Source organism: Atractosteus spatula, chromosome 12, assembly GCF_055471065.1.
Source record: "Atractosteus spatula isolate fAtrSpa1 chromosome 12, fAtrSpa1.hap1, whole genome shotgun sequence".
Taxonomy (NCBI): Eukaryota; Metazoa; Chordata; class Actinopteri; order Semionotiformes; family Lepisosteidae; genus Atractosteus; species Atractosteus spatula.
In genome coordinates this window covers 37,667,491-37,739,579 of record NC_142717.1, presented here as the reverse complement: position 1 = coordinate 37,739,579, position 72,089 = coordinate 37,667,491, and the positions used below count along the sequence as shown (strand labels likewise).

Below are 72,089 nucleotides of genomic sequence, written 5' to 3'. Positions count from 1 at the left end.
TGTCCTCCTTCTGAATGAAGATCTGCTGTAGTGGTTTCTTGCCTCAGTTCCAGATCCAGTTGACATGGACACGGCTGACCACAGGTGTTTTACTGCAGGTGCAGCACTCACGACCCTTGCAAGCTCACTCTAGTTTCACAGTCTGTATGGGGACACAGTGCTCTTATACAGTCAAGTGAATTGCTGTATAGGCCATGTTACGTCGGTACTAAGCAACAGTTTTAGATGCATGTGTATTCAGTACACTGTGGTGGGGGGAGAGCATTTGAAGCTACATTTAAAATCAAAAGCCTGATTCTGGGTAAAGGCTGGAGCTGTTTGTCCTTGTATTAACTGGCTTTGCACCAAATGCAGCTTCTGAAGCCAAGGGAGGGGGCAGCATGAATGAAACCAGAACAGTTGAGCGAGGAGCAGGCCTGGTGGGTCAGGGAACATCCCACCCTCTATTTTCTCATCTCCTTTCTTGGCGTCCTCTTTCCTCCTCTGTTCCTCGCCATTTCCTTTGTTCTTCCTCCAGCTTGGCAGTCGGCGCGGCCCCTGCACACCAGTGCTCCTCAAAGGCAGCCGCTTGTGTGCGCTCTGCCCTGCTGCCACCCCGCCACTCCTCTGGCCCGACCTCTTTCCCTTCGCTGGCTGTGGAACAGGTGGAGCCTCCGGGCCTTTGAAGTCCGAGTCCCTGGGATCCGCGGTCCGCGGCGCAGGCCTTTCGCGGCTTGCTTCATGAAGCTCGTCTCCGAGCCCTTGGCTGGAACGCCGGGTTTTAGAATGGAGTATTTCTGCAATTATAAGTCCTCACATTGTGCTTTCTTGCTTCTGAAAAATAGTAGGTTTTCATATGGGTGTGAACTGAGAATTATTTATCTTTCAGTAGCATTTATGGGTGATTTTTGTCTTCTATTAATCCTTAATTATTACAGCCTTGTATTTAATCCTTGCATGGCAGAGTGCATTTTCCATCTGGTTTTGTTCTCTTCCTATGTTGCTGCTTCTCGCTCTGTTCCTTGAAAAACTCTGCTAATGGCTGTTTTGCTGTAATTTTTTGTCATGTTTCATATCCCATTCAATGAGTTTGCCAGGCATATACATTTTGGAATGGATAGTGAAGTTAGTGCTATTAGGCCAACATTAATGCTGAATGTACACCTATGTTAACTTGGACAGCTGAATACAATCTGCGATCATCTGCCTTAAAGAAATCATAGCATTAATTGCACATCTTTAGTTCCTACAAAAAGTAGTTTTTGAGAAATAACAGCAGGTGTGCATCCTGGACTACAACTAATACCACCTGTCGGGGCTGTTTGATCAGTGCTTCTAAAACATAAATCTTCCTTTTAAATATCATCTTGCATGAATATTGGTATATGATCATCTGAAACCACAACTTAGTGTGTCCCAGGAAGAGTAAAAGGATTGTACAAGAATTTTCAAAGCAAGTTGGAGAGGCAGAAGACAAGGACCAGCTCTCATCAAGAGCTGACCAGATTGCGGGCATTCACACTTTCAGTCTTCCAAGCTTTTTTTGCTATAGTTGCTGTGTCATTGCAAAATATGGTTACTACATATTAGATACAGCATCCACTGGAATTATTTTGGTGCACCATTAAAGTTATTTTCAATTCCCAAAGCCCAAGACTTTATTTCTAAATATAAAGAACCGGGTCTAGGTTGAAGGTGTAGGAGGGAGTCTGGGATGGTACGGGAATGTGGTTTTTATTTTATTAATAGAAAGTGATCTGAGGTGAATAGTTTTTTTTTCTAGTGAAAATAGAAAAACCTATTGTGCCCTTGTGGGAAGAAGAGCTGTTCAGTGGCTGTAACCGTGTCTGCAGAGAGATTATCCGTGTGGCGCAAGTGAATAATTTACGGTACACCTTGGGGTGACTGTTTTACTGGTGTAACTGCCACACCTGCAGTGTTCTGTGTCAGGTGTGTTTTCAGATGTAGTGCGTGGTGTGTCTGGTAGCATCTGCTGGGTTACACAGGAGCAGATCAGTACTGGGAGAACATGTGATCTGACTGACAATGGTTTAGAATTATACCCACCCCTTTCTAACCTGTTTTTGTATGCAAAAGTGTGTGCATTGGTTTTATTTTCCATGAGCAGTGACAACGCTTTCAATAGACTAATACAGCCTGTGGCCCGTAGATAAAGCCAGGCAGGGTAACGGCATTTTTAATCACAAACCTGTCATCTTGGTCTCTGGGGGGGGGGGGGCTGAAGAAAATTCCCACAATTAAAGTGGATACACAGGCATGTTCCACTTGCTGTATTGGTGTGATTGGATGCTGTGAGAGTCCTTGTCTGTGTGAATTTCTAGAACAAAATATAAAAGATAATTGGAGAAGCTTGAGATATAATGCACTGACAAGAAGTGTTATGTATGAATAAATATTCACCTTTTTACTGTTGGGAGGGAAAAATGACCGTCTCTGAAAAGTGCTTCAGTGCATCTATCAAGTGTAATGATGGCAATAAATCCCTTCTTGAGCCCTCCTGCTTCTTGTGGCGGTGGTTGGCGCAAGTCGTCTTCTCTGCGGGGTGGGAATGTGCTTGCAGCAGGGGGGGCAGCTGCTCTCCTCCCTGTGGCTTGTTCAATCATCCCTGAGCTGGCTGAGACGCCCGGCCTCTGTCGGCCCTCTGATCGACTCCAGGCCACACTTAGCCTAGGTGAAGCCTGTCGGAGGTGCAGAAGAGAATCATTTAGCTTGCTGTAACGCTCGCAGTGGTTTCAGAAATATTCTACGTGATGACTAAATGTTCTGTCATGACGAGGGTGCTGAGCACCGTTTCTTCCCAACAAGGAGAACAATTCGGATTGTTTCTACCCAGGGAGTTACTTTCGCAGACTGGCTATTAAATCGCAATAAATTCGTTGACAGTATTACATAATTTTACAAATTTAAATGTAAAACTGTGGACGTGGCAGCCATACAGTTCCCAAGTTCATCGTGTCGTCGCAGACAGGCGACAAAGCACTGGTCTTGCCACGGGCGGGAGCAGGAGTTCGCACAAATTTATCTGTACAATATTTCCTTTTTAATCCATTTGCTCACTCGTGGGTGAACAGTTTTATTTTAGTCAGACTCTGGCATTGTAGAAAAGAAGTTGTTAGTTCATTAATCAATGTCAGAATTACAGTATACCCACCAGGTATACTCATTTGGAACATTTTGTTGTATCTCATTAAATTCATTGCTGTTGATAACGCTCACAGGCATATTTGGAACCATCTTACATATTTTTGTTGTCATAAATTAAAAATCTAGCAATGGCCTTTTGTGTTGCTCATTAGGAATTCATAGAAAATCCAGAATGAGTAGATTCACCAAGATATTTTAACATGCTTAGCATCTGTCTTTGTCTCCCATACATCCAAATTTAGAATCATCGGTGGGGAGACTTCAAAGGCAAGAATAAAGGGAATTTGTGGGTAACCCTGATGAAGTTAGTGATTGAATAGTGGGGAAAGAAACCTTCCATCCAAAAAACGCCCGCCATTCTTCCATCATCAAAAAGCCATTTTATCCTTAAGTTTGTCTTGTGGCACATTCAAAGAATTTGGATACTACTGTTCGTTCTCTATTGTTCACCGTTTGTTTTTAAACTGATAACAGGACAGCACTTAATACACAGGATTGTAGGAATACGGAAGGAGCTGGCCAACCATGTTGCTGAAGTAGATAAGAAGGCTTCTTTCAAAAAAGACTCCTGTGTTAATTAGCTACTGAAAATAAAAACAGTTGAGCTAGATGCTTTAAAGTCTTCTCGTTTGTCGCCTTTTTTTGTATTTCTGTTCACTTTTAAACTAAATCTGTAGTTGAATGTGCATATGGTTTTGATGGCTTTTTTTTATATAGTTACAGGCTTACTAAATTGATCAAACAATAGTCCTCAGTATGAGGAATTCATCTGTAAGGCAAAATTTTAGCCCCACTCTAATTTGTGTCCCAGGTGGCAAGCTGCTATTCTACCCTGGAGTGAGGTGCTTTGCTCAGATCGTTCCAGTGATCACCTGGTTGTATATCGCGTTTGTAAAGCACAATTCCTTGCTATGTGACTTGGTAAAAGGGCTCCACTATAATTTAGGCATGCTGTACAATTAAGTCTTAGTTTTGTTGTACTTGAAGAGCAAAGGTTAGCAAGGCATATGGAGCAAAATACTTTTGTAATGTACTTGAGTAGCATTAAAAATCTTCAACACTGATATACACATGGGATTACAAGGATGAATTCCACCTGAAATTAAGTAAATTTTGCCACTGGACTTAAGCATGGTACCAAATAACTAAAAATAAGCTTCCTCTAAGTGTGCTGTGATCAACAAGGGAATCGCAAGTCCTTTTCCCTGAACTTATGGCAAAAGTCTGTTACATCGGTCAGCATCAATCTGTAGCTTCGGCCACTTCGTTGCCTAATTGTACGTTTAGATAACTGCTGGAGAAATGGCTCCATTTAAAATGCATGAAATGCAATTGACAGGGTTGGTAATTATTTTTCCTGAAACCTCTTGATAAAGGAATTAACAATCTTTAGCATTTACATTTGAACTTTTTTCTTTGCCTGGAACTTTGCGATTTTTCTAAATGTGTTTATTCCCACATCAGTAGTTGTAGTTTTTTGTCAAGCAGAAGGTTTCTGGTTCCTGAGCTAGCCAGTGATGGTTTGTGAAGAACACAGCCCGTTTACTTTTGAATGTTTGCTTTTTAGTGACATCTTTACTAAAATTCCAGTTTAAGATGCATTCAATTTTCTTGTCAATTGAAAGAAAGTGGAACACCTAGTATTAGTCTCTGTACTAATCATTTCTTTATGTACCAATGACATTTGCTGGATCAGTGTTTTTGGATAGATGTGTGATAAATTAAATGTTAGATTTGATGAGAAATGCAGAATTATCATGTTAGCTTCTAGGTTTGATTGTTTCACTTATCTGTTCATTTTGTAGACCTCAATTTATGAAATGGCTTTGCGTGGAATGCAAATTTTTGTACAATGTTGTATAAGATATGGTGTCTTAGGGAGAAAAGATGGGGAGGGGAAGGTTTCAGCACATCCAGTCCCACTGAATTATGATTAGCTTGTTACAGGATATCATAGCAGTGCCTTGGAAAAAAGCTTTTGCACTCTGTCATTTTTTGATACTTCAGCAGTGCAGGTGCAGCAGTAGTCATTCCTGTTGTGTTTTTGTTCTAGTCTTGCTGGTTGATTACCAGCACAATGTTAGGGGCTTAGGCAGGGTTGCCTCAGAAGAGAAAATGGTCGAGAAGGTTAGTTGCCCATCTCTGTGGACTCTTGAGGGCAGAGGGGCAGCAGAAAAAGGGGATGTTGTCAGCTAAAGCGTCCTTCAAAAAAAGGCAGCACTACTTGTGTGCTTTTTTTTTTAACCGGCGGTCTTCCAGCTTAATTAATATCATACTCTGTCCTGGCCACTGTAGGGCTGTTTGTGAAGGCCTGCGGTTTCCGCTTCTTAATGGGCACCCCTGATGGGTAAAAAAAAAGACATGTTGTGCCCCCTTAGGCACCCTTGTGGGTACTTTATACATCTCAGGGCTACAAACGATGAGCTGTCAAACTGGCCGGAAGCGCATGGGAAGAGTATTGCATCTTAAAGGTCACATCTGCGGGGGTTTTCTGAATGAAGTTCAAATCGGCATCCGTGCCATGAGCTGCGAGTTCCAAGCCGTGTTTCCTGGGCATGAAAAACTGTTGCTCTTTTCCCACTTTCCATTTACTGACTCCAGCTTGTCTGCTTAAATCCTTAAAAATGGAGTTCTGTCTGCGTTTTGTTTGTGGAAAAGGAGCATACTATCACAGCTAATTCCAAAAAGCATTTAAAATGAAAGCAGGTACATGTATGGATGTCGTATAGTGGTAAATGTTTTATGAATGCTGTTGATTTGATTAACTATGAATCTGTTTATTGCATTCTCTTGGCTTTGATCAGCGTTATACAAAGACTGGGTTTTAACTGGTGGCAACTTGCATGAACACATTTACTCAGCACCGGGCCTGTCTCCACTGATCGTTCATCAGCCTTCAGATCGTGAGGGGGTTTCGTCCTCCAGGGGTCGCGGTCTCGTGGTCTGATTTAGCTCTCCTCAGCAGCTGAGGTCCGTAAGCGCTGGCTTCTCCTGTCGCGTATGGTGTACCCCAACGAGTGTTTCAGTTGCGGGGGAGTTCGCTTTGTCACACCCTCCCCTCTCTCTGCAGCTCTTACACTTGCTGATCGGCCCCCAAGCAGCTCCTTCCAGTCTAGACTGAAGATATCCATCTGGTTTCTCCCTGCACACCTGTCGGCTTTATGACTGTTACGGGCTTCCATCCTTTCCCACGACTTGACTCGAATTCGAGAGCGCTGATTTATTTCACCCGCATAGTGGTCCCATGTCTAGCTTCCTAAAAGCACATGGAAAGAGTATTGCATCTTAAAGGTCATATCGGCAGGAGCTTCTGAATGAAGTTGTGCCACATAAGCTGTCTTATTTTTTTAGAAAAGAAAGGGGCTTAAGAAAAATCATCTTGTGTATGTGTAAGCTTCGTGTCCAGTAAGTCTTTGAATTTAAACAAGCTTTGCACAACAGTATGTATTAACTTGTTACAGTATCATTTTACCATTAACTAGTGGTATACAGTTCTTCTGCTGTACTTACTCAGTACAGTAAGTTCCACACTACAAGTGTTGGATTTTTGGATACGAAAATAGGTTCTGTGACAGAATGCTTGTTGCCTTTTCAGCTTGACTTTTGTCTTAGTTCAGCTTACCTTATGTGTGCTTCTCACCTTCCTCCTGGCTCTGTCAGTTTTCTGACTGTCCTGGCTGTCCGCAGTTATAACGCCACCACATGCACGAGACTGTTATTTTCGCTAACAGGTAACCTCTGTGTGATGCTCTTTCTTCACAGGCCAATGGTATTTTCTGAGGACAACTCACTTGTTCTTTGTGTTCTGTTTACCTTCCAAGAACACGTGCAGCCATTTACCCCAGCTAGTTATTCTGAGTGTATCCAAACCACTCTAATCAATTTCCTTTTTACAAGATACATTTATAATGACCATTACTGGGTTTTGTCATTTTCCAGAAATGTTTTTTCTTGTTTTCATAGAACTTTGTTTTGTGTTTTTACACGGTAGCAGGAAGAAATGTTTACACTTGAAAAAGGACCGCACTGACAACCTTGTACTGGATGTATTTGATTAATCGGAAATGTGAAGCTGGAAAGTATTAGAAAATCTGCTGGTTTCAGCTATTCCTTAACCCGGATTTGACATTTTAACAATAACCGTGATGTACGGCCAGATTACACTTGTCAGCTTTTTCACACCTCGCTGCAAAGCAGTGTGACACAGAGTAGATCAGGAATATTACAAATCATACCTCTGCTGCTTTCCTCTTCTGTGCTTTGTCAATTATTTTGTGCTTCCTTAATCCCTATGTGACAAATTGGCCTGCTCTTTTGTATAGGCATTGGTCATTAAAAACTTTTAAAATCTAAAGAACGATTTCCTTTAAGATGGATTACCGTTTCTACCCCCAGAATCAACACTTAAATATTCTTTTTAGAAAAGTTTGGGAGCTATAATCAATGATGAAAGATTTCTTAGAAATTAAGAGCTTTCAGGTCTAAATCTGGACATCTCTTCGTCCCTAAGCAGCCCATAAATTCAGAGAATCTGTATAGCAGTACGTTTAGGGCAACAATTGAGCAATGAAGGAGTAAGGACTTGTACAGATGCATTCTGTTCTGCTTGTCCTTCTTCCTTTGTGCAAGTGGAATATAACTGAAAGGACTGAAACAAAGGACATACATGAGTTTTTGCTAAATGTCTTTTACTGTAAAGATGGTATAGACATTAAAAGTATAGATGTTCAATAAATGTCTAACTGAAAAGAGAACATAATAAATCTGTAATTTATGGTTGTCTCTTGTATCTTGGCTAACTTTATTGCAGAGTTATTTGCATTAAACTCTAAAAGCAATGTAAATGCAGTAAAAAAATGCATACAATATGTATTAAATTGGAAGCTCTTTATTTTGACAGGAATATTAGATTTATTGCATTAAAACATTCTGCCGCACAAATGTTCTGAATCACTGTGCAAAGTGGTGTAAAAATCGCTTTGAAGAAGTTTAGGGTGACACTTTGTTTGAATTTGGAATAATGACACTTAATATATTTTGCAGATAGCTCTTGAAACTAGAATATGAGAAGTCTCAAGTACTGAGTAACACAAATATGCTGAACTGTAATTCTGATGTGTTAGAGCCAGTATACTTGCTCAGCTTTCTTGGCTAGTAACTGTTTAGGTTGGATACTGTCCTGCCCGTTCTTGGAAAAGTGATTTGCAACATTTTAGACTTGTACCAATGACTGATAGCATTCTCAATAATGTTTTTATACCGGGCCAGATTGGGTAATGAACACGGATTCCTAAAAATTTTAAACCGTGTTCTGGAAATAGATAGCTTTGCAAGCAAAGTGCTATTAAGATGCAGTCTTGCAGCTGCTGACTGCCTGCAGAGACATTAGAGAGATAAAAGCAAATGACATGAATCAAGTAAATACAGCAGTGCATCACACAAAATGTCAAATACTTGTGCATTAAGAACGTCTCTTATTTAAAAAGATAGAAATGTAAAAAGCTTTGTCTGTGCTATGGAAAATCATAGTTTACAAAAAGTAAAACTATAACCACTATAATTTTGCCGCTATAACCTTTTCTCTGTGTGATTTACTTTGAAGATCCGTCTTAGCTTAGTTGCATAAGGATTCTTCCAAGAGAAAATGGGTATTGCTGTGGGGGGAAAAAAAAGAGCGCAAGATTAAATTTATAATGCTGCACCTCTCGGACATTGGCGATCTGCATTTTGGCTCCTAAGTAGTGTAATTAAAATATAGGGGTTCAGTAGAAAGGTGAGATCAGAAAATAAGTGTTCATTCTCCTGTTTCCCATAATAATCCCTTTACCGGTGATGTTTTGAATGAAGCTGATCATTATAAACCCTTAACAGCCATTACTAATTGGAATTAGGCACTTGCGTTACATGCGCCATTTCTTGGGACATGATCTGAGATCATCCAAATTCTGCCTTCAAAAATCAGATCCAAATTTAAAATTTCTAACTATACGTTTGACCCATAGTAGGTAGTACCGTATGAAGTAAGTCTTGAATCCCCCTTGTACTGTGTTTGGGAGTGTGATGGAGTTTGGGTTTGTTTTATGCATTTTTGGAGTGTCCAGCTGTATAAAGTTTTGAAACTTTTACAATTTTTCTTAATCTGGCATATGCTTTGATTGGTTTGCGGAGCAAATAATTCAGTAAAAAGCGAGGTGAGCTGTTTCAGAGGAGTGTGCAGGTGCTGTTATAATGTTGGACGCATATTCCCTTGACGTACACAAGTCCTGAAACAAATCGCTTACAGATACAGTAAGTCTTCCTATGGCCAGTTGGAAAACTGTTGCACTGTAAATGTGATGTAGGAACTCTCTCACGGTGTGTGGAAGAATCCTGGAGTCCATATTCTATTAGTGGGAAACCAGGCCTGAAATAAATCATAATTGCTTACACTTATAGCTCTTTTCTGGACACACTCCATTCAAAGGGTTTTACAGGTAATGGGGATCCCTTCCATGACCACCAGTGTGCAGCCCCACCTGGGTGATGTGACGGCAGCCATAGTGCGCCAGAACGCTCACCACACAGGAGGACAAAATGATGAAGCCAATTCAGAGATGGGGATTTTTTGGAGGCCATGATTGGTAAGGACCAATGGGAAATTTAGCCAGGAAGCTGGGGTGACACTCCTGCTGTTTTCGAGAAATGCCCTGGGATTTTTAATGACCACAGAGAGTCAGGACCTCGGTTTACGTCTCATCGGAAGGACAGCGCCTGTTTACAGTATAGTGTCCCCGTCACTATACTGGGCCGTTAGACCCACATAGACCACAGGGTGAGCACCCCCTGCTGGCCCCATTTACACCTCTTCCAGCAGCAACCTTAGTTTTTCCCAGGAGGTCTCCCATCCAGGTACTGACCAGGCTCACCTGCTGAGCTTCAGTGGGTTGCCAGCTGTGAGTTGCAGGGTGATATGGCTGCCGGCTGAAGTAAGTTTATTGCACTGTGGTTTGATCTCTTTATAACCAGCTGATTAAGGACATTTATAAAGCACAACATAACTTTGATATTTACACTGCTGTTTAACAAACTCTAAAAACCTTTAGTTTGCTTTAACCCTCAGATTATCTTTTATGTTGTACAACCTCTTTTGTGGGTCAGCCCAGGTAAAGTGCTTTTGCTTTGGGGCCTGTGGGTGTGCCTAACATGATGGTTCAAAACTGCATCTCCTGGTATGTTTATTTTTTGTCTGGTAATCATGGTCACGGCAGAGTTGCAGTGCCATTTCCTTCAGCTAGTCAGTATAATTCTGTTCATGTTTCTTAGATTGCATGTATATTTATTTAGAGTTTAAACATCTGGGGAGCTTGGCTGTTTTATTGTTACTAAGTATTTTGTTTAATTGCAAGTTGCCTTCATGAATAAAGACAAAAATGAGCTCAAATTTGCCTCATCTTGAGAAAGACCTCAAGACCCATTAGAATGCTTTAGTTGTAAGTGCTCTTTGCTTCTAAATGTCTTTTTGCCGGATGCTATATGGAACTAGAGATCTGTGCGTTGCCAAACGTGTCATGATCAAAATGGCTCCCTTATGTAAGGGCCGATGTTTCTTTTAATAGAGTGGTACCACTTTCACGTTCTGGATATTCTTCTGCTGTTTTTTTTTGGATTTAATGAATGGAATTACTTGAGTGCTGTTCTACTACAGTTTGATTTTGGTAAATCTGGCAGCTGCTTAACCTCACAGTGATAAAAGGCTTTACCCTTTCCTAAATCACAGTCCACATGTTAATCCATGTATTATTGTCTCATTTGTTTGCCCTCTTCTCCTCCTGGTGCAACACAGTGCACATGGCAGCTGCAGGACTCCAAAGGCCGTCACTTCCTGGTTTTTAAGTTGTCACCTGACCAGGTATCTTCCTGCAGTTGGATAGGTGACAAAGGATGGCACGTCATTCCATATAGATTTTTGGAAAGTGTGGTTAAGATTCTCCATCTTGTCTGACTTTACTGCTGTCTCATGCCTTTCATCATGAGTTGTACCAAGTGCAGTAGTTTTACTGCTGATGTTCAGCTCATGTTGGTGATGGCTTGTGCCAGTAATTCTTATGAAAACTGGGTGGATGTCAGACAATGGATGTCGGCAGCACTCTGTAGGTGTGCAGTGTGCAGGGCTCACTCATATTTCACCGATTCAATTTCTTCCTGGTATTTCTAGTTCATCTTAACGCATCTTTATCTCCATCTACGTTATCTTACTCGGCCAAGGATCCAGCGGATACGCATACAGTTCTCTAAAGTTCTTGGTGTCCGTACCGTGTTAATTTTGAATACGACTAATTTTTAGGTGAGGGTGTTGAAGTCATGGTTGGATTCTGGCGTGTCTGTTTCATTGCATCAAACTGAGAGAGCTTTAATTAAGCTCCTTAAGTTAATTTAGACCTGGGACATTTCATGTTCATTTCACCTTTGTCACGTGTACCTGCATGTTTCAGGAGATCCTAATTTCCCAAGTTTGTAAATTTACCCCTCTAGGTGAATTAAAGCACTCTAGCAGGAAGTTCCTGCACTAAAGTACAGCAGCGATAGTGCGTTTCCTGTGGTCTGGCATCCTCGTTTGTTTTTCAGATTTTTCTTTGGAATGTTGTGTACATGAAGGGTAAGGGACTAAGAAAAATGTCAGTTGCGGGTAGTTTTGTGCTCTTTTACTTTAAATAAAATGGCAAGTCATAAAATTATCTTGTCTGGGTTGTTACAGAAATCTGTGATCTGTCAGACCCCTATGCACCTAACAAAGGAAAGGGGTTAATTTTTCAGATGTTTCTCATTTCATATCAGTTGCTGCTTACCCAAGTCCAAAACATCCATCAACGTGGTTAGAGATTTTTCTGCATGACATTAGTATATACAAAATAAGCAGGGAAGTAAACCTAAGAGAACAAGGGGTTAAATGGAACTGTAATCTGTTTCTTAATGTATTTTTAGTATATGTGCGTAACAGGATCTCCTGACTTGCTGTGCAGAAACGTATAGACCAGCGCAGTCTGTCCTTCAGGCTGCTTGCTCGGCGTGATGTACGGTGCTCAGTAGTGACGCACACTGGCTAAGAGCAGTGATGCTTTCATTAAATTCAAAACCTGCTGTTCCCAATTTAGGAAACAAAGTAAAGGTGAACATTGTAGAAAATAGCTTTTAAGTTCTCATTTAAAAAGAAAAGTTCTTTAATCTCAGCAGTTTTTATGGGACATCTGTCAGAAGTTAATTTTTGCTCCATAATGCTGTACTGACATCTGACTGCATAATATTGTACTGACATAGCTCCAGGGAGGAGACATCTTCAATAGAAAATCTATTGGAAATATAATTCTACTGTAAATTTTCTATAAGAGAATAAATCTGAAAGTATCAGCCAAATACAGTACCTTAATGTCAGCATTAAAGTATATACAGTATCTAGATTAAAATGTTGCCCATTATACCTTTGCGACCATCTGTGTTTTGATCCTGATGCTTAATGTGAAGTAATTAGGTTCTTAATACATCCAGTTTTTTTGAGACATTTTAAAAAGTTCAAATTGTATTTCCACTGCTACTGCTGGTAAGGCTGCTCTTTTCTACACACCTGCTTCTTTTGCACATAATGCAGGTGATTGTTTCCCCTTCCATCATGTTCTTCGGACGGCTTCCTTGTTTCTGTGTGTGTTTATGTAAGAGCAGCTCTCCACATCACTGGTAGGAAAGCCCACTGAGAGTGTGTGTATGGGCGGGGGGGAGTTAGAGCAGATTGCTTGCCATGTTAAAGCAGGATGACAGTCGAAGAGGTTCATCTGTCCAGCTAGCTCATGCATTTTCAATATTTTATGTGGATTATTTGCAAAATTAGTGATTGTTCATCCTGTAACATCCTTAATAACTGCAACATGGTTTGGGGTAGACTGCAACTCTTCAACACTTCCTTATTCTATTTTAGTGACAGTGCCTCTGAAAGTGTTAAGATCAGTGATGTTTTTAACATTTGACATGTAAAACTGTATACACACATGGCCTTCCAGCAGGGGGAATTACCAGAGATTAATGATAAGTCTCAGCGTATCAAAAACCCATAATCTGTGGTAATTCTCTTTCTGACCGTGTTGCCGTTTATGTAATTAGAATTTAAAATCTAAGGAAGTTGCAGCATTTTTTTTGTGACTGAAGGCAATGAAAGAATAGCAAATAAAATCTGTCATGTCATTAGAATCTCCGCCAGGGACCAGGCGTGTTTGCTTTGTCTGCATTCTTGGCAAAGAAACCCTTCTGTTTTATTTTTTGTCGGATTTTTAACTAGCGCGGTGTAATGTATTCCTTTGCTGAATGTGCCTTTTATTCCAGACAAATGCTGCTTTTGAAATGTAAATGGTTTCGTGTTCAGAGATACATGCCACCTCCAGCCCTGTTTATCTTCAGACTTCAAAGTGCTATCCTGTCACGTTTTGCATCTTGTGTGTGAAAAAAGTCAGTGTTTGCCTTTTCAAAGTTCCCGTCAATGTCAGCTGTCTGGCTTCCGAACCTGCGTCCCTCCCACCCCTCCCGACTCGCATTTGCCAGTTTTCCTCATGAGTGTAACGGCTTTGGGGTTGTCTGTTCATTTATGTGCCTTTTTTTCCCCTTTCAGCTCCTGTGCCCAAGATTGAGAGGTGAGACGAGCAGCACGATGCCAAGTGGGACCGAGCCCTGGGAATGAGACCGCATGTTGGCCAGAACTGCGTTCTGAACAGCAGGCACAGAAGGGAGCCCCTGCCCGGAGGAAGGTCTTCAGCTGCAGCGGATTTCCAGCCGGCCATGGCGCGCTTCATGTGGCTGGGCGGATAATCCGGACCGCAGGAGCAAAGCCACTCGGGAGAGGAGCCTCTGTCCCGCACGCGGTGCCCAAGGAGCTCAGGAGGCTGCTCAGGGAACTGGGGGGGGGGGGGGGGGGGCTGAAATGGACTCGTGAGCTAAAATGGAAGTGAGACGGCCACTTCCTGCTGAGCAGCTGACATCCGCGCGGACAGGTTAAAGTTGGGACTGCTGGCGTTGCTGGGGAAAGCAGTATGCAGGAAGCTGACTTTCAGGCCACGAATGCTTTCACAGGTACCACGTTAATGTCATTGGCGTTTTTGGGGATGATGTTGCTTTAAATATGTGCTCTGGTGTTGTGCTTTATATAACTGAGTTCTAAATTTCCAGACTAGTACATAACAAGCCTCTAGGAGCAATAAAATACATCTGTATTACAGCAAGGACCTTTAAGAAACTTGGCTGTGTGTGTTCAGCTTGCAGTGTAGCTGGCAAGCTCTGACATTTCACTGCCAAAAAATGACCAGTGCAGAGAAAGGTAAAGAATACAGGCCAAGTTACTACCTGCATCGTACTAGTGTTGTCCTGTGTGATGTACTGTTAATCTGTAAGGGAAGATGAATTTTATTTTCCTTAATTGAGATTTTTTTTTAATTTAATGATGCTGGCTTTCAGAGATTGAGCTAAAAGTTGAAGATGCTCAGTTGTTTAACATGGGAAGTAATTTTTAAAATTAAAATCTTCAGTAGATCAACATCAGAAACATTTAACTTTTAGACCTGAAGAATATACATGAAATTTAAACTAAGGTTTTGAGAAAAGATGCATGTTATACAGTGTTTTAAGTATAACTTACATTTTTAACTTCATATACAATTACACTGACCATAGTTCACACAATTCCCCTGACGTGTTTGTGAGCAAACACTGTTGTCATAATATTCTTTGTTGTATGTTAAATGGCAGCATTTGAATTAGTTAAATAGCCTGTGCGCATCAAATATTTGAAAGTAAATGTGATAGTTCTGTGCATTTTATAATAACGTTCTAGAGTAATCGCTCTAACTCTTCTCCAAGAGTTCAAATCTCAAACCATGGAAGTTGTCAGCCGCCCAGAGGAAAAAGGAACGCTCCATTTCCACATTCACAGATCTGCCTGCCCCACTCAAAAATGAAAAAGCTGGTTCACATTGTGACATGGAAGATGTGCACAAGGGGTGTCTTCACTGTGGAAAAAGAAAAACAAATCATTGCAAAACTTGCTCTGTCAGATACCACCCAATATAAAAAAATCTGAGATTTGAATAGGCCTGTCTTTTAGGCACAAGGGCTTGGCTTGTCCCTGGCCTGTACACTGAACATTTCAGGTGGTCAGATTGAACTTCATTATGACATTGCTTTCCATGTTTCAGGGGAATTAAGGTAACTGTTGTTTACTGTATGAGCGCTGGCTAATAGATAATCTTTATTTCCAGGAATATCCGGTGTGATTCTCTGTAGTTACGTGATTTTTTAGAGATACACTTGAGATGTAGTAGCCCACCATGTTGTCATTTTAAATGTTGCCCATAGAAGGTGTGAATACCACGTTATAACCTTTCTTCCTAAAACTGCTTCTAATAAAACTTTTTAACCCGGTGACTTAAGTGACTTAATAAATATTAATGGGATTTAGTTTTATAAAGATAGCCCTCATTTTAACAAAGTGTTTAATTGCAGAAGGGTGTCTTCCTAGACAATTAAAAGCACACGGTGCAGTGAAATGTGCAGGTTCAGTACCTGTCCAGGGGTTTATCATGGAAGCTTGATTGCTGCGAAGGAATATATGCAAACAAGGAGCTGAATCAATAATGCCAAGGTTAAATACTGCAGTGGCTAATAGGTAATCTTTATTTCCAGGAATGTCCCTTGTGATTATCCCTGTAGTTGCTTGACTTTTTTTTTTTAGTTGCACTTCAGTCTATGGGTTTCAGGTGTAGTAGCCATGATGTGGTCAAAGCTAAGGTTCCAGGAAAAGTTCCAGGCTGCCTTCTTGTTTTATAGCCCTGTTGCAGAGAACAGTGCAGCCATTCTAGAACAGGTTTAAGCAAAGACTTGTGCTTTCTATAAGTTACCAAAAAAACTTAAATTGGTAATCTAGCATTTTGTGTTTTGTGATCTTGGGCTCCTGTTTTCAAATCAGGGAGGTGGGGCTGAAAATGTAGGGCAAATAACTCATTTCTCATATTAGAGGAGATGACACTGATGCAGTAAACCAAAAAAAGTTTAAGCACTGATTAAACTGAGAGGCTAATTTTCTGATGTTTTAGAGAAGACATGTATGTAGTCTTTGTATCCCAAAGTGAGAGAGAACCTTATCAGCGTGCCTGTTTACACGTTCTGAATTTCTTCAGTTGTTTTACCTCACTTTACTGTTCCACATTCCAAGCTAAGGAACTGTACAGGCTGCCTCCTACTGGACTGTGCTGAGTTGAACAGCGGAGACTGCACACCAATGTGTTTCTCAGACTCCCTTGACAAGATGGTACATGTTGTAGTGTGCCAAATGAGCCCAGTAGTCGTGCTGTCCACATCCAGCATGCTTTCTTGGGGAATGGCCTGTGTGTCCCCGAGAGAAACTGGAAAAATTTGTAAACCTGTCTTTAAATTGGAGAATCTCAAGTAGCCTGATTGTTCTTAAAGATCTTAATGGTCAGTGCCATCAAAGACTTAAAACAACTGACAGTACAGAGAGTTAAAGCTGTCACTTGATTTATCAGCATAGGTCTTAATTTACATCTGTCAGAAAAAACTAAAATGTTTATAGTTCACCTTGCAGGTTCCTTTCGTGATGATGTCCTATGTTGGAAGCAAAGATATTTAACACAACAATTACATTTTTGATGACTGCACAGACAGCACTGTGTTGACTTGCATATCAGCCCTGGTTACTCCACTTTCCTTCTTTGCATTCCAGTGTCAGCACTGCGAATAAGAGGACAGTTCCAATTAGGACCTTAAGGTGTTGGAGCTAATAGTGCATTTTCATCAGTGTTGAATGATTGAGTTTCATAATGAAGATGAAGACTGCTTATGAAGACATTTTAATTTGTGCCTTCTCGGTCAGATCAATGAAATCACTTAACTTGTTTACAGATAAAGCAGAAGGGATGTTTGTCCCTATGATGGTAATGTCTTGTAATAATGGATGCAGTATTAACAGCTGTACCCTGGTTAGACCCTTTTACAACAGGGGCAGGTGATGTAAAAGGGAAAAATACATTTTAAAGTAGAAATGAACCCATTTTTCTGCTGTTTTAGTGATAGGAGAAATGTGACTACGGGTTCCTAGGGTTAGATTTTTTTGAGGACTTAACCCCATGATTTTAAGACTTTGATGTTGATGGCAGGGGCCAATTTAGCCAGTACATTATAGTAAAAAGTGGTAGGATTTATATAGTATTGCAAGTATTAAGTCAATGCTTATTTTCCTTTTAATTTACTCTCCAGCTTTTCAATCAAGTGGCTTTCCTTAACTCAAACAAGACTGAAAGAATAATTACAAATAGCACTAGAAATAGAAGCCTTTCTAATAGAGTGAGTGTGCTTATGGGATGAGCTAAGTTGTTATGTATGTCACATGACAGTATTGCACAGACCAGTATCTTTTATTTTCTTAATGTAGGACATTAAATCAGCTATTTGCTGTCAAAGCACCCTTTTAATTAGGGTTGGTCTTTGAGGGCACCATTCATTTTATTTTGGTGCTTTGACTTTCCTAAAAAGAAAACACCCAGTGACTGGGCTATGGTGACCACACCTGCCAGTGCTGTAGCTGCAGCGTGTAGGTTGGCATTGTAGGTGCAGACTGAAAATGCACTCTTTGGAAGAATGTTAAAGTTCTGCCTGGACAGAAAAAGCATCCTCTCACTTTCGTTCTCCAACTCCCCTGTCCATCTCCCCTACATCCCCTCCCTGCCTCTCCCTCTGCTTGGCTCCCTTGCCAGGAATGGAATGTGCTGCAGCCAAACGAGAGAGGTTGAGAGGACAGCATATCAAGTAGGATCACTGCATGTGTTTACTTCATGAAGACACTGGGGCGGCCTCTTCTGTGTTCAGTGTTTGCATGGAACCCCATTGAAACAGTGCATCTCCCATCCTCAAGGGCTACCCATCATGGTTTTTCTGCCACCTGAGCTCTCCCCTGCCTAATGGAGCTAATTACTTTCTTAAGTTGAGCAGTCTAACACTTTTACTAGCTCTTTAGCAACTTTCTATTTAGGTTTCAGCATAAACAGTTCCGTTATATAACAATTAACACAGTGGTTTGTGTGAAGGAAATGATGAAATGGTAGAAAGGACAGTGTGCTAGTCAAAATATGCTGTATAATATTTTTGAAGATCCTCTTAAGTTGTACATTTGTCCTAGGTTTGGAAAATCCACTGCCTCTTTCAACTGCGTGTTTTTAAAGAGACCTCAAATTGCCCTGCGGCCCCTCGCGATCGAGTTCTTTATTCCTGCGAGATGTAAAACTGAAATAAAAGGTTGCATGGCTGCATTCTCTGACACAGCTGTAACAGGAATACCCCCCTCCCCCAAATGATGCATTCTGGTGCTGAAAGGTGGGAGTTTCGTGAGCCAGGCTGGTTAACGAATTGTTCTTCATGTCTTCCTGGGCACTACCTGGCAGTGCTGAGGGATAAGTCAGTAGGTCTCCTGGGCAGCAGTTTCGATGAGTGTTGGGGTCCAAGTTTGTTAGAGTGCATGGGAAAAATATATCATCCTTTCCTTAAGCCCCTGAGAAAGGCATCATCCTGCGGTTATCCTGGGGAAACTCCTTGTGGAAAAAGATGATCCTTTGATAGATTCTTTATATATAGAAGCCATTTGATCATTGGTATTTTTGCACTGAATACTGTGATCTTCTGAGACTCACTTGTCTTAAATAATTATATCTATTCACTTTGGAAGCACTATCCTGCTGGGTTTTTTTACCCCATTTGTTCCAGGAAAGGTATAATTCTAACAGTAACATCTATACATACGCTAATCTCTTTCAAACCATCCTCACCCAAAGGATGTACTGAATGTAAAAAACAATCTGCTTTTTTTTTCATTCAATAGATGTTATATTGGTATTTTGATACCATTATAAAGTAATCTTTTGCTTTATAGTGGCTTATAGTTTCCAGCACTCTAAAAACACACTTAGGTTATAATAATCCAAAATTAATAGAACTGCTGCCCCCCCCCCCCCCCCCATGAATATGAAGTAATGCTGAGATGTGAGGGAGATGCTGAGGCAAGATGCTTGCTGTTTAGTCTAGTCAATTCTGTCCTCTGTAAAAGGTCTTTATCCTCAAATGTATTGTTCATCTGCAGTTGTATTGATGCCTGGAGAAGGCTCTCCAGCTGAAAGTTTTATCTGCTTCTCTTCTCAGCTTGTTCTTTTTTGAGGAACTGCATTGAGTTTAAAGTCTTAACAGGGGCTGTCATTTTCTAACAGTTCGCTCCTGAGACTTGAGTTACAGGCACTGTCCTTTTCTTGCAGTTGTGTGGGAAGAAAACAGCTTGGGTGACCAGTTCGAGGATGAACACTGCTAATTTGAGGTGTTTTCTTGTTGAAAATGGGCAGTAATGAAAGTCCAGTCATGATTTGATACTTACCTTGCACTTGTATCAGAGAGGTGCAAAATGTGATATGCCCCTGGTTTGTGTGAATGCAAGGCCTGTGTGCAGTCTGTTTTCAGATTTTTTTCTGAAAAGGCATGAAAAGCAACAACAAAAGAGTAATCTCTTGTACTCCTGTGAGGCAAGAGTGGGTTTTTTCTCACCTTAATTTTCTACAAAGTTGTTTTTCCCTTGTGTGGCTTATACAAAAACGTATGGCAAATATTTGTTTCTGCTGCCCAGTTAACCAGCAAAAGTGTTGACATACAACTAGTGTTATTTCCTTATTAGAATAATCATTTTCACAGCTGGTTCCCAGTGGTTTGTGCCTTTCTACGGTCACATTTCCTTTTCAGATATTGTTTGTGTCAGCATTTTGGCATATAAATAGCAGGAGGCGATCCTGCAGTCTGACAATTGTATCGGAATATGTTAAGATGAGTCACATTTCCTGCTTTTCTGGCAGCCTGCTCGCATTTGATTTGTTTACGTACGTCCTGTAAATTTACAAGAGGCTTCCAACCCCACTTTGGTCATTCTTTAATCTAAACACTGGTGGCTATATTGTTGGTAATATAAATATGCTCATAAGAGCCCTGCTGTCAAGTTACAGTCCCATGCTCTTTTGTCCTGTTGAGCTGATTGGCTACAGCTGTTTGTCTTGTTCATGTAATTCAGACTTTGCAAATGGACATTGAGAATTCCTACCTATTTGTGACATGATTCTTCTAAAATTATGCTAGTTGCGCAGGTCCTTCTGCTTTTGTGATTCTTTTGCCTCAAAGGGTGTCGGATTATAGCCTGCCTTAATATCGATCATTTGCTGATGTAAACATCTAACCCATTTATAGCCGAATATCACATGAAGGGAGGGATACTTGTTCAGCTGCCTCTGTCAGGCAGTCATCGCAGTTTGCCATTGATGATCCCCTCACGTACAATTACAGGTGCTTAATGGTGTCTTAAAATGACCAGGGAATATATATATATATGTGACGGTAACATTTCATTCAGGAGTACATGTTAAAATCTGTTACTAACTGTGTGTAACATTAAACATGTACTGGAATAATGTCTGTTCTTGCGATGGAAGAGAGGCTTATCTTGATATTTGTATGCACAATTTAAGGGAAGGTGTGGTGGGGTAGAATGAATTATTCAGTTTACTGTAGTTTAATGCTTCCAAACAGTCACTGATGAATTCCGAACGCTGGTGCCCAGGGAAACATCCGGATCATGGGAATTAACCTGCCACCTTCATAGTCTGTTGTATTCTTACATAGAATTGCTGCTAGACCTAAATGCACAAATTAACCTTTTTCAGAATAAAAACAATTTAAATGACAAGCAATACACAGGTTGATCACAAATGTTCTTTTTTTAATTTAGAATTGGCATTTTTAACAGTCCATTCAGAATCAAGAAAAAATTAATTTCTCATGCCCTTCACCATTGCACTCTTGAAACAATCTGTGGTGGGATTATAATTTATGTATGCATGTTCACATTCTCTTGGGGAAACGTCTTGTCTTCATGCTATAGTTTCAGACTAAGGACCTGAACCCCCACAAGACGGAGTCTGTCCTACAGTGTCCTGTAGGCACTCTCTGCTCTGTGGGCGACCCAAACATTTCCTTATTTTGCTGCATGTCTCCTGGTTCAGGATACACTCAGCAGATGAACCGGTGCCACAGACTCCTAGGCATAGTAGGGCAGCATTGTAGTTGGAAATAAAACTGGCTAAAGAACGTGCATTGTTAGTATTTTCTCCTCTTTGGGCCACTTTCCTATTGCTTGTCTTGTTTTCCTGTGATCTGGTTCTGTGGAACAGGACCATCAGGTTGTCCAGTGAAACCAGCTTTCAGGAAGCTTTCACTTGACCATTGTTACCAATTTCGAAACTAATATTGAATGATGTATTATTTTCCGAAAGATTGGGAAAACTTGCAAGTCCAAAGAAAAATCTAATCAAAATCTAGCAATACCCCATAACGGGTAGTTGTTCCTCCCTATAACCACCTCCTTTCCAGGTTTTGGTACTGTCCATGTTACTGTATGCTAAATTTCTTTTGTAATTAACAAAATCATACTATGTGCTGTATGTACAGTGACAAGATAGTTTTTCTTTATGGCCTTGAAATGGCAGGAAGTGAATACTGAAGTCTACAGTAAAGATGTCCTTTGGCTACTGGAATGCTACAATCATTCCATGTGGTTGCTTACCAAACTCACGATAGTTGTCATCCTGCCAGGTTTTGACATTGTAGTAAAAGCACAAACCTGAATCCTGAACAAGAAGAGGTTGAAATGTCTACTCATAAAACCCAGACTGGTGTAAGACTATGTGTATAGTGCTCAACTAAACGTTTCTCATAGCTTTAGAAGAATCAGTCTTTTTTTGTGAGTTCTGGAGATGTGACTTTAGAGCCTTTTTGCAGGAATTTTTTAATCTTCTTGAATTTGAGTCCATTTTAACTATAGTGCAAGATCAGCCAGCATTTCTTTTAAAAAACATGTGCATCATCTGGAGGGAATCTGATATCGCTGACGATCTCTTGTTTTTTTTCCTTATTTTGATCCCTGTTAAAGTTTTGTTGTGGCGGAGAATGGGTATTTACTGAAAACAGGTTCCAGTTCTTGCTGCGACACGACTGGGGAAGGACGTGTGTTGGCCGAGTTGTTGGGAAGAGACGGCTCCAGTGTTTTTTTATCGGAGCCTGAAGGTGGTGGTTCTCACTGGGGGAGAACGTTCTCCTTTCCGTGTTGAATCTGCCACCTCAGCAAGTCTCAGACATGCTTAATTATCCTGGTTAAGCCTCGAGAGTTCGAGAGCCGGGAAAGATGCTTGAATCCTTCATGCTCCACAAATGCATCTGCAGCAAATTTATTACAGAGCTCTGCAAAGCTGCACCCTTTTTATCAGCAACCGGGGCCTGGGGCTCAGACAGAAAGGAGGGGTGTGGGGTGATAATCACCCACAGCCGAGAAGGTTGTCATTGCGGGTTTGCTAATGTATAAGTCAGACCCCTGCACTTTACCGCGGTGCAGGCTCCCCCCAGTGTTCCCTTGTGCTTTCATTCTGTGCCATTTTTGAACTTGAAAATATCAGACTTACTCTAAACTTGTCAATTTGGTTTTGACTCATTACTAAATTGATATAATTTATCTCCCGAGTACTTCAGCTAAGTCTGATTGGAAGGCCTTTCTGCCACTTAAGTTTCTTGAGATGTCTGGGTGACATCATCGATGGGCGTTATCTGTGTGGATTTGCCGCAGTGCACTTGCACTTTCTGTGCTTTCAAAGGTGTTGGTAACCCATTGTTCTTCATTAGAAGTGATAATGCCAATTGAATTGATTTCTGGTTTCTTCCAAGCATATCTGTTGTGTGGCTTTGTAATCTGTTGTATTAGGGTTTCTAGATACACAAATGATTTCCAGTGTCAGACACCTAGTATTTGACTGCAGTATTGGTAAAAACTTTGGTTGTATGTCCAAGTTTGTGTTCCTCTTTTCAATCATTTATAATCGCTAGGCCTGATGCAATTCAATTTTCTTAGTCTGTGATAGGTTCACTATTCATTATTTAAAGCATTCTAGAAAATCTATAGTTTATGAAGAATCCCTTAAAAACTCTCAATCGTCCCAGTCCTTTATAGACTCCCAATTACGGAGTGAACTGGGGCCAACTGTTTCTCCCTTTGGCCAGTCACTGCTCTCGCGCTTATTTGCCTTGCTTTCTTCTAAATGCAAAACCAACTTAACTCATTAACGTGTGCTTGGCAGGTTAATTCAAATTGCTCTCTTGCCGCGTCTCCCCGAGCACCTTCCCTGTCTGCGCCTGCATCTGTTTGTTACAGGGTCTGCGGTGCCTTTCACCAGCAGAAGCTGCACACGGACGGCAGCATTGTCCGTTTGCAAGTGGAGCAGATGGCATCCTCTGCTCTGTTTAGCCTGCCCCTCCTCAGCCATTACTGCTTCCCTTTCCTCTGCCTCGGATTAACAAGCGGCGCAGAGATGCTGGTCTCCATTAAAGGAGATGGGCTTTTGTTACTCGGCACTTTGCAGCTCCAGGGTGAGCAAGAGCCTGCTAGTCTGTCCGAGCAACTGAGGCTGCACTAATTGCCACTCAGAAGTGGGAGAGCTAGGCGGTTTTGAAAGAAATGGTCATGCTGGTTTGTTCTTTGAATTGGATCTGTCTTTTTTTTTCTCCCCCACTCTGTCTAGACAAGTGAAGTACAAGCTGTTCTTGTTAGAAAAAAGTCTCTCGTGTTATTAGGTCCATTTGACTGGTAGGAATTGGTCTGGTAATGGGGGGAAAAAGACCCTCAGGACTGCAGTGACATGCTGAGTGTAAAATGGATGTTTGGAGATTTTAGGTAAAGATATGGATTTTTTACATTTCGATTCTGTATTTTTGGCATTATTTTAATTGCTCGTTAATGACTAACCATGATATACTTGAGTGACCCTGTTGTGAAAGCACTAAATCACCTCATTAGTGAGAGTTGACTGGTGGGAGAAGTGTGGTGAAAATCAAGAAAGGATAGCAAAAGGATGAAGATGTCCTGCTTTCCAGGAGATCAATGCTTTTATGCCATCAGTATGTTGCAGGCGGAACTGTTGCCTCATGTCATCGTCCGCAGTGGAGCAAATTCCTCTTTAGCAATGCATCAGATTGTTTGGTGTGGATCATCTCCAAGGGCATTAGTGATTGTGGGGCAGATGTGTAGAATTAGGCACAGATTATTGTGTACAACAGATGAATCAATGGAGAGGTCAAAGTGTCACGGTCTGGGCAAGAGTGTCTAGTCACTGCAGGACTCCACTTGTAGTGATTGATGGCAGTCTGACTGAATCACGCTACATTGATCACGTGCCGAGATCCCACTTGCTGCACACCCTGGCATGACAGCGTGCCAAGCAGGACACCACATGTCCAGTGCCATTTGTGTAACCGCTTTCTTGCAAGATGAGTATATGTCAGTGATGATGTGGATGCCCTGCTTGCTGGTGAAATGCTATATGGTGTTGAGGGCTCAGAGCGTTGAACAGGTACTTTCTTGTCTAGGCTTGATGAGAGGAATGTGACAAATCCCCAAATCTGGTTCCTTCCATGCACTGTAGATGTGCAGTTTGAATTTCTTCCAGCTTTGGTTTCACATGCTTGTTTTTACAGTAGCCCCCCTGTTTATCAGTCGTATTCATTTTGAATCTTGGTCTTCATGAATTTCCCTGTCATGTCTGTTCAATAAAATATCGCTACTGGAAAAAGATTAATTCTCCTGGTAATTGTGTAGCCTTTTTTACAGTTATAAGGTATCTGTTTTGTTTGATGTTCAGTATCTAGTATCAGGGCTAAAATGCAATAAGGTATGGCATCTTTTATATTTATGAAAATTGGGTATGCATTTAGAATAGTACTCTGAGGGTTTGTGCGTACCCTTATTTTAGGGGGTATTGGCTATTTGGGGTTGGTTATTTCTTCTGGTCTCCTTTAATCAGTGTTCACATTTTTATTTTGAACAAAAGTTTCCCGTCAAGTGAAATTGAAGTCATCTCGATGTAAATGCTTTTCAGGCAGACTGTTAGTGGCCTTGGAAGAAAATTATTTTTAAACATGTTCTCTTTCGTATTTCCCCAAGATAGCAAACATCTCACTGGTGGACTGGGAGTTCTGACTGGACAGTGAGGCTTTCTTTAAAGCAGCGTTATGCGCTCTCATACAAAATGTATGCCACCGCGTATGTCTGTGCTGATCATGCTGACAACCTATCAGGGACTCCAGCCTGAAAGCTTGCAGTGCTGTCGAAATATCAGGAAAATAAATTCTGCTCAAATTACAGGACTGCTGTTGCCCATATAACCAAAAAAGTAACCAGCTATTGTAATTTTAGAAATAATTACAAGTTGCTAGATGCTGCTAACAATTAATTTCATTATTCAGATGAATTATTTTTGATATGGTTGATTGGTGCTGTCTGAATTTCCATGTGAAGCTGTATTTTTTTTTGCTCTATCTATTCCTGCTTAACAAGAACCTATATACTGTACATCTTCCCTTCTTAGTGCTTCTCGGACTAAAATTTGTCGTTTTCTCAGCATTAACGTGTCATCCTACCTGTGCAGTAAATTGTGCCCTGTACAGCAGCAGACCCTAGGAAGTCCAGCCTTGGAGGGCCTTGCATCAGAGTGCCTCCTGTCCCCTCTCCTTCAGCAGATTCCATTGCGGTCAGGGTGAAACTGCGTTTGCAGGCAGCCGAGCAGAGTGCCGTGCTGCAAACTGCTGCGGTTGGCTACAATTTTAGGAGACGCTAGGGACTCTGCGAGAGCAGTAGGGGTTCGGAAAACCTTTGATGTATGAACCAGTGGAAAGAGCAAACTGCCAAGACTTTGTTTATTAATTTCCCTTTGTGTCTGCGAGTGGGCTGCAGCACTGTTGAAGATGGTGTCACTAACAAGCATCATTACTGCTTTAATAAAACGCTGACGTATACTGAACTAGTAGACATAAGGTACTGTGTATATATATATATGTAAATGCTACTGATGTAAATGTTGCTGATTTGTTTTATATAAATCTATGAAAAGATTATGCTTTGATATGCAAATTTATAAAAATGTTAATATGAAGATGTGCTGATACTGTTCGTTCTTCCGTACAGAGTGGTGTGAAAGATGCAAGTATTGTCACGCATCTAGCAGGATGTCACAGTCATAATGAACAAAGACTGGGTTGTGGGATATTTGACTTTTTAAGACAAGGTGAATAAACAGCTCACTCCTAGTTCAGTGATGCTTTGCACTAGTGCTTCAGCTGTTTATTTAAAGGTATTTTACTGGAAATAAAGGAAATTAGACACCCCTTTCAGCTGGTCTAATATAGAAGTGCCATCTTTCCTCTTGTTGGTAACTAATCTGCACCACTGTTTTGACCAAACTATGTAATTTTAAAGAGTTGGTTTTGGATGTTGTGTGTTGTCCTTCAGGTGCAACTTGACCTGAATAAATCAGGATTCCCCCCCCATCTGCTCAACAGATATACCAACATAATGCTTTCATGGAAAGATATTGCATCATAAGACAGGCTCTGAAACTTGGCCTGTTCAGTAGCTTAATGAAAATAAATGGTGTTTTAATATGGGTATTAATGTTATAATGATGAACAAACATTTTCCAACAGAAGGAAACATTTACTGAAATGCATCCGTTTGCTGTGTTATAGTTCTAACAAAGCAAACTGTGTGAATAATTCCTGAATCGGATCTAATTGGTTTTTTTTTTTGATGGACCTGCAATTTAAAAACATGAGGAAGGTTCCAAGCAAGCAGTCTGTGGATCTAAAATTTCATCCAGCTCTTTCGTGAACAAGCCCCGGGTTATGGCCCCAGCCACCTGGTCGGGAAGCTTGTTCCAAATACCCGCAGTTCTCTGTGAAAATGTTCCTGTTCTGTCCTTACAGAAATCCCCATTGGCTGCCATTACATCCTCGTTACGTGACCAAATTTGACATACAAACAGGAGAGTTTTGTACGCTTAGGATTTTATGTACTTGGATCATTTCCTTTAATTTAGCTTTGTTGTAGGCTAAAGATGTATTTAGCTCCTTTCACCTGACATCCCTAAAGACTAAGAAACACTGGACTTTCTCAGGGTGTGATATCTGTTTGTGGTGTTGTGAACTAAACTGAGCCCATTCAGAAGGAGTGCCTACTAGTACCATTGTAAAGCCTGAGTATAGCTTCCCTTGATTTAAATTCCACACGGCTGCCTTTTGTTGCTAGTGTTTATAATAAAGCGTCCTCTTTTGTTTCATTGCTTCCCTATACACAGAGATGTCTAAATTTACATGAGCACCCAGCTCACTTTGATGTATAGTTTCCTACTTTTGTCCATGGCCTTGCCTCTGTAGCAATATGTTGCTCCCTGTTTCTGCATTATTTCCATATTTAATTCAATTTTTATCTATGCCATAAACCATATAAATCAAAATTAGCACAGGGACCTTGAACTGATCCCTGTGATACACCACTGGTCTAAATCTTCTCAGAGCTTATACCTTTTGAAATGTATGCTTTTTCCTGTTAGCCAAGTCCTAATTCATCATTGAGAAGTAAGATTTTATGATGGAACTTAACAAAAGCATTATGGAAACAATGTTTCTTTAGTTTTATCAACTGTCTTGTTTGCTTTCTTAGTTGTAGTCCTAGCCTTTCTAAGTCCTTGTTGTCTATTAAAATCTCATTGTTTTGAAGTTGTACTAAATTCTAGACATTATAACTATGCTACTTGTGAAGGTCTCACTATCATTCCCTTTAACCTGTGATAAATATTTTGATGTATAATTTTCTGATCTTCCTATTCAACATTGAAATATCCTAGTAGAGGGTCTTACTCTTATTTCCTTGATTTCTGCTGAATTAACTATTGGCTCCTAGTGATTGTATAAGTTTGGAGCTGCCCTAGCTTCTGTAGAACAACTGCATCACTTTTTAAAACTACCCAGTGCTGACGGTTCTTTCTTTAGCACTGGGAAAGTTGGTATCTTCCATTGTAGACATCTACCTTTTTCTTTGTCTTCTGGTGCAACCCCTGTAGCATTCTGATTTTGCGGTGTGATGTAACGCAGTATATCTTTTTGCCCACAATGTACAGCATGATTATTATTAAATTTAATCTTAGACTATAAGCTGTCAGTGAGATTAGAAAGTGGTCTTGAAAAAAATGCCTTCGAGAAAGTGAACTTCATTCCATGTTTTATGAATTGGATAAAATTGTTCTATTCTTATAAATCTATTTTTGAACTGTTTTTTTATGCAGGAAGGCTATATTCAAACCTGTTTTAGCTGGTCGATGGATTACTGATAACTGTTTAGATATGCGACTTTAAATAGTTGTCTAATCTAAAATGGAGCATGAGACCGACTTTATACTTTACAAAATTATAGGCTTCTAGGTCTTAAACTCTGTTTTTTTTTTTTCTAGAGTGCAAATTCCCCTGCACCAATGGCAAATGCTTGAATCTTGGCTCATTAATCTGCAATCAACTGAATGACTGTGGGGACAACAGCGACGAGGAGAATTGTCCAATGGTAACTCAGCACCCACCTCCTGGTATCTTCAACTGTGAGTAGAAGTAACACTGTCCTGTTTGGCTGAATTGTTCTTTTTAGTTTGGGTCATTTTTTTCCCTCTTTAAGTCTCTAGCAGATCTATTCACATTAACAGATGTTTTAAAATATGGGGTGGGTTTTTTATAATAAGATTATCAGTTTTGTGTATTTTTTTTTGGGGGGTGGGGTTGATTTAGCAGTGAAAGCGTTTCAAGGATCCATCAGATAAAACTAGAAATCTTATGTATTGGCCAAGCTTGATGTTTTACAATAGTAGCAAGCAAAATGCAAGTGCTTGGGGGCAGCTGTTATTTTATTTTCCACACACAGGTATAGATTTTAGGTCTTCAGTACAGATTGTATTGATCATAAAGGGAGAAAGTGACAGCGTGCTCATGAGGCGGCTTTATGCTTCATTCATAAGACAGGTAAACATCTGCCTCAAAACATGTCGGCATCATCTGTATGTGATTTGAATAGCAAAGGAGTTTCATGTAGCCCTCTTTGCTGTGACCTTTGTGAAGTATGCCACACTTAAGAAATAAGTGTAAATGATGGTGACTTTCAAACTTGAGTTAGACCTTCCCATATTTCTTTTTCTTGTTCTGACATGCAAGTTTTCACCTATATTAGTCGCGATAATCATGATCCACACAAGTGCTGGTTTATTCTTTCATTTCAAAGTTTTTTTTTGTTTCTTTTGGAATCTTGAGAAAGCGCACATTGAATTAATCTAACATCTACACAGAATATTCTTCATAGATGTCTGAGATCAGAAAGGACCCTTGGCTATTTTTCTGCGACCAGATTAAGTGGTTTTTAAATCTTTAATCTTTTTTTTGTTGTTGTTGTGCTTGAGATCATTCCAAGTTCTCTGGAGTGCTTATTGCAGCAAGCCTTGGATGCAAATTGGGGCATGAAAGCACATTTCTGTTTTTCCAGCTAAACAGGATCAATGGGGAATGTAAAGGACAGTAATAAGACATAAAGGCTGAATGCCGGAAAGCTTTGATGTTCTGAGGCTTTTGTTTCAAGAAGTTCGAGGACTCCCGAGAAAACTTTACAGCTGCAAATTAATTTCGTTGTCCTTTCACACCAGTCTCTGCAGCGTGCAGCATCCCCCCCCCAAAGATACTTTATTAACATTTTGATTGCCCCTTTCCACCTCCTTTTCTTTTTTGCCATTGCAAATGATGTGCTGCGGGCCACTCGTTTCAGCTGGAACATTTCCAGCATGGTACTTAAAATATTTAGCAGTCTAGTGCGAATGTTAATGAAAGTCTGGCACTGTTATTTTGAGAAACCTGTACAATGATTGTAATTTTCAGAGCTGGAATACTGATTCGCTGGTGGAGGGAGACAGGGAGAGAGAGAGGGAGAGAAAATGTTTCAATTCTAATCGAGTTTGCCATCTTCCCGGCTGTGCCAGACAGATGGATCATGAATACTGTCTAGACACTGTGCGCCTGAGTGAAGCCGCGGTCTCTGAGGACAAACAATGAGACGCTGGCTTAAGTAACAGGGAAGTCAGACTGCACTCTTCTCTGATCAAATAGCAATCAATGTTTCAGAGAGGATCTCTGGAAAAAGTCCTTTTATTATTGCAGAAAAGAGGTGAATCAGATCTGCAGGCCATCGTGTGTGCAATTTTAGTCTTTGCAAAAAAGCTCAGTGATGGCTTAATTGATCAGTACGACTTTTGGTGAATTACACAGAAGTGTGAACCAGGTCATGTACTCTGTGTACATTACACCGGTTTTCAGGCCAGAAGCAAAATGAATTTCATGCAGTTTACTATCTACGTTGTATGTTTTTTTATAAGCCAATGACCTGGCTTCCCTGAAAACATTAGATTAGTAATGAACATTTTGTAAAAGATTCCTTGTGTTTTTTGTAACTAAAATAACAGGAACAGTATTTTTGTGTGAATGCCGGGGCTGAATCGGTTACCAGTTTAACTCGTGATGTTTAAGTTCAGTAGTGTGGCTCAGGAAACATGCAAGACAAGTTTGGGCATACCTTACTGTTCAGGTCGACTGGGAATGTTCACACTGCAGATGGAAGACTAGTCACAGATACTCACCAGTACTTCCATCCAGCATTTTTGTTGCTGTTGAAAGAGCTGATCGTGTTAAGTCTTAGTGTTGTTGATCTGAAATTGTGAACCAAAGCTCTTGGAGAAAGGGAGGCAGTAAAGTAGCAAGGAAAATTCCATGAATCACATCTCCTCCTCCTCTGATCTGTGGTGATCTCCACATTCTCTTCTGCATCCCAGAACGACAACCTTTTCCATTCTCTGTTTGAAATGCAATATCACTTCTTGTGGTTTCAGAGCTGCGTTTTTGATAGGTGGCTAACCAAGTCTAAAAGGTGCATACAAAGCTCTTTGCACTATTCCTAATAATAATGCAGCCATAATGTCATTTAGCTGTAGAATATGCAGATTTGGAATTTAAAAAGGATTTACAGAAGGCAATATTAAATATGTCTGCTATTAAGATAAGATCAGACCCCAGCTTGCTCTCCATGAGACGCACAGACAGGGAGAGAAGCATGGGGTCAGAGCGCAGGGTCATCCATTTATACGGCACCCCTAGAGCAGTTGGAGTTAAGGGCCTTGCTCAGGGGCCCAACGAAGTAGGATTCCTCTGCAGGCTGTGGGATTTGAACCAGCAACCTTCTAGCCACAGTCACAGTGCCACCACTCTGCCCCTAATATGATTATAACATTAAAATTACAACTTTTATGATATGTATTGTTCTTAATTGAAAAGGAGTTTCTTGGAAGTAATACATTTTTGGATTTTTGAAATATTCAGTGGGTTTGCAAAGTCCAAACCATATTTATGGTTTAAAGTACACATCATGGGTACTCAGCGCGTGATCTGGGACTGTGAATAATATGCACTTTGCACATTAGTTGTGGAAATTGAGCTATTTGGAAAGCTCTGCTAATCAGCCTCTTCAAAGAAATTGGATATAAACATCTCACAACCAGTCATGCAAGATCTGCCAAGCAGTCTTCTGTGGTTTCTTTCTGCGAGTGCAACAAGCAGAACTGGAATAATTTATGCCCTTTTTGATTATCCTTTATTTATCCAGGTAATTGTAATAGATCTCCACAGTGTTTTAGAGTCAAAGTAATTTATCGCTAATATAGTAGTTCGACAGCAAATAAATCACGAACTCTGCTTATTTGGATGCACTGTAGAAACTTGTTTATATTGAAAATCTGCAGAACAGGTATTGTTGACTTTTCCTCATTGTGAATGTCCTTGCTGCATAGTGTTGAGTAACCTTCATTGCCCAAGAGCACTCCAGGGAAAGCTTGAGTATTTTGATTTAAACTGGTATTTGGTCATTGAGAGGGTAATTAGCTAGAGATGCTGAAGCCTGTTAAGGTCAAACGTTGCTGCAGTTAGGTGCATTGCCATGTGACTTTGGAGTCAGTAAAACAGAAACCAAATAAGCTGGGCACAACCATCTTTATGCCAAGCTGTTTAGCCAGGTTGTGCTATTGCAATGAGTCACTAGGCCTGTTGGTTAAAGACCCAGTGTCTCTGGTTGAGCTGCTGGTCTTTACCCCTGAGGTCTCCCCCCATAAAGAGGATGGCGTTGTGCACATCCTTCCGTTTGAGTTGGTTAGACTCCAGCTCGTTCTGGTATTAATAGGGTTCTCTATTGGGAGTGGGCCCAGGTCAAAAGTGTATTTTATGTCAAATGCTTTTAGAAAATATTTAGAAAATTTTCATTTTCTTGTAATGCTTGTAATTGATAATTGGAATGTCTTTGGAAATGCATTTAGAAAGTATTGGGAAAAATTTTGAAGTACTCAAGCTGTAAATGCATGTTTTTAATTCATAATTTGGATAATCTGGAGGGTTTTTGAGAAACGTTTACCATATACTCACTAGTATAACAGAGCATTTCTGTAGAGGCAACGACCGCTACAGAGGATGCTGGCACTTGCAAGTACTTGGCAGCAGCTCTTCGCGGTGTTGGAAATGTACTTCTGTGTGGTTTCCACTGTAGAGGGTCAGTAGTTGGTGGCTGTTGTGGGGTGAATATAAACTCTTCTATCAAATCTCCATGTTGATAGGAGCAAATTTAGTTTTTAGTTGGTCCAGTGGACTTTGCCGTTGGTTTGATTTGAGGCCGTCCCCTGTTCTGCAGGTGAGGTATTTAGCCAGATTATTGTTGTATAAAGAAAATTGTTTGCTCGGTGGCATTGCACCACACTAGTTTCTGTTCATAGACAGTAATGCCCTTGCTAGTTGCTTTTGACAACCTATAGAACAATGACTGATGTGTTTGGAAAGTCCTATGATGTACTGGACTGTGAGGTTGACACAGTATGCAAGGATCTTTTTCAAAGAGTTTTACGCTATCCTTTGCATGAAATGTGGGTGGATAGCTTCATCGACATTGAGAACTTAATGAAAACTGAACCCAAACTAAAAACTATTTCATGGCGAGAGGCTGATCATTCTCCCCTGCAATAAGGTCCTTTGCAAAAGTTGCTATTGGGCAGGACATTGTTGGAGGCCTTGGTTATGGCTTTGTTGCGGTTACCTGCAGTTTGTTCACTATTCTCTTCAGAGGCTGGGTCATCTGACAATTGATTGACATTTTCATCTTCATATGCACATGCAGGTGATAAAACACCTAAACTGGTGTCCTGTTTGCAAAGAGGTGGTTTTCCCTCAGGATTTTCTGATATGATGTAGTGATGTACAGTCTTGAAAGTCATGGCACCTGTGAGATCCATTTGTGGTCACTCGTTGGATGGTAAGATTTTTGCTCTATGCTTTTATACAAGTAAACAAAGGGGATATTCTCTCCATCGGGTAGGTACTCAGCAGGGGTTGATAGCCAGGATTGAATCTCAATCTGGGGTCAAAACAGAAAGCTGCTCAGTATACAGTAGTCTTCTAATAATTCTATTTAACCAGATCAATTAGGTTGGTTAATTGGGGACAGGTGAGCTCAATCACCTCATTAAGCAGGACTACTGGAGTTTGATTGGAACCATCACCCACCTGACCTCCTGATATGGGCAGAGACACAATCTAGCTCAAATCACTTGTACATTTCAAAGTTGGTAAGCGTTCAGATGCTTTAAATGCCCATCAAATTACTAATCAAAATTAAAGACTTACATTGCTTTTTATATAACTTGATGAGCAATAGTTGCTTTAAAAAATCAATTCACATAAGTTAGTACAAACATTTTGGGGTGCATCCTAATTCCTCGAAAGTCAGGGCACAGTTTAAGGATATTGGTAGGTGTTTGGAAATTTTTTGAGAATGGTTTGAAATGGTATGGGAAGTATGTGAAAATGGCTTCAGTACTGTTTGGTTTTTGCACAAATTCTAATACTTCAAATATAACTAGTTGCTGCGGAGATGTCTTTGCAAATTACGTTTTCAGATACAAATACTTAAATACTCATGTGTTTGACCCAGGGCTGATGGGCGTCTCCAGGCCCACATTGATATGCAGATCTGCATATTTGCTGTCCAGTTTCACACTGCATTTAGGAGCGGCTAATTTCCATGTGTTTAAGGGATTATTTGGAGCAGACAATCTAAGGGAGATTGAATGAGCACCGAGTTTTTTTTCAGGCTCTCAGATCTCGTTATGAAGGAGGCCTAACGAAAGCGGCACGCTTTCAAGCACCTCTAATAGTTTTCTATTAGAGACCAGGTCAAAGCCCACACATCTCTTCCTAATAAAATGGACAAGGCAATTAAAACTGAAGGCAGCTGCGCCTGTTTAGCATTTGTTCAGTGTGTAGCGCTGCTTTGTCGTTAACAGTCGCGCTTTGTGGTGCACTTGTCTAATGCTAAAAATGCTGTGTGCCACAACATCTGTATCGTATCGTCTAAGTTTAGATTCTGAAGACACATCAGGGCCTTGCCAGCCAAGGAAAGCAGGTTCCTCTTGAAGACCAGAGGAGAACCATAAACCAGTGGCAACCTGAGAGTCCCAAAAGACACACTGCAAAAGACTCATTGCAAAAATTCACACTTGGGCAGAGAATTATCGTGGCTAGTTTTTTCTTTGCCGAACAGTGTCTTATTCTCCCCCCCCCCCCCCCTTTGTACTGATATCTCTGCAGAAGTGCACTCATTCCTACAATTACACAGCACTTATTTGGGATTTAGTGTAAATAAAGTGGCAAATAAAGGTTTTTATTAAACATTCTGATGGCTCTAGCTTGTGAAATTCTGCCATAGTGCATTGCCCTCTCCCCACTGCCTTCACATACCAATGTGAGCTCATGCAACGCCAGGACAGCTTCTCCATTCCCTGGGCATCAGTTTTCCCCTTCTTCTGGATTTGCTTTAAGCAGACCACTTAAGAAGTAAAATGTAATCAAATGGGAATGAGAAGTTTTGGAGTGACTGGTTGTTTGGCATGGCACATGGTGTCCCAATGGTGACAACTGGTAAGATGCCTAGAGAAACTGAGGAGACAAGCCAAACAGTCCCCTGGTTTCACTTAACCGCTGGTTAACCACAACCAGGCAGCTGTTTGGTTTCTCATTTTTGGATGCAAAAGAAAATATAAACAGCGTTTACTGCTCAATAAAATATGGAGGAGCCTGGCAGAGTTTTCTTGCATGATTTATATAAATTTACATTCCTGTTTTTTTTGCAGCTAAGGAAAGCAGTGTTGTAACATTCTCAAAAGGGATGATTAATTTGCAAACTGCAAGAGCAGCATAAAGAGCTGTATATAAAAAACAATTGGAGAGATATGTTTCCATTTTACTTAATCCAAGAACTATGAAGCCCTATATGACCTTTAAGACATGTTCAGAGAATTATAGAGTGCATTGGACTTGCATAAAAAAAGTTTACAGACAAGACTTGCCAGATACACGGTATAAAAGGAAATTGAGCACCTCCAAGAAAAGATAGGAAGGAAACAAAGTTTTTTTAAAAAAACCTTCATCCTCTTTCTCCTTGGGTCTCCACGGCCTTAGTTTGTTCTGTAATTTGTCTACCGCACACGTTGTCCTATGTGGCATCTCAGGCAGGAAACAGATAATTGAAAGAATACTGCGTTATAGAAAATTGGCTTTCTGTCAGTAACGCATTACTAATGTGTCCGTAGGGTGGGTCCCTGACAGAGGTAGGGAGGAGTACAGACATCTGCGGTGATTGTTCATTTCAGAAACTGTGCTGGGCTGGAGGAGAGAATATCCAGCCGCCCTCTTCTCTTCTCTCGCAGACAGCCCGTGCACTCACACCCCCTCCTTCCTTTTCTTTTTACTCAAGTCAATTCCCTCCTGTGTGTTGAAGGTAATGAAGCTGCAGAGGCCATTAAAAGCTGGGAATTGACAGCTTTCGTTTGCCTTCCCTGCTTATTTAGCTCCCAAGAAGATACCCCCTCCCTCCCCCCCCAAAAAAAGAAGAAAGGGAGCACCACAAATGAATCATGTTTCCAAACTGCTCCAACGTCCGGAGTCTCATTTTCCTAATTTGTTTGACTAAAAAACAATATTGACAGAAAAGAACAAATTAGTCAACTTGCAGGGTAGACCCATGCTTTGTCACTTATAACTGTATTATAAAATAGGTAACCTGGAGTGTTTTTGTCAATCATGCCATTTTTCATAATATGATGTACTCGGTTTGTTTTCCTTCAGTGTCTCTAACAAAACTTGCTATCAGTATTGGCAACTCGGCACAGCTCCATGCCAGAGGTTCAGCTCCTTCTGCCTCGATTTGAAGGAGAGGCATGACTGTCGCCCACAGCTTCATAAACCTGCCGGCGCCCGGGAGGCAGCAGGGATCATGGTGCCTGACATCAGCAGCTCCCAGCCATCGATGTGCTGCTGGGGCTGGGGCTGGGGCACCAGGGCCTTCAGCTGGGCAAACCCAGCAGCCCCTGTAGGACCCCTGCTCACAAGTTGGCTGGAACCCACCACATCTGGGTCACAGAGCTCACATGAGGGTTGGGCAAGTGCTTTACTGGTTGAGCCACACAGTAGGCCTCTTTAAAGATCCCTCCTTTGTTGTTGACTTGGTCGAAAGCTCTGTTCTAAATCCAATTCAGTCATCTTGCAGATAAGTTCTACCCAGTGCCACACAGAGAAAGCTATTTATGGAGAAAGAGCTATAATTATGGAAGACTGACACCTAGCCATTTTCCAAACACTCTGGGGAGTAAGCTGCTCTAGTATTTTGTGACCACTTTTGTCTCTTGTTGCATTACCATGGAAAACAGGCATCAGTCAGAGCTGTATGATGTTAATCTGAGCATAGGGATAGGAGATTTGCAGTCTATGCAAACATGACGTCTTTCCCAGCCTGTGAGAACTGTAATGCTTTCTGATTTGTAAAGTTTTTTTTATTGCCCTGTCTTTCAAAGGAGTATCGGACAATGTGCAGTGCTTACAATACATGCTTTTGTCTTGATGTTATTCTTCCAAGCATTTTAATGGTGCTTTTAGTACTTTGTTTTATAGTTGGTTGTGGATCTGAAGTTTAAACTTTTGACATTTGTGAGTCTTTAGTCTCCATTGTGATTACAATAGGATTTCACTATTGGTCAGTGTTTACATTCTTTTAATCTGTGCAATTAAATATTTGTGGTAGCCCATCCAATTGAATATCTTTTCTGTAAATCATATATTGTGACAGGATTTGATGCAGTGAGACTGTATGTTATGACTTCCTTTGTTGCAGATCCTGTTGAAATCCTGTTTTGTCATTTACAATTTTGACTGACGACTTTCTGAGATTGCTTATGAAAAAGTTGTGGGTTAAAACATTAGTAACATAATGCTCTTGGGCCCAGTTGAATAGCACTGTGCACACAGGTCTGGAAGTGGTCTTTTCCCTCCACTTCAGTGTTTGCATTTAGCCTATTTTGGTTGAATATTTTTTTAACAAGGTTGATGCAACCTAAGAATACATATGAAAGTCAAATTTAAAAACGGAAGACAATACCCACTAAGGATGTGTACTGTAGAGTTACTGTGCAGGATCCATTACAGCAGCAAATTCTTTTGTGATCCTGCAGTTGAGTGTTAAGGTTATGGCAAATTGAACATTGTAGTCTTTTCTTTCTGGTGTACTGTATATTTAAGGTCTCGATGGCAGATATTGAAAAGAGACCCTGATCTGCTTCTCTTATCCCCTCTCGTTACAGTATAAGATCAATAGTCTTGCTGATTTTAGTCAATACAGTAGCTGCTTGCTTAGCTTTGTCGGTGGATCTGTCCTGCTTTTGTCTTGTGTGACTACACAATTTTATTTTGCTTCAGCAGATAGTCTTAGGCCTGTATTATAACAGGACCTGCCACCTGCTAGTGGCATTTACAAATTCAGTCTGTTGCCAGAAGTATCTTCCTAATGCCTGTTAAACTCCTGTGAAATACTGGATTTTTAATTGACAAGTGGAGATTGAGTTGGGGTTATGACATTCAGGTCTTGTTTTGTTGCTTTACTGCCTTGTTGCATTAGAATTTGCTGGTCTGTCATTATTCCTGTCATTGTACCATGAGACAGGATGACTGGAAAGACTGTGGGAGAGATTCAGGTGAGAGAAATTGATTCCACAGCATTAAATATATGTGCGCTTTATTCATCTCTTGGCCAGCCGAATCCTTAGTGTGCAAGATCCGCGTGACCTTTGTTGAGACAACAAATGCTAGTTTCTGAGCAACCAGACAATACCAGCTGCCTGTATTGGGAGAGAGATGCGAGCTCTGTTGCCTTGTGCGAGATAGTGCTTTCTTTAATGTAAGCTGTTTTACCCTGTGTGGAGTTTGCATGTTCTCCGTGTTCACATGGGTTTTTGCTGGGAGCATCATGATCCTCATGTCCCAAAGGTGTCCAGGTTAGGTATGAAGGCTCTGAATTGTTCCCTGCCTGTGGGAGGTTTCAAAGGGCACTTTATCAGTGTGGGGGGTGGCATTGTTTCCAATGCAGCTAATGCTTTCTGTGGTACCGTTGAGAAATGGAACCAAATGAGCACACAAGGCCACATGGCCTTCTCCCAGTTGTGATGTTCTGCTACTTGACTGTGGGCATTGATGCTGCCACTCTGCTCATGTGGTCCTTTCATGTTTGGGTTGTGGTTCTCAGTATTGGTCCTGGACTATCTGTGTCTGTGTTTTGTTCCAACTGGGCCTTCAAGCACCAGTGCTAATTGATGGAATGGATCTGCATGCTAGTTTAGATGTTTTTTTGCACTCAGTCCTTGCTTTCAGAAATACTTAAAGTAAAGTACATCTCGTTTTCAACAGTGTCTCTAATTTAATGCGATTTCTTCTTAACTTGAGTGTGCTGCGTTATTTCTGACTAAAGTTTTTAGTAGGTGATCAATTGATGAACAGACACAGATGGACATGACTATTAGAGAGCTTCCAGGGTTTTTTTCCTGCTTATTATTCTGTTTCAGCTCTCACAACTGGTTGAGAGCTGTCCTGCAACTCACTAATTAACACAATGGCAAATCTCATTTTTTAAACACAGAAAGCAAGTTTTAATACAGAAAATGTAAGGTGAGCCTTGAACTAAAACAAATTCCTGTAGTAATAGGGTTACTCAGAAACCAGGACTGAGAACCACTGCATTAGGGTGATGTAATGGGAAGAATGAAAATGTATGCCCTCATTCACCACGTGATCATGGTGACAATTTAATACGGTCTTTGAAAGAAAAATAACTACATTTCACCATATTAAGTTTTTGTCTTCGTAAATCTAGCTATATCCAGAGTTCTGCTTGGGTTTGGGTATTGCCCAGTAAGCAAAGATGCTTGATCCTCGGAAAATTAAACCATTTGGATAAAGCTACTATTTTTTTTATAAAAAAGCTAAAAACAATCAGACTTATGGGAGAAAATGTGGTGAATCTTTTAAAGATTCAGTCTTTTAAAAAAACCGAAGGAATCGGTTATTCTGAACATTTTCAAACATGCAAATACCCCTGCAGTGAAGTCACCATATTTGTTTGTTCATGAAGTACTTGGAGCCATCAAAACTGAGGTCCAAATCAGCCTTGATTGCATCTGTTGAGTTTTTGTCGAATGAGGGATGTTTGTTTTCCCGCTAGTCTTCATGCTGAGCCTGGGACAATCTTACTGCAGAACTTTTTTTTTTTATTGCTTTTGTTTGTTGGATGTAGGTGCTTTCTCTTAGTCATCCAGATGCTTGACTAAAATGGAATATGACTGCAATAGCAGCTATAGGACAGACTGCCAAGTGCAGATAAATGCTTGAAAATCTGCTGAGACAGAGGTTTATAGTGTTCTGTAAAATGCTGGAGGGCAAAAAAAAACTGCTGGCGTGCCAAGGAGATTGGTGAGGGCACCAGGAATAGAGTCAATCGGTAAGAGAAAATAAATGCCAACACAAAGGAAGCTGTCAGTGATGCTTAGCCTTACAAAAAATCTCCCAATGTATAATTTACAATTGAGTATTGATGCCATTGATTTTTTTGTCTCGTGTAATTCAGAAATATTGTAAGTGATGACTTCTGTATTGATGCGAAGATTCAGTATATTCATATACAGCAATTTGTGAACTCAGACTGGCTTGCTTCCATGAGATCTGCTGGTAGGTATGTTAAATATGAAGCACAATTTTAGTTTTGTAATGTATGTACACATTCCCTACTGAGTTAATCATTTGCAACCCAGTTCTTAATTTAGATGAGATTTGTATGTTATCTAGTGGTAATAGATCACAATGCAGTAAAGATGTCATTTTTCATTATTGCAAAAATAAAGATAGGACTTAATCAGATCAAGTCTTTGTCCCACTTCCAGACACATTACTAAATGTATTATTAATATGGCTCCAAAAGTGGTTATGAGTAATCTCAAAATAGCTAGAATATACCCAGAAAATATAAAGGCAGCAATATATGAATTATGACTTTGCAGTCAGCAGACATGTGGACTGAACCTAGTGTAGCAATGTAATTTTAAATTTGTTTAATGCTACTTTTTTTCTATGCAAAGAATGATTTGCAAATTACTGTGGCAGTGGCAGAGATGTTACAGTACATTATGTTTCTGGTTCTGTGCTCTGTCAGGAGGCACAAGGATGCACTAACTGACAAAGGACTGGGAGATTATAAAAAGACTTGGAGTCAGACAGTCATTAAGGACAACCTGAAGGGATTCTGTTTTAGCAAGAAAGAAAACTGCAAGTAGCTTTATAGTTAAGAGAGGTATATGAAGTTCTAGCATGTGGTGTGCAAAAACTGAAATTAGAGAGGGTCAGAAATGATAAAGACAGCCTATTTTATACTAAAGGTTCAGGGATGTTGATTCATCTCCCACCCTCCCAAAAAATACAATTGATTTCCACAATCAAAGGCTCATTATAGAAAAGAATCTAACATTTCCTTCATAGAATGGATCTGTAATTAGTTTGCCTTGAATCTCTCCTTGAGTCTCCTGATTACTGCTATAATTTAGTAACTTTGCTAGTAAATTCCAGAGCTGTAAAATGACTTGTGCCTCTTCAGGAATAGCAAATGTGTCATCTATTTCATGTTTGTGGGTTTCTGCAGCAGGTTTGTCATTTGTCAAATCAGGACATAGTGTGTGTATATTATAAAATGTTACATAATGTGCAGTGTAGAGGTTCACAATCATGTTGCAGCAGTGAATGTAATACAGTACACCAACCAATGGAATTCTGGTCCATCGTAGCATATATCTTATGTGCATTAACTTCTCTTCAGTAATTAACCTGGCAAATGAACAGTGAAGATTTTTTCTTTTAATGCTGATGTTTATTTCTGTGGAATATAGCTATAGTTTTCTTCTGATGTGACACCGCACTAGGTTATGCAGTGCAAAGACATGTAGAGGCATCTTTTTTGTTGTACTATAAATGTGTTGAACTCTTATCTAGGTTTTTTGGTGTTTTTTAAAATGTTTTGATGAAAGATATGCTCTCCTCCCCACTGATAACTAATGTGTGGTGAGTGTATTGTGTGCACTTTGGCAGCTGTCACATCATTCAGGTGGGGCTGCACATTGGTGGTGAAGGGGAGTCCCTATCACGTATAAAGCACTTTGAGTGAATTGTCCAGAAAAGCGCTATATAATATATAAGGAATTATTTTATTAGCTCTTGAGTGCTCTTTACAGGTTAGTTTGGTTTTTGATTGGTAGAATATCTACCATAGATAAACCATGTAATGACTTATTCCTGTGACGTTTACAAATTTGTCAACCATTGCGCCAGATGAAATAAGTCAGAAGACAATATAGCAATGCCCGTGGTACAACATTGACAGCACCAAATTACACAGTACAGTTCATCCTATAGCTGAAGAGCAAAGTTCCAAAGATCCAGTGCTCTATCCAGGTATAGTGATGGCCTTGTTTTTCAGGTGTCGGTATAAAAAAACAGATGTTAGAAAGCAGCTGTGGGAAAATTCTATCACTGTAAACTGTAAAAGTGCCAGGGCATCTTCAGAGTTTCCATCGGGATATGCAAAAATTACTACTCATGATCACAGGACGTCACTATGGTAATAGTTTCCAAATGGGCACTAAACTCTTATTTATACTGGGTTATTGTTAAATACTGCTTCTGCCTTCTTGCTTCTGCTTGGCTGCACCTGAAATAAGCTTTGCAAAAATGTTTCTGCATTTTTAAATGCGTAATCTGACTTTCCTAGTTTAGTGTTAGGTCACTGTTCATTATGTATAAAAAGATAAACTACTTGGGTTGTCTCTAATGCTTGAGTTCCCTTTACCAGTGACCCAGATGATTCCAACTTTGAGTAGGGTTAAAAGCAAATTTGTTACAGACAATACAATAAGACACCTTTCTCTGTGATTGAAACGAATACATTGCCTGCTTGAAAAGGACAATTTCAAAACTTAGATTTTCTGAAATTGCTTTCTAGAGAGAGAATTAAAACCTATATCTTACAATTAAACGCATTTAAGAGCAGTCCATGTGGCTCCAGTGTGTTTTTCCTGACAGACTGTCAGTCTGCCCTATGCAAGTGCAAAACTGTTGGCCTCTTGACTCAAGCCATTCACTTGTCGGAGTCTTGTTAAGCTTTGTGGTATTCAGTGACTGGCAGAAAAGAGGAGGCTGAACCTTTTTTTTTAATGCGCCATCGTGACTAATAACAGCCAGACACGGTGTTGAAGGGAAAAAGCATGACTCAGTAATTCTGGCAGTGAATTAACTGGGCTGCCGACGTCTGAGCTATTGACAGCTCCTAAGGTCACCGCGAGGGAATAGCCTAGTGTAGGGCCGGCATGATATTCCCCTCCTGGTGATGAACTGCTTACATGATACAATCTTCCTAAGGGGACGGTATTAATTAGCCTAGGTTACAGACTGCAGCTATTGACTGCCTCCTCTCCGGTCTTTGGCTGGGGAGAGGCAAAGAAAAAAAGCATCTCCTCTGTGAGGGATTACAAAGCTAAATCACAGATGCTGCTAGTCTGTACAGTACAGGGGTTAAGCCCCAGTGTTTGCATGACAAACTGTCAGAGCTGACAGCGACTAAACGGCAAAGAATTTAAAGCAAGTCTCTCTTCTGCTGTTGTAGGATGTTTTTCACTGAGAAACTCGGTAGCCAAGGTTGTATAGGTCTGATCATATGTAGCTGGGGAAATTGTGACCTCGCCACGGTTGTAACAGAGTAATGCGATGTCATAGCCAGAGATGAAGATGCTTGTTTTTGAGAATTAATTTCCCCTAATTCATTCATTTATTCAGGTGGAGGAAATGTTATTCTAGTCACGTCGCTATTAAAAGAAAGCCAAAAACGTAACTGAAATGCTACATGCATGGTTGCAGTGTTAGGGTTTAAACCAGCACGCTTAATAGGGGGTAGCAGGAGAGCTATGGAGAAGCATTTCAGATTTGCAGAAAGGGCAGTTAACTTGTATGTATCGGAAAGAAGAGTCATTTATTTTTGTATTGTCAACCTTAAAAGAAAATGCAATAGTTCTTCATTCCTGACACCCCTTTGCATATGTTCTTGCAGTCTCGGAAGTAAACTATGGCCAGTATAAATTAAGACTTTTTGCAACAGACCTTGGAGGATAAGCAGGCCAGCTACATACTTCAGTTTTACTTTTTTCATAGTATAGATCTGACCTACAGTACGTCTTGCTCAGTTCCTCTTGAAAATGTTGAGTTCTTGTTAAATGGGAAGGGCAGTCTGCAGTCCTGGTTGTTAGTTTTGTTGTTGCCCTTGGTGTACTGTGGTGTTAATGACCGATTTATTAAACATGAGAGGGCTATTGCAGCATATAATAGGAGCTGGATATGCCATTGTCCCCCTTGCCTTTGTAACTAACATGGAGTGAGAACATTCACATTGTGCCTCTCCTTCTTGCCTCATATGGACACAAGGTATTTTTTTTTGTCATCTTTACCATATGACAATCCACTTTTTTAATCCTGGCTTGTGTGAAATCTGGGATTTACATCCCTGATGGGTAAGCGATAAACTTCATTACAGAGAGCTAAAGGTGTGTGTGCAGTGCGACAGGTTAACTCACTTTTGTGTTTTATGCATGTTGCCACCATGGACCTGGAGCCTTTAATTATTTAACTTTGTAATTCCCTTACTTCCTTTTGAGTTAATCAAGGCTTCCAAAAACGTTTGTTGTCGAAAACCTGTAAAGAAATAGTCTGAAGAATAATCTGTGCAAGACTTTAACACTGAGGTTTTCTTCAGCAGCTTTCTGAAGAAACAGTCCATTTATTTTCGTTAGCGAATCCTTTTTTTTTTTACTTTAAAGGATCTATATAGCTTACAATGGTTGACACTGTAGGAAAACAAAGGATGCAAGTCCTGAACTGTCTTCGTGAACTTGACATTTTTCCCCCGGTATTGTGCTTCATTTCTTTCAGGCCCTGAAAATCATTGATTCCTGCTCTCTCAGAAATGGATGGTAGCTGCTCTAATAAGGTTTTCTTAATCAAAGCCTCGAGGGCTGGCTTGAAATTGCTTAGAGCCGTGGTTCTCATTTCTGGTCCTGGTACCCCTGATTGCTGAGTTTTATTCCAACTGGGCCCTCAATAAGGGCTACTTGGTGCCTGGAACCGGCCTGCATGCTGGTTTTCATTTTTGTAGTTGTTGTATGCTCAGTCCTAGGTTTCACAGATACCGTAGTACAGTTGTTCTCGGTACTGGTCCAGAAGATCCTGCTGGCGTTTGCTCCAGCTACGTTCGTAATCTTGGGCTAGTTTATTTTGATCTTCTGTGTGAGGCCTTTTTTTTAAAAAAAAAGTGCTTTCAGCTCTTGAGAGTTGGCTGAGAATTAAACTTCCTCTGAAGACACAAGTAGAATCACATTCTGGTACCATCAGCTTCTTGACACCTAAATTCCTTGATAGCCTATGGTTAAATAATTCCATGTTTTGTTTTGTAAAAATCATTGCAGGTCCTTTCCATCGATTATTCACATTTTTGAATGATCTTTTCGTCATGGTTTAAACGTTTGAGTAAACCTTTACCTCTAGAAATGTTCGCCCTTGAATTCACTGTAGAAATTCATAATGAAAAACTAGTTAAATCTTTCTGCCTTCTTTGCAGAGCAACCAGTTACCATGTATTTAACTGATCTAGTGCAGTCTTCTTTCCTTTCTTTGCAAAGCAGTGCTGTCTGCTCCAGCTGTTTTTCTAGGGTGCTGTTGTGGATTCTGACCTAGTCCGTTTACTGGTCTTGAACAGTTTCTTGTCGGCAGGGGCCAATGGATACGGCTCCTCGATGTGCAGAGTAAACTAGAGAGGCCTCTTTATATGACTGTCTTTAAGGAGTGATGGCAGGGCTCCTGCCCTCTCCTGATCTGCGGTATACCTCATAATCATTAATGTGTTAGCTAAGAGGACGGCACAGCATGGACATAAACAAGAAAGAGAAAACGGTATGAGGCAGCAGAAGGAGCCAGTCATAGCTCATCCTGCGGTCTTGCATAAAACAAACAGTGCTGGGGAGAATCATGAGGCCTTGTACACCCAAGCAGTGAATCAGATGTTCTGCTTTGCTGCCTTTTTCAGTAAGTACACACACACTATCTTTATTCTTTAATTCTGTATTTTAATATTTATTGAAAACGTGGTTTGTCCCGGAAGAAGTGGTGACCAGTATCTTCCTCTAATCACAAGTAGCTACATCTTGCGAGTAAAATCGTTTAGACTTAGGTTTGTACTGCCTCCTGTGGGCCTGGCCTGTTGAGCAGTGATGTCTGCACCATGTCAAGGCAAGTGTATCCCAGCCTCTCGCTGTCCCCCCAAACCTGCTGGAGTAGAAGAACCGACCGATATCATGCTTCCAACTGGTTCTCGGATAAAATGCCGACTTTAAAATCTGTTATCTCGCTGAAATTAATTAAGTATTTGCTTGAAAAAGCTCAGTTTCATACACCAAATAATAAGAATTAAATAGTTGCAACTAAAAAAATCCGTGCTTTAGTTATAGCACGTCCTGTCTTCCTGATAGCATGTTTACCCATTGCATCTTGCCAGCTGAGGAGATTGGCATTAAACCTAGACATTACCTCATCGTCCTGGGCAGACAGCCCATTTCAATGCTAAACAAGACTGCAGGAGCAAAGAACCCAATACCTGGTGATTAGCTGCTCAGCCGCAGAGCCTGCCTGGAGGCGTTTTCTCCCCCAGCGCTCTCCGTCTCCGGCTCTCTGCAAGGTGTGTCACTCTGCAGCAGCGCGGAGCCTCAGTGCCTTCAAGGGCAGAGCGGTGCAGGAGGCAGACGGGCTTCCGCACTAACAGGTGCGCTGCAGCTAACACCTGTGCAGAGGGGACAAAAGGACACCCAGGGCAGGCAAGGTGGGGGCAGCTGGGCACTCCCTCTGATAAGTTGTCTATCTGCCGCCAAAGGCCTGGTGATGACAACTTAAAGCATGTTCTTTTAAAAACGCCATATGAAATTGACACCACTTCACCTCTAAATCCAGTTTTACAAATAAATGCCCCCCACCCCCATTTAATTTGGTAACCTTATAAAGAGGTCATTTCATTTTAAAACCCATCAGAATCAAAGCACGTTACTCATTTGCTTGGAAGGAAGCGCATGATCTGCAAAGGTTTTCCTCTCCTCAATGGAAAGGCGTTGCTCGATTTTCAATCCGTTGCTCAATAACTCGGAGAATGTGGCAATAAGAGCCAGTGAAGCACAGCTAGAATGTTGGCTGCTCATCCCAGCAGCATCAGCTGGTTAAATTCTTAAGAGGGACAAAAGGTCTGTCTAGGTTGTCGGAGCAGAAGGCACTCCTCCGTTGTGAAAGGTTTTTAAGAAAAATAAGTGATGGTTCTAAAAGCAGGGAGGGTGTAATACTAAGGGAGTGAAGGATATTATATTTGCAAAATGCCCAGACGGTGGACAGTTTCTGGGACACCCTGGCTTCTTTCAGAAAAATGGCTGAAAAAGATCCTTGTATCTATTAGTTTTTTTTTAAAACCAAGCAATCTAGATTGACCGACTGGCCTACTCTTTTGTACTCCTACTTTTTTTTTCTTTTTGCAAACTAAAGAAGCATTTATTTCTTTTGCTGTTGGAGAGAATCCTGCTGCATGCTGGCAGCTATATACCCAATTCAGCCGTCTCCCTTTAATTACTGTGGATGTTTCCCTAGAAGGTTTTAATAAAATGTTCAGATCGGACTGAGGAACACAATTGCAGAGATAGCAATGCAAGTTATCACTCTCCGTGCAATGTTTAGACAGTGTCAAAGGAGCAGTTTGCTATATTTAAATATGTGCATATATTTGGCAAGAACTGATTAGCAGTAGGCTTGATGCACAGTGCTAGCTTATTGTATGAAATGTTAAATACATCTTGTATGCATTCATATAGATGAAGCATGATTTAAGTAATGGCGACTTCTCATTTATAATCCAGTCTGAGTAGAACCACGTGTAAGTTTTTTATATTGAAGAGCATACAGAGAGTCATTGCTGTTAAATACAAAGTGACCTTGCAAGCTGACCTTTTTGCAGATATGGTGGGGATGTGCTCACGGAATATTTGTGTATATTCATAAGCCAAAGGGCTTGTAGCTCCGGTTTAAAGCAGTCTTCTGTTCACCAGAGCTGTACAGGCCAGTATTGTGGTTCACAACAGTCTTTAACCCCTACTATGCCTGTAGAGTTTTTTTTCCCCCTGCGAGGCCTTTGTCAAGCTCTTATACTTAAAGGCACACACCCCTTAACCAGTCAGCATCTACAATGCGGTGGTCTGGGCTCTCAGGACCCAGACTGTGCTGAAGGAGGGTGAAAATCTGTCCTTAATGAGTTATAGAAATTGCTCTCCCCGCGCGAACAGAACGAGACGTGGTTCGAAAATGTTGTAGTTTTATGCTTGCTGACGCTTTCCTTAGTAAGTGGCTTGTGCGGAGCCCACGAAATAGGGAATAAAAAACCCTGCTGGGATAGCTTAAATAGCATATACTTTTCAGAAGTAAAAGCAGCGTCGGTGTAACTAGTGGGCATACGCCCACATGGCAGAGCGGAGCTGCCACAGAGGTTAAGACCGCGACTGCCCACTCGTGAAGCTCGTACCACAGGCTTCACGGCACACCCACTGCGTGAGCAGACGGAGCTGAAGGTCACTGTGGGTAGGATTTCAGAAACCACTTTGCCACAGCAGTAAACCGAACTGACATCTCTCTCGAGGGAAGCAATCTCTCCCGTTTCGAAAATCCCGGCATTTCATTTGGTCGGGCTTTTTGAGGGTTTATTTTGCCCGACCGAATTGAAACGGAACCGCAAATCTTATGTCGCCTCCAGTTCTTAACGTAGCTTAAATAGTTTTTGATCCCCCTCCCCAATTTAATCTCCCGAGGAAGCGATTTGGTCCCTGACAGCGGCGTTGGTGTGCGGTGGAGCGGTGCTCTGTCCTGGGCGTTTGCGCTAACGCGGCGGCGAAGCCAGGTGGCGCTGGGGGACTGAAGCCGGCGAGAGGCCGACCCCTTGCGCTTTCTGCAGGAGTCGAACATGCATTTGGAGCGAGCAGATGCCTCTATAAGAAATCAAATTATGCCTTGGCGTAATATTGCTCGTATTAGATCAGTTTTTAATGTCGAGGGGTACTCATGATGCATGGCGTAATGTTTTCCAGAAAATGACCAAACGCTTTTCGTTTTGAGGTATCCCAACCCACTCGTCCTTTTTTTTTTTGCAGTGCTACTGTTACTGCAGTCAGGACGTTTTCTAGGCCTTTAGTATCGTGATAAGTTAATGTTATCAAGGGATCTTTTTCCCCCACCTCCTATGAGCCGTCGTTTTTCAACAAAACTGTCACGTACTGTTTTGACATTTAAATTTCAGGCCTTTTGAAGTCGGCTCCTCTGTAGGTGGGGGTAGCTCGAGTAAGCCCGAGAGCTGTAGTGCTCCTCTGATAGCTCATTACGCTAATGTAACAAAAGGCGTGCCTGATCATTTAGCTTTTCCAAGTTTATTCCTTCTTATACCTTACGGAGCACTCGTTCTATCTGTAAGACGTTTTAAAAAGACCAATAAGGGAAGAAAAAAAAACAGAAAGCTGCATAATGCAAATCAACCACCGTTTATCATAGTACCCTGCCCGTCTAACCTCGGTATTAACGAGCACTGCAAAAATTGTAACGCCTGCTTCTTGCATCTAGCGACCCTGAAGTGCTTCGACTTTTCTGAAACCATGTATGAGTAGAAAGCTGCTACTGGTAACGCTATTGCACACGGCAATTAAACACTTTTGCCGCATTAAAAATGAATTGGTAATCCTTTTTCCGTAGGTTGGAACTTGGGTCGTCTGCGTGGTGATTGCACTTTTTTATTTTTTTTACTGCTTCAGTTATTTATAGACTGTGTAGACAGGCTTGGGTAGGAGGGGGGTCCGACACATCTGCTGAAGATCAGCTAGACTGCGGGGTCAGCCCAAGGTTAGCTCCTTCAATGGCTGCCTTGATTGGTCCTGGCCGCTCTAATGAGCGAGTGTAATTCTAACTGGCCCCCACCCCAGCCGGCTAGACCGTCCTCTCTACCACCGCCATTGTCACCTCCGGTCTCTCTCTCCGCGTCGGCTATCAACACGAACCCCCGCCTCCTCGGTCTGTCTGGCAGTGCTGGGTTTTTTTTTTTCCCCAGTGGTACTGGTAAAGGGGGGGGGGTTGGGGAGGAGGGTATCTGGGCCTGCCCACATGATCGCGTAACAGTAGTGCCTTCTTTTGAATGAAGGGGGGAGGGAGAGCGAGAGAGAGGGCAAAGACTGCAAGACGGTGGGGACCTGCATCAGCACCACAGCACCGGGCGGCAGCGACCATGGCGTGAAGTCATGTGGGGCCGACGAGGAAGACTCTGACAGCGGGCTGCTCTTAGCTGCCCTGCTCAGCTCCCCACTCCCCCCCTACCCCCACCCCACCACCCGTATTACCCCTGGGCTGCTCTCCGCGGCTCGTCCCCGGTCTCCCCTCTCCCCTGTTCCTCATGCAAAACCTAACGGCCCGGGCCAGCCCCGTCAACGCCAACTCCAATGTCATTTGCTCCTGCAACTGCTCTGGTTCCCAGCGCCAGGGGATGGAGATATGTGAGTATACACCCCCCGGTGCCGTGCTGCGGTGTGTGCTGGTGTGCGGGGGCATCACGATTTGTACGTGTCGGGCGTGTTGAAAAGGAGGCTCGCCGGTGTCGCACGGTCTGTGTCCGCAGCTGCTAACTCCACGCTTGCCCAAGTTTGAATACGGCAGTGGGTTTTGCGAGTCGGGCGGGCAGGAGGGCTGGTTAACCGGAGTCCACAAACCGTTAAGGTGTATTTACAGCAACGGACGTGTTGTGGGGGTAAAAACGTACTGTAGTCAAGCTTCATGCGTCCGCACTGTCCCGACGTTCAGCTTGAAACCACTGTGCGCCTCGGACGCTGCTTTTCGCGTCTGCTCCAGGTTGCTTATGGGGGAGTAGCCAAGTACATAATTCGTTTTTTTTTTTTTGTTCTATATTCGATTTCAGATATTAACTGTCCGAGGAAAATGCGTACGCAGCGGTGGTTGATTTCACGGCTGTTAAATGTCAGTTCATCTCTCTTGCGGGAGAACTCCAGATAGTACTGGGCTTAACATTCCCTGCCGGTGCCTTTTTACTGCAGTTTAATTTTCAAGTGCCCGTAGACGGACCTATTCCTTTTCATGCAGTTCGTGGGTTTTTTTTAATAAAACGTTGAGAGAAATAATATACACAACGCAGTGTGTCCGCCGTATGTCTCCTCTTGTATCGGCGTTTTTTAAGCCTCAGTCGCGTACGATGAGGGCAGGATGGCGACCGCTTCCCCCCCCCCCGGTGACGGTGTAGGCTTGTGGCTTTATCGCACCGTTTTGTTTTATGACGAGTTCAGATGTTTTGAAGGATGGCATTCTGTGACTGTCTTGAATTAGCGGAGGAGCGAGACGTCCGCCCTCCCCCACAGTCGTGCAGAAGTCGGCTGTCTGAGCCCGAGTGAGGACAAAGGGCCGGTAAGAATGAGCTAGTGGGAGGTAGAGGGACTCTGACAGGGACTGTGCTGTCTGCAGCCAGCAGTTATGATAAATGGCCAGACATGTTTGCTAATGGGGACTGAAATTAAAAAAGAGAGAGAGACTTTTGTTATAGACTCACAAAGGAGTGCCTGATAGAGACAAACCCTCTTCTGGTTAGGAAAGCAGTGAATTTACTCTTTTTAAATGACTTTTCAGGTTTTTTTTGTGGCAGAAGTGGAAATTAACTTAAGGGTTTGTAAATAGAAATGCTGGGGGTCAGCTTGAAACGTACTTGTACTTAATTATTGGTACCTGCTTTTAAGAACCATATTCATTTGGAAAGAACTTGTCATATCGCCATTCTTCAGACCTACAGCTTTCGAATTTTACTATAAATTTACTCCAGGCTTAGTGGGGCGTTTCTAACTCGTTTTGTGAACGGTGAGATTTGAAAAATTTGCAGGACAAAATATTACTTGAGTGTTGGATTTTTTTTTTCCCCCACTTCCTGCCCTGTATGAAAAATATGCTTTCCCCAATTTTAAAATCACTTCTACATAGTTTGCGCCTGTGTCCTTTGGTTCGTATTTCATCCCTCATTCCGACGAGATCCACTGGGTTGTCAGTGCCTTTGGGGATCTTGAATACTTCTATCGGGTCAATGTTCATCTTCTCTGTTCAAAACTGAAAAGGGTTAAGTTCCATAAGCCTGAAGGATGTAGGACATTCCCTTAATCATTGTGCTGTATCTTGCTCCTTTTTTTTTTGGACTAATTCCAGAGCAGCAATACATGTTCTCTAATGAGTGACCATGATTTCTGCACCGTATTCTAAATGAGTTTTTACTCGTGTTACACAATGTTTTAATAACATCCCTTGGTTTAAATTCTTTGCATCTAACAAATTAAGATTTTTAAATTGCACGTCCCTATTGCGCAGATGTAAATGGTGTCAACTTAAAAGACCTACATCTTTTTTCACAAAAAGCCTCTTGTTTCTTGGTGTTTCCCCGTTTTGTATTGACAGTTTGTTGCCTGCGCACACAACTTTGCAGTTGTCTACACTAAATGTCAATCTCCTCATCACCACCTCCGTTCAGAGCTAAAGAGGGTTACTTCCTAAGCTTTCAATTTCTGTTCAGGCCTTGTGTAATATATACAGTAGATCAAGGATCAAACGACGGGAGTTGGTTCATTCCAGAGGGCTGTCTCAGGGAACCCAGACAAGGATACAACAGTTTAGCCCTGTTAGGAGTCGTCTTTGACAGTTTCAAAGGTTGAAGGTAATGTTGGGCTTTAAGAACCTGACGTTTACAAACAGGGAAGCTGTTTTTCCCCCATCTACAGTAGCTTGTTTGCTAGTAGCTAAGTAATCTGAGAATCTTGTCCAACCTTGAGAAAAGATTGCCAGCCATTTTGTCAAAATCAGTCATGTTTCTGGTCTTATAACTTTGCACAAAGATGTTTTTTTTTTACTGTACTCAGGTTTAAAGGTACTGCTCCTTAGTTTCCATGATTCAATGAATCGGCACATAAGGTGGTCAAAAAGGAGAAATCGAGCCCAACAGTCAATTTCAATGTCAGTCAGTCTGTGTCCCCAGTTTAATGCTGCTAAATGAGTTTTGGTGCAGCTTTAACTCCATAGTTAAGTTATATAGTTTAACTCCATAGTGGGATAGTGTTGGTTTAAATGTAATTTTGATTTGTTTTTTAAATGTAATGGCTGTAACTGTCTTTTTGCGCTATAAACTAGAACCAACTCAATACTACCACCTGGCACTTCTGTTTTGGTATAAATTCATGATCTCGAAATTGCAGAGTTTATTCTGGAGCAGAGTTTTTACTTGAGTAAGCTTATCAAGCCTTCCAATTGAAGAGTGCTTTATCTTTTCCAGTGTCTTTCTTACAAACTTTGAGTAAAACGATGAGTGAAAGAACTGGCAGCTTCTATCGATCATCTGCAGGTCTATACAAAAGAAAGACAGTAGGAGGTAAAATTCATCCATGGTTTTAGCTCATGATGAGGCTATGCAGAAATAGAATAGAAAACTATTCCAAAAACCTGCATGGTGGTGCAGTTGTTAGCATTACTGCCTCACAGTGCTGGGGCCCTGGGGTGCTGGGGTGTACCTGGGGTGCTCTCTGTGTTGTATGTTCTCCCTCTGTTTGCACGGGTGTTTCCCCACATTCCAAAGACATACTGGTAGGTTAACGTGCTTCGGGAAGATTGGTCCTGATGTACGTCTGTGTACCCTGTGATCGACTTGCATCCTGACCAAGGTGCCTCGCTCTCATTATTTACCACCAGGATAGGCTCCAGCTCCCCTGTGACCCTGTATTGGATAAGTGTATTACAAAATGATGCGTGCAAGACTGATTAGAATAAAAATGAACATACTGAAACATGAGTGCAAAGACATGGTAAATAGTGATCGTTAAAATCTCATTAGATATGGTTTTTAAATAAGCAAACAATTTCAGTCTGTGATTGTGTGTAAAAGATGAGGATGGATGCTAAGTATTTTTAAAAAAGACAATTCAATTTTGCTAATAAACTCAATTCTTGAAATGAAATTCATTATACCAGTATCTTTAAGTTATTGGAGAGTCCAAAAGGAATAAATATTAAACATTCATGTTAGTGCTTCTCCGGACTAAAATCCCACGTGTTCCTTGTACGTGGCAGAAATTCTCCCCACCAGACCTTGCATCTCTTAGAAACCAGATAAAAGAAATTTAGCAGCAATAAAAAATGAGATGACTTAATATACATTTTTTTAATTTATACATTCAATTTTTTGTGTTCATTAATTACATATACATAGACCTGTGATGTTTTGTTACTTTTTCTCCTACAACAATATTTCATTTGAGCAAGCACTTAAATGTTCCTCAAATTCTAGTCAGGTCTTCATAATTCGATTTGGAGGTGTTAATTCCATTCTTGTAGTTAGTGTGATGCATTACCCCAAGACACAAATCCTCTGTAGACTTTGTGAATGTGATGTCATACCCATGGTTATCACAGGATATTACCACGGCTCAGAACTGCACCCATTCCACAGTTCACTGTCATATTGCTTCATCTGATGCTAATCAGTGCTCATGCTTTTTAAAAAGAAAATACAGAGTATAGATGTGTTCTATAACAATTTTTCACCTCCAAGCCATACTGTCTTCTGTATGCAGAAGGAAGCCAGCACTGTACTGTAATGGAACAGGGTGCAAGGTCTGGTAGCCCCAAGGTGCCAACCTCTTGGGTGCCATTGTGGTAGGTTTTGCTTGTTCCCTTCTTGAGGGTCTTATGTTTGTCCTGTAGCTATAGGTACTTCTGCTTGGAGGAACCCTTTTCAAGAAGTCGCTCCTAATGAGGACCCATAATTTCTATAGCTATTATAAATAATGCTACCTTTGATTATCAAATAATAAAAGCGGAATTATAGGTCTGCCAAGCCAAATATTGTTGGATTCGATTCACTCCGTTAAGAAGTACGGGACTGGGTGTGGGAGGGGAGGGTGTAAAGAGAAGTGTTTTCTGAGGTTTTGCATAGTGTCCAAGGACCTGAGGTCCCCCGACTTCTGGTTGAAAGCCAGAACAGAGGTTTGTTTGGTCTGGTGGGGCATTTCATTATTTTGAATGCGATGACACTGGAAATTGATTACTGATTCAGTATGATGTTATGCTACCATAGGACTGTTTGAGTTGCTTGGCCAATCACAGTAAAGGGGGGGGGAGGCATTTATTTCTGCACTGCATCATTATGCTTACAAAGTGGATCTCATCGCCAGGAACCTTGCTTCCCGTGTCGTAGGTTGTGATGGAGGAGAGGAGGCATGGTTGGTTTTACGCACCCCAGCTGGCAGAGATTGATGGATCTCCCTGGGCTTCATCTTTGTGGAGTTAATGGTTTTGTGACACTACAAGACGGGGGCATTTAGCTAGGGCTGCGAGGTTCGGCCCCTACCTCATCACGATTCCAGTTTGGGACGAGCATTTCAAATTGTGCCTGGCGTGGAGGCACAATTCCCACACATTTCTGAAATGAGGGCACGTACGCGAACGATACATTTGTTTAATGGCGGGGGAGGGGGGGGTGAAATAACACGGAATTAGATGGAATCAGATGGAAATGTCTTTTTTTTCCAGGGAAGGCAGTGGTCAGTTCAATCCCAGCTGCTGCACATAAGTTTACTTCCCCAATCCATGGAAGAAAGAAATTTGTCACCCAATCCTTATTCGGTTATTTTTTTCCTCTTGATCATTCAGCTGAGAGCTTTAAGAGTGCAGTGGATGAAAGATCCTTTTCTCAGTGAGGCTCCAGAATGCTTAGAGAGAGGTCGATGCTTTCTGTGTCTGTGTGGCCTAGCCAGCCAGCCAGGCCAGCTGAAATCGGCGGCAGTGCTGTAAATCAGGGGAGGCACAGACAGTCAGCCTTGACATTGACCATGAGGCTCTGTCTGCTTCTCTCACGCAGTGCCACACAGAGACCTTTAGTCCCTAGATGGAATAATAAACAGTCTCACCCACTGATTACCATTTGTTTTTTGTTTCCCAAGATAGGCACAGTGCAGGCCGATTGTAACATAGAATATATTCAGCTAAGGTTACATTTAAAAAAAAAAACTTTTTTTAAAGGCCGTTTGTCTTAAACCACAAAGCTAAATATTTTCTTTGCAAAGACTGCACGGGGGATGCCTTCAACCCTGACCCCCACAATTAGTGTTTTCCTGTAGAAGCATAGCTGATGGGTGAAATCGTAGCTTTCCACACGTTCCCAATTAAAATCAGCTGTTTTGGGAAATCGTTCTCAAGATTACTGTGCCGTCTGTAGATCAGGATTGCATCTGAACCTCACACTGACTTTACTCAGGAACAATTTTTTCTGCTTGCATTTGGTAATATTGCAAAGCTTGAATCTCACAATTTAGCAAGGAATCAACTGAGCATTGCACTTCTACCATGTGCTAGCCTTATTGTATTATTTATATGAGCAGTTGTTCCTTGAATTTACCTAATGTAAGCTTCATATGTATTGTATGTCACTCTGGGATTAAGGCATCTGCTAAGCAAATCAATAACCAGAATTTTGAAGATATTAGAAGTGTTTTCTGAAGCAGTAGCTGCATCTTTTATATAATTTGTCATGAAATCAGTTAGAGGAGAGCCAAAGGACTGGTTCAGAAATTTGCTTTAATTCAGTATCTGCTTGTTTTTTCAGCTTAAAAAGTGTTGCAGTAAGTAACAGGAATAAAAATCTCATAATGTCAAGTAAACCCATTAATGTTAGAGCCGACGTTATGAAAGTTCATTCCCATGTGAAAAGTTGTGCTCTTTTTTTTTAATATTTCCTTGTGTGACAAAGAGGGAGTTGCAAATTCTATGAAAAACAGTCAGACGAGACTCATTATCAAACCACAAGCACAATAGAGCACAGCCTGCATATCATTATGTGTCATATGCCCTCTCCTTTACTTAGAAAATGTAGTCATGCGTGTAGCATCCGTCATCATTAGCAGTGTCAGTGCAAGGCCAGCCAGACAAAGTTGGTAGACTGGGGCTTGTGAATTAGATTTTGGCTTCCTCTTTTTCTTGGAAGACTCGCTCACAATTTGTTTTTTATAGAACTGTACATTAGTCAATTAAGTAGGAACATACGGATAGCAAGAACTTGTTAAAATTTAAGTTACAATTTGAAGTACCTTAGTAGGGAAAAGTGCCTTTTTTTTTCCTGTAGTGCCCAAACAGTTTGAGTTGTAAAACCACTTTGTCAATGGTTAATAAGCCAGCCATGATAAATTATAAAGTACTGAAGAGCAAGCTGCCTTCATATAACTCTAGGGTTAGGGCAGTGTTAAGGCTATGGTCAGGATTGGGGGTTTGTTCCTATCATGCAGTTAGTCTACAGTAGATGTTGGTTATGTTTTTCTGTTAACTTGAATATATTCCATCTATATAACATTTATAAATGGGATTGTAACTTCCTAATCCAATTATCAGTTTCAGTGTAGGACTTGGTTCCAAAATAAAAAAAAACTGAGTAAAGATACAATCTTCAAATTTGTCTGATATCTTGAAATGTTTCCACTCTAAACTCCAGACTTGCCGTTTATTTAAAATAGGAAATTGCAGTTAATGTCTAGGTAAGGAGTTTCTAATCTAGGTCACGTCCTTCAGTCTTCCCATCTGGCTAGGCCCTCTTCCTACTGCCCGAACGTAATCGTTAGACTGAAAGACAGATTTGCCGGACTGACTTTTATCTGACCTTGCCAAGCTCCGGTAAGACGGGCTTACTGTCCTAGGGCAAGACAAATCAGCCCCAGCAAGCTTTCATTCCTGCATGGCATAGGAGCGGTACTGACCCCCTGACAGCGTGCCATTTTTTATTCCATAAAAGCCACTAAAAAGTTATAACAACTAGACTAAAATCACCCACTTTCAGCTCGTAGGCTGCTCGTGGGAAGCCAAAGAATGTAAAAGGAAACCTTGATGTCGTGATCCACTATAAAATCTTTTCTAGGAGGTCCATGAGTACGCTTGTGTTTTGGGCTCAGTTACCATAGCAAAGCTTCCCTCTTGAGGCCTGGGGCCCGGCTGGGAGTCTGAGGAGTCGGGATGAGACTAGAGAAACAAGGTGGGCTTTGCAGGCTGAATAATCTCTCATCTGGAAGGAGTCCAGGGTTTGATGAGAATACAAATCCCACTCGGAAAGTGATTACCTTCTGTCATGAGACCGAGGCCTTAGCACAACATGTGTTCAGCCCTCCGAAGACTGTTAAAACTGCTTCTGGATCTTTTGCTGTGAATGATTAATACAGGTCAGTATTACAGTACCAGCTAGGCTTGAGACATTAACCCCTGTAATTCCCAGCTCCGGCAAAGAGTCTTCAGCAGTTATGCAATAACACCCAGACCAGAGGGAATGGGGTCTTGCAGCAATTTCTTGTGTCCTGAACGAAGCAAGAGGCTGGCTTTGATTTCCGCCAGTGCAAAGCTTTGTGCAGTGTGGACTTTGGCCGTTTTAATGGGGTGCGAAGAAAAGTAACAAGTTCAGTGGTGTCTATTTCTAATGTTAATATCCGAACAGTTTTCTGAGTATTTAAGATGCAGCAAAACCTTCTAAATGACCGACACTTTCCAGTATTTGCACTGTTAATTGTAAACTCATGACATTCTAGCAAAAACGGGCAATATAATTATAGTTTTCAGTCAATAGAAATTAGTATTAATAGTGCACCCAAACAAATCTGAATAAAAATCCCTCATTACTGGGAGTACAATGAGTAGCAAGAACAGGATCCACAGCTTCAGAATTGCATAGAGTATAGAGGGACAGGAGGATGCAGGCTACTTCTGGCGTCTGCTTTTACTACAGCATCAGAGGTGCAAATGCATGAAAGTATATTGAAATTGGTCAAAATACATTGCAGGTAACAATGTATTTAAATGTAGGGCAGGATAATGGAAAATTCTTCCAGTAAATACTGCACAAATCCATAAGTTGGTGATAGCTCAAGCCATAATACAGAAAAAGAAATACTGTACTTCACATCACGTTTCTGGTAAATATCAGCGAGTCGGGATTTGCTCGACGGAGCAAATGTTTGTATAATCCATACAGCAATAACAGACGTTCAAGGCTATTAACAGAGAATTTAATTTAAAGCAAAGAAAGATGAAATGTTTCCAAAAAAATGCTTAAAATAAGCAATGCTTCATTATAATAAAAGGTTACATAGAATTGTCACCCTTTTTCGAATAAAGTCTTCGAAGCTGTTGTGATTGCAGAGCACACTGATGAAGGCTGCAGTCAAGCATGTCTGAGTGCAAAGGTTTTGATTTAATTCCCGAGAATCCTGCAGTGTTTGTTCTTATCCTCCTGCTCCACATACCTCACAGAATTTGTGTTGAAGTGACAGTGCTTTCTTAAAGGAATGATTCAGCATCTGTAAGATAAACAGGTTTGACATAGCCATCCTTTTTTCTTTCCCCTCTGGAGCAGTAAAGTGAATTGTGTGGATATGCCAGTGGGCTGAACAGTTTGGTAGATTACTGGCCCTATGAAGCGGGGTTAAGCCCTCTTTCACTGCTAGTTCTATGGCTAGTTTATAGGTTCTAGTAAGGCCATAAAATTGCACAAAAACGGTTTGATAGTGATAATCCTTTGCTTTTGCATTATCTGACAACAGAATGTTTGAGCTGACAGTAGTCCAAAACGGTCTGAAGAACCATCTGTTCCTTACACATATAGTTGACCCGCCCTGCTCACATACTCTGTCTGATCTAGAAAAACAGAAGAAAGCATCTTTGGATAACCTTTTCAACAAAGTTTTTTTTCTCCGAAGTCACTCGTTCTTATTGAAATTCATATCGAAATATGGAGAGCATAATGATCATATGAATTAATCATTTCTTGGCATACTGCTGCAGTTGAAATTCTGCTTCAATAAATTACTCTAGTTATTGCATGTATAGTCGCACTTAAGATGAATTGAAATAGTCTTCAGATTTAGAAATAGTTTTACAACTTGTTTGGGGGCTTTTTGCAGTAAAATGTGCCTGTCTACACTGTTAAACTCTATCAGTCATAAAAGTAAATTATTGAAAATTGTATTTTGAGGCTAGGTTTTGGGGGAAAAAATTATTTTTATAGAATAATGCTTTGTGAAGGATTATTAAAAAGGAGTAATTTATTTCTAAACAAATTTCACTACTGGAAATTGCAATGTTAAGAATAGCTGATCTTATGACATGGTACTTCTTAGAAGCTCTGCTTTAAGTAAGTGGCTTTAGTGTAAAATGTACAGTAAAGTACATCCTGATTTTGACTGGTTTTAACAATTGCAGTCAACGTTCAATTGTTCCTGTGCCTCTTCTCTCATAAATATTCAAGCTCTGTATCTCGTGTCTTAAATCTACTATATAAATTGCTAAAGCATACAAAAGCTTGTGATGGGTGTGTGTCAATTGACCTACCCCTGTTGGGCACCATTGAATTTTAGACCTATGTAATATTTATATTTACTTTTATTATTTGTGCATTTGTCCATTAAGGGGGAAGTCCATTATTTGACTTTATAGACAAGAGGTCTGTACAGACCCTTTACAGAGGGTTTACTATTTTGATAAGAACACCATACACATTTTACTGCTTCTTGTGATTGTCTATGTACTGATTGGCTTTAAAAATGCTATGAAAGTGTAAAAACCATTAGTACTTGTTTTTAAAACCTCTCAGTATGTTTCAACTACCAACGTGTAAAAGGCACTGCTTTCAATGACTACTTGTTTTTTCTGTTTTAAATGTAATTTCTGCATTATAATAAGGTTCAGCAAGACCTACTGAAAAAGAGGATGTGGACTGTTAATCACTTTTTAAAAACGAACGCTGTCAGGTTCTTTTTGAGAACCTGCTGCTGGTACGGCGTAAGGTGTACTTAACGAGAAGCCTCAGAAAATGGAGAGAGGCTTTGAAATGAAACCTGTGCACTTTTATTAAGTGGACTCACAGGAAGTTCTTTATTTCTGTGCGATCCTGTTATGCTGTTAAAAAAATATTAATGGGAGCTTCTCAGTGTTTGACAGACTAGCATTTTTAAAAAGAGCAGGGAGAGCTGTTGCCATAATGAAAAAGTGCTGTGCAGGTGGTGTTTGTGTGGCTGCAGTGTACAGCAGGTCTGTAAGGGAGGTGTGCTGCTTAATGAATAGGTTTGGTCTGAAAAGGGTTTTCCTGATTACTGTTTACCTCAGATGTGCATTAGGCAATGTCTGCAGTAATGAGATTTAGTCTGCCTCGGTTGCAAGGTGTCAGAGGCTTTGGCAGGTGGCTTCTCAGCTCAGGCAGTCTGAGCAGGCTCTCAGTCTTACCGTGAGGTTAAATAATTTAAGGAAAGTCTGCGTTATGACACAAGAAGTCTAGACATGTCTGGAGCTGGTGTCTTGAGATCTTTAATACCACTGCTTTATCTGAGATTAGAAAGAGAGGTCAGGAGCGAGGGCTGTGCTAAGGTGACAGCACTGTATTCCGAGGAAAATAAGAATAGATTGCCCTCGAAGAAAACATGATTAACAATAGGTCACTTTGCTTTTTTTTTTTCCTGTGGTGACACAAGCAGACCAGACATGTCAAAACATTTATTGAATTATTCTGTATAACTAGGTTTGTGTGCCAAACTTGTTTTCATTTGCTAGTCGAAAAGGCTGCATCAGAATTGAATAGCAGTGGGTGGCTTCAGTTACCTTGTGTGCTTGTTTCGCTTGATCCGAACAGACTTGTCCCAGGTGTGCCAGAATGAAGTCCTGTAACGGGAAAGTAACGTGAATGGAGATCTGTGTTAAAAGATGGAGATCTGTGTTGGAAGGCATTTCAGAGAGATCAAGGGTTCAAGGGCTGTCATCTTCATCACGATCGAGTCCTCAGAATGAAGTTACTGCAGCATCCTGCCATCATAAATGACCTTTTAGCAAGTAACTAATGAGGCCGGGAAAGAGACCCGCTGCTTTAACAGGTTCAGCAACAGCTTGGCAACATCCATCCACCCCTGTGAAAGCTGCTTCGTCTTGGTAGGACCCGAAGCCTCCCCTGGGAGCATGCAGTACAGCACTATACTGTGGACTAAAACCTTGGAAACATTGGTCAACCTGGCCAGGAGGCTTTTGGGAGTGGAAGGAAACTGCACATTCATTTGTCATGTCTGTGCTTTTGCCAAGTGTTACTCTCCACACAGAAGGTACTCCAGGTCATAATACAGTCCAGGACCCAAATGCTCCAAGACAGCAACTTAGTAATGTGCGTTTTTTTTTATAAGAGGGTCATCAAAATGTCTGAGCTATATCCTTTGGGATGAAGCAAAATCAAAATGACTTTGCAATGAAACAATGGATTTTAACTATGCTTTATAACTCTGACTTCTGAGGGATAACCCTTTTTTTAGATATACATCCTAGAAATGTTAAGATTCTTTTTGAATTTAAACTACTCGGTGAAATGGTAGAGAAAATGCCACTATAAGGAAAACCGAAGAAATGGTGCAAATTTTTAATACACAATTTCTCTCAGAAGCCTCTGGTTTAACATAATTTGGCACAGTTCTGTTTATGAGGGTTAGATCAGTACTATTAATGCATTTTCAAGCAGGTGAAGTACTTTCTCTCATGGTTCACTACATACATTAGTGCTGTGGTTGTTTACTAGAGGATGTGAGTACTTCAGTTAGGACCATTACTCATGACTGTTGCCGGGAATATTTCAGAACAGGCAGATTAGTGTTTTTCAGAGCTGCGACTCCCTCTTGTCTGGCACATTGTCTTCTACAAAAAAACACTGGCAGATCTGTGAGTTTCCTGCCCACAGAGCCTATTAGGTTGTGCCTATCCTTTTGTTTGCTTGCCTTGTGAAATGGTAGAGATAACAGGAGGATCTAAATTGTGTGGCTGCCTGTCTTGCAGATTTTGACAATGGCTTTGTTCTAAAATAAACCACAGCAGGGCTTTTGCCCAGAGTTGTTAACATGATTAAATTTCTCATATCCATAACTGCAGGGAAATCCCATCTCTGGCTGATACCTGCCCATCTTGCCCGTGTAGCTGAATGAGAGAGGAAGCTTTAACCTGTCTGGACAGTTCTAGCTCATTATTCTCATGGAGATGTACTGCAGCTCATTCCTGCTTATTCAGATCAGGAAGAATTAGGTGTCCTTTTCCCGTCTTCATGCTGGGCTGTTGTAGTCTACAGCATTTCCTGAGCCTTGTCTGGATTGAAGGACATTGAGTCTGATCTATTGCAAATTTCACAGCCTGGATATTTGTATTTAAAGTTTTTTGCCTTTTGAGTGAGTGAATTCAGCAGACAGCCATGTGCGAGCTGCAAAGGAACAAGGAAGTAACACCTAAAGAAAGCTCCGCTGTTAAACCATTTCTCTTGATGCCTCAGTGTATACTTTACCTATAATTATTCTTTACCTGAAAAGCCTCAGCCTCTCATTAAAATGACATTTTGGTGAACCTACTGCACTTAATAGCTATTGAGTATTGATTTACAATGCTGCAAAGGACACTTTTAGTCCTTTTTGTATATGATGTCATTTTTATGTTTGCATATTGCATATGGTTTTCCGAATGTTTGCTGAATCAAATCTGATACAAGTTGCAACATACTTACTGTCGAAAGTTTTGTCCAGAGGGCCCTAAAATGCGTCTCGCGTCCTGAAAGCTTCCAATAAAGTCTGCTAGGTTTAGTGCAGACAGCAGGCCTCAATTCTGCTCCATCGTCTGTTTTTTTGGCTCTGTGCCTTTTTCTGTTTGCCAGTGGCCCTACTGTGAGGTCAGAGCTCTGGAGTCTTGCACCCTGGGCCTTGTAGACAGAGCTACCGAGCCTGGCGTTGCTATAGTGACAGCAGCAGCTCTGCCTCTCTGTGAGCTCAGCAGGCCTGGGAGGGGCCTGGCTGTATCTGGGACAGAGCAAGAGCCCAGTGCAGCTGATCAGAGCTGTGCTGGGCGGACTATGTCGGTGAGAGACCAGGGAAATGTTACTGCCAGAAAGGTCGCCCAGCTCAGTCACCCATTGCTGGAGAGAGGTACCAAGATTTAGCCACTCGTACACTGCTGTGCTTGCTTGGAGCTTTGTGTCTTGCAGGGGCCTGGCTGCTTCTTGATTTTTGCTGTTGTGGATTGTTTCTAATGTTAGCGTTGAGTTGAATATTGATTTTTCTATTTTTTATTTAAAAATGCGTCGCTGTGCTGCTTGTGGAATCATTTGTTTTACCTGGCAGTGTACTTGTTTGGATTCTGATGTGCTGTGGCAGTGTTGGATTTGTGGGGTGTGCAGAGCTTTTCAGTATTTGCATAAACATTGTTTAATGGAATTCAGTCGAGAGCATGTCTCGTTACAGAACATGTTCCTTTGCATGTCCAGAACGTGACTGCATTCCCTTATTGTTTCTCTGATTCAGTATAGAAAAGACGAAGGAAGCAGTAACTAGAAAAATACTCTATCGGCTTATTCAAGTATAGCCTTCATCCAAGGCAAACGACTTTCGGATCACTTTTTTTTTATTCAAAGTGGCAGTACAGGATGTACATCTGTCTGGAGTGAAGTTTTGTCGCACGTACATAAGAGAAGCTTACTTGTGTTTGAGTTTATATTCTGTAATTTTTTAGATTTTCAGTGTATGGTGCTAGGCCTGTATTTACAAGAAGACGCCACAGAATAAATTACAGCCTCTTTGTTTGCAAAATAAAAGGGACAACCCAAGCCAATGTTTTGAAGGAAACGTATGGTCTTTGTGACTGTTCTTATAGTTGACTATCGTCAGGTTCAGTCAGTTCTGTTATGCATAAGATGAACAACTATGCTCTGTGATCTAAACATTTGGTTTGACTGGTTTTGAAGAAGCTGCTTGAATTAATTTCTCAGAGAAGTTCTAATTGTCACTTCTCATAAACCATGCATCCTAGCAAATGAGTTTGACAGCGACTTAGTCTACACATGGTCTCTGTAGGAAAAGATGAACATCCTACCATAGAATGTTTGAACAGTTCAGAGAATAAGAAGAACAATTGTTCAGTTATTGTGAGTACACCAACCTTTAGTGTGTAGTTTTTGTTAAGGCTTATTTTTTCCACTTACTGCTGTTTTACTGTACTCCAGGGTCTATTAAAGTAAAATATCCTAATATTGCGTATTACAAATGAACGTGCTTGAAGCAGAGGAAATCACTGTGTCCGAAGGAATTCACATTTGTAATGCGTTCGAGTTGGTAAAGCCAAGTGTGATACAAATGAGACTGATAACTGTCAAACTCTGAGGTTTAGGGCCCAATTAGTGTTATACTGGTACAGTATACCAGAGACTTCCTTAAATATGAATACTAAGTTTCAGAAACATTGTGGTTTTGTTAGCCACAAAAATTGATTTCTCAATTTCCTGTTAATTCAGATGAATAAAACCTCTTGTTTATAGATTAAAATAGATTTTAAGGTGGCAACTTGCTATAGTCAGTACTGAAGTGTGTGATGAAAAGATTAGATGCACTCAGCAGGGCCAACCTGGTGTATTTTAAAATTAAATTGGCCCATTTTCTAACACTTTATGGCAGATATTTTCTCGCCATTTTGCCTCTCCCACTCTTTCATTTTTTGTGAACTCCATGAAATGAAATTTTCCATGGACTTTTAAAATGACAAATTTTCATGCACTCCGATATAAATTGTCATCAGCATTTTAGCAGCTCATTGTACAAAGCAAGTTATCTGTATACCTAATATTCATATGTTAATGTAGAATAACCCATTTTGTGCCAAGGGATTTTTGTCATTTAGCTTAGGTTTCCATTAAGTTAAAATGAGATCACTAGTAGCATTTGATCAGTACAAAACGTTCTGCTATGTTCCCTGCTTAGATCTCTAACCAGTACAATCTGTTTGAGACCCATAGCCACAGATTGGGAGATTTCCAGTGGGTTCACCCTGTAATGCGTCTGGTCACCTCAGAGCAGATGTTGCAGATTGCTGGGATGGCCGTGTTGTCTGATCATTATACCAGCTGATCACAGAAAAGTCTTCATGAAAGAGTAATATCTGAATCCAGATCCCCCCCCCCCCCCTTCTGAGTGATAGTACCTTATTTTTTCAGAAATCTAGTATTTTCTTTAAAGGGTATATTTTTAACTGCACTTGATTTGCAGAAGGAAAATTCTGCTTCCTGACCTTCAGTTGGGTATCAAAGGTGGCTAATGCTGCTTTTGTTTTTGCAGTTAGGTTTTTGGGTTGTGCAATAGATGTGTACCAGTTTTGCATTTTTATCTCTATAGGTCCTTTATTTAAACGATACACATTTTTAGCAGTAGCCAGAACAGTGTTTTGATACACATTCAGTTTCAGCACAGTTTGCAGTTGCAACAAACAAACGTTACTGGCTTATGGAAGCTGTTATACTTCTATTATACTGCATGCACTGTAAAGGCATGTCATGCCTTCATTTCATTTATATACCTGTTTACACATCTGTGAAGGAGTTACCTATTTTACCCACTACACAGCAATGTAAAGGCAAATTAATGGTTAGACAGGAGCTGCATTTTAGTGAAAAATGAGAAGTACATTAATATAGGCTGTGTAATGCTACACATCTTTCCTCTTTTAATAGGAATGCAGTGATGTTCTGGTACCTCAGTTGCTATTCTGAGTGAAGTCTTACAATGTATCAATTTACCAAATGTTCAATATAACATAAATTGAAAGTATTTTTAAAAAAAATCTTGCATGAAATACAGAATAACAAGCGGGAAGACTGATTTCAGACAACTTTGAAATCACAGCTTATATTTCACATTAGCTCATTAAAGCTGTTGAGTTTAAATGAATGCTTGATGTATAAAACAGATTAAAAATGGGGAATAAAAAGTTAAAATGAGAATCAGTGTTCATACTCCTACAGGAATGATAGTCCTTAAACTGCAGGCTCTTTCAAGTCATGGATGCATTGCTTGCGATTGCTCTATTCCTACTAGTTTTAATACAAAGGTTTTCCAGCTCTAGCAAAAGCTTTGCTGTGCTGCCCCCTTGTGTTTTGATTTATGTTATGAAGGACAGTTTGCAATAATTCTGCAGCATAGCAGCAAATAAATGCAACAGCTGCAAAACATGAACTGTTGTATGAATTTAAGAGGATAATAAATTTTTACTTTCGGTAGTGATTTCTAACCAAGATCTCTCCTGTCCGTTTTCTTTCAGCTGAACTGGAGTTTGTTCAGATAATCATTATAATCGTGGTGATGACAGTGATGGTTGTCGTGATCATCTGCTTGCTGAATCACTATAAGCTTTCCACGTGGTCATTCATCAACAGACAGAGCCAAGGCAGGAGACGCGAGGAGACACTGCAGCCGGTGAGTCCAGCACGAGCCATGTGCTTGTAGCCCACAACGAGCGTCTTTTTGTCTTTGGCAGGCAAAGCCACTGCTATGTCTTCCAACTATTCTTGCTTCAGTTTCATCTGAAGTGCATCAGTGCACATGAAGTGTGTCAGTACAGCCCAATAGCCTTTCAGGCTGTACTCAGTGGAGCAGGGAAGTGGTTTGGATTGAGCTTTTGTGTGTTCTGGATACTTTATAAAGCAACTGGTTTCTTCAGATGTTCTTGTAGGGCCCTGGCATTGTAATTCTGCCACACTGCCAAACAAAGCACATTGCCCTTCCTTTTTCTGCTCATTTGACATATACATTTGCCTTGCAATTTGATAAAGTTCATATTATGGATAACTAACACAATGACAGGCTCCTGCTTTAGAGATTTACCAGAGATTATACATCTGGTTCATTACCCTTCGACCTCTTGGGGAAAAAAGTGAAATCATGGGTAGTAGTCTCTTGTGACAGTTCTACATTAAGGTCCTGAAACAGTTTTATGCATTGTTTTATATTGAACCATTTGATTTATTCTTTGTATTGCTAGGACTTACACACTGACAGATGTGTAATTCAGAGCATTCTTATAATGATTCTTTTCGGTTATTCTTGGAGGCAAATATTATGGCATGCATCCTGGAATTTTAACTCTTCCTGGCTATGGTTTTCTTAGTATTTTGCTAGACACTATCACCTCTACCAGCATGCTTTGCAGTTTAATGGTTGTAACATTAATTGGGAAGATTTTACCTACCATCTGGAAAATGGTACCGGAGAATTCGGGCCCGGAATACCAGACTCAGAGACCGTTTTTACCCCCGCACTATCAAACTATTAAACTCCCAGCCTTTCTCTCTCTCCTCTCACCTATGCTCTGAACCTCACAGTGCCTTCTTTCTTACCAAAAACTCAAACACACATTGAAATCTACCTTACATGTCAAAAAGATCACTCCCCATAATTTTCTGTCCTTTTATTTCATTCTGTTGATCCATTAGTCAGTACTTGTTTTTGCACATCTGATGTTTTGCACATTACCTGTTACCTTTTGTTGTTTTTGCACACTCCCTGTTGTCTGTCTTTTATTATACATTTGTATTGTTGTTTTTTTGTACTACTTATCGTCTGAGAGCTAGCTAAATAGCATTCCATTATACCATATACCTGTATATGAGTATAATGACAATGAACTTGATCTTTTCCAATTCTATGAATTTTCAGTGAGTTCTGCATGAAGCTGTGAAGTGTTCATACTATATACTGTGCCAAGAAGGTTTGTGAATCCCCAGTATAATTAGGGTAATTAGAATTTCTTACTATAATACCCTTGTTTAATCAAAGCCAGTCTTTTCTTAAATATCCAAAAGTGTTTATATTTTTAATCAGTTCATTTTTTAACCACTTCTATATAATGGTTGCAAATATTTTGATCTTCACCATTCAAGTGAGGGAACAGATGTCATCATGCCACGATCAGAAGGACCTCAGCACATGAATAGTTGATGCTTTTCAGCCTGGAGAGCATTACAAAACCATTTCTGAACATGCAGAGCTCTATCCATTTTTTTTACAGTTTACAAATGGGAAAATATTCAAGACCACAGGACTGCTAAGATCTGCTTCAAGACCCAAAAACCAAAACCCCCTAAAATTGAGGCAGTCACAAGGAACCCCTGGGTAACGTCCAAGGATCCGCAGGCCTTTCTGTCAGTGGCTTATGTCCATGTTCGTGCCTGAACCTTTAGGGAAAAGACGACAGAAATGTTTTTTACTGGAGGATAACCTGGAGAGAAAAAATCTTAAAAAGGAATGTTTGCCACCATCTCGAGCTCACCAGAGAACACCTGGACAGTCCACAAGACTATTGGGGGGGAAAAATGGTCTCTGGACAGACAAGTCAAAATTTGACCTTTTTGGCCATAGTAAGAAACTTTTTGTAGTAGAAACCAAAAACTTTTTTTCTCCCCACTGAAGAATTTCATCAAGCATGGTAGTGAAAGTATTATGGTTTGCCCCCCCCCCCTCATTGACAGAACAATTAATCTGATGTATCAGTGAATTCTGGAGGAGAGTGTCAGATGAAACTGAGCCAATAGAGGGTCAAGCAGCAGGACTTGGACTGGCCAAGTCAAAGTCTGGACATAAACCTCCTTGACATGTTACAGCAGGATGTGATGCAAGTTCGTGCAAGCACCTACAGGTCACCAGCCTTAAAGCAGCTCTGTAAGGAACGGGAGAAGATTCTTTAAAGTTGATGAAAGACAAATAAACAGTTATAGGACATATCTAGTTGAAGCCATTGCTCAAGGAGGTGCCACTGGTATCTGAAATTGAGGGTTCCCACAAGGATATTCACTGTTGGATGAACTAATACTAATGACTGCTATACATTTAATCAGTTTAACATACGGGGTTTTCAGGCTTTGTGTTGTGGGGGGGAGTACGTGGAGGTTCTCTGGAAATATTCCTGGATTGTGACCACAAGGCTTTTATTTTAGCAGAATTTGAAATATAATTAACTTTTTGTTGGCACTGGTGACATGTCCGCAAGTCTGGGGGCTTCTGAACCTAGATTGTCATAGTGGCATATGTAACAGATTTCACAAGCACTTTGGGTTCATTATTTGGTTCAGTAAAAGTCGATCCCATCACCAATGCAGAGGCAATTGGGGAAACCCAACATTTCTGCCCTCACATGTCCTTCTGGTTTCTCCCTGCCAGGAGGGGTGCCTGTGGCCATCGGACAATTCTGTTTCAAGGCAAGGCCCTTCAGAGGTAAGAACGCGTTTAAATGTAGCTGCTTCACACTATTAGGAAGCTGATAGCTATTCACTTAAGCAAATGGTGTTGCAGGTTCATTCTTCCAAAGCTTTTGTCCAATTTAAAATGACAAAGTAGTGGAAACGGTGTACTTGTTGTGCGTCCTTTGGACATCTCATTAGTGTTCTTTAGCATTTTGTATTTAGTTTGGGAGCACAAATTCTGAGGATGCTTTGAGATTAATGAAAACATTTCACACTAATGTCATTACCAAAGTGTATTTCTTTGTCTCAATATGAACTGTTTGACGAAACAGATGGTGTGAAAGACGGATTGTAAGAGGAGGCAAATGTTCCATTTAGGTTGCAGTCTTGTGGGAAACATAGAACTATTCCACCCCTGTGATGAAAGATCTCAGCTCATAGCGGTACATTTTGATAAACTACAGAGCTGGCATATCGGTCTGCTGCATATTTTCATTTTATTTAAAAATCTTCAGAATCTGGTGGCTGGGTGGACAGAGTGCTGTTTTTAAACATTAGTTTTTTCTTACTAATTTCAGATATCTAAAGCTTCATAACCTAAATTCATTCCAATGCCGTTTATCGAATAGGATTCAACCACGACATATTTCTCCTGAATTCTGATTCACCTGTGATTTTAGTAGCTTCTGGGGAAGTTCACAGTGAAATGATTAAAAATGGAAGTAGTCTTAAAGCATTAAACCACATTTGCCTGAAAAGGTTAGGTCAGAGACAAATTGTCCTGCAATTCAGAAATCTTAGTCTGAGAACTGCAAGGTTAAGAGACCAGTGTTTTAAAGCTCCCTTACACATTTTTGGTTTTTAAAGACAATTTGAAATCTATTCAGAAACGAATGTGAATTTTATTTCTTGTTACATGTGGAAGTGTGGTCGCAGTCGATCAATTGTTTTAATCTTATTTAATCTGATTTTTAAGCTACTCCTGCGCATGCATATCAATAAATAGACTTTTGAAGTTAGCGGGTAGAAGTCCTGTTGCCGACGCGTCGTGACATTGTGCAGTGCGGAAGCCGGTTGCCTGTTCAGACGGACTTCCCTCTTCTTGCAGGTGATGTATGCCCCGCAGTCCAGAGAGAGGTTCACCGCGCCGTCGTTTATGCACAGGGATCGATTCAGCCGCTTCCAGCCTACCTACCCTTACCTGCAGCACGAGATCGACCTGCCGCCCACCATCTCGCTGTCGGACGGAGAGGAGCCGCCTCCCTACCAGGGGCCCTGCACCCTGCAGCTGAGGGACCCCGAGCAGCAGATGGAGCTCAACAGGGAGTCGGTCCGGGCGCCGCCTAACAGGACCATATTTGACAGCGACTTGATCGACATCGGCCCGCACAGCGGGGGCCCGCGGCCGCCGAGCAGCAACTCGGGCATCAGCGCCACCAACTCCAGTAGCCACGGCCGGATGGAGGGGCCCCCGCCCACCTACACAGAGGTCATGGGGCACTACCCGGGCTCCTCGTTCTTTCTTCACCAGCACAGCAATAGTCCTCCTTCAGCGCTGCGGGCCGGAAGCCGGACAGCTCAGCCGAGCCATCCCGAGAGCACAACGGTTCCCGTCAAAGCCGAGGAAAGCCAGCGGGACAACCTGGTGTGAGGACAGCCCGGTCCCTACCGCGCGCGCCGGGCCTGCCCTCCAACCCAGGAGTGTGGCCGCTTTCTCTACACTCCCGTGCACAAACGCGATATCGTCCCTCGGCAGAGCAGCACGAACACGAGGGGGGGGAAAAAAACGGGAAGATGCCGAGCTTCAAATCGGGGCTTCTTTCACATCTTTTTACGATGGATTACGGGGGAGGGCGTGGGGGGGGTAGGGGGTGCACACTGCGTGTAATTTTTTTCACTTCATAGCTAGCCGTTTTTTTATCGTTTCCTTTAAATGAAAAAAAACAAAAACAAAGTATTAGCACAGATTCTAAACTTTTTTTTTAAATAAAGGACAATACTGGCCCTGAGCTAGAGGGAAGTTTAGGCAATTTTTAAAGACTGAGATCTATACACAACCAAGATTTGAAAACCAATCGAAATTCAAATCCGAGTGCCAAGAAATAATAGTGGGGATTAGATTGTATAACATTCACAAGAAAGAAAGTCCTCTAAAGTTGCACTATCTTATTGTTAAGAAGGGGGAACTGCTATATGTGATTTTTTTTTGTGCGTGTTGTCCTTTCATCTGTGGAATGAATACCAGCTCCACAGATTTTTCAGTGGGAGCAATAGG

General features: G+C 41.1%; 1 protein-coding gene across 1 annotated transcript; it reads left to right on the top strand.

Moving 5' to 3' along the window:
- Positions 1-14,065: 14,065 nt before the first annotated feature.
- Positions 14,066-71,621, top strand: ldlrad4a (low density lipoprotein receptor class A domain containing 4a). The gene is made up of 5 exons (XM_088929004.1): positions 14,066-14,232; positions 28,572-28,712; positions 66,898-67,052; positions 69,792-69,845; positions 70,923-71,621. Exons 1-5 carry the CDS (start codon positions 14,193-14,195, stop codon positions 71,463-71,465), a joined length of 933 nt encoding a protein of 310 aa, XP_088785130.1. The 5' UTR covers positions 14,066-14,192; the 3' UTR covers positions 71,466-71,621.
- The last annotated feature ends 468 nt before the right edge of the window (positions 71,622-72,089 follow it).

Coding starts and splice junctions, on each gene's coding strand:
- ldlrad4a (XM_088929004.1), top strand. CDS start 14,193: ATGCAGGAAGCTGACTTTCAGGCCACGAATGCTTTCACAG. Junction 28,713..66,897: donor ACCTCCTGGTATCTTCAACT/GTGAGTAGAAGT, acceptor GTTTTCTTTCAG/CTGAACTGGAGTTTGTTCAG. Junction 69,846..70,922: donor CAAGGCAAGGCCCTTCAGAG/GTAAGAACGCGT, acceptor CTCTTCTTGCAG/GTGATGTATGCCCCGCAGTC.